This window comes from Scomber japonicus, chromosome 11 (genome assembly GCF_027409825.1).
Source record: "Scomber japonicus isolate fScoJap1 chromosome 11, fScoJap1.pri, whole genome shotgun sequence".
NCBI lineage: Eukaryota > Metazoa > Chordata > Actinopteri > Scombriformes > Scombridae > Scomber > Scomber japonicus.
In genome coordinates, this window is record NC_070588.1 from 21,187,466 (window position 1) to 21,246,340 (window position 58,875).

Here is a 58,875-nt window from a genome sequence, read left to right on the forward strand (position 1 = left end):
TCTTTCTCTTGGTTTGTTTGTCCCTGCTTGTTTATTTTAGCTGTCTGCACATTTGAATTAGTATCGTGCAACTAAGCCTAAGCACTGACTTGAGGGCAAAATTCAGCATTTCAAAGAATTTTCTCCTGTACTGCATGACAATGTGATACATCATCGTTTGCACATTGTAGGCGCTATGCATGTCTGTGTGTGCATTTTTGTTCAATGCATGCTCATGTAATTAAAACACCAGATCGATGCTGCTGAACAGCTGGAAACTTTACATCTGCTTCTCAGGAGTGTTGAAAACATTCTTACTCCCTCTCTCCATCCTCTCAGCTCTCAGGCTGTTGTCACACCCTTTAGGTGAGATTAAATTCAAGTGAAACCTTCTGACTTGTTTTAACCTCCCCCCTTCCTTTAGAGCTCTCTGAAGATGTTCAGGTAGGTTTTTTTTTGAAGAGGAGCGCAGCCAGGACACCGAAACACTCTGCTCAGGGTCACATCTGGGGCCTCCAAAAGACCAGATGTCATGTGATGAAGGTGAAAGGTCAGTTTGCTGGCATTAGGCCATGGTCAAGGCAGCAGAGGTCAGTGTCTGAGCTGTCAGCCTCATCCTGCCCTTGGCCTTGAGCTGATCAATAAGAGCATGGTCTCTGGTTGCCTCAGCCAAGCGATCAATGAGACATTTACATTTAGCCCAGTCACTCAAACACATGTTGCCTGTATTCTCACAACAGCGACATGTATTTTCTCACTTTCTGTCTTTCTTCTCTCATCAGTTCTTCCATTTGTTGTTTTTCAAATGAAAACTCATTCATAAGTCTGATGAAATCCGAATATGGCTTTCCCCTCCGATTTTGGTACAGGTGTGTTTTCTTTCAGTCATCAGACCCTCAAATTAAATATTTTTCATAATCAAGAGAATATTAAAAAAAAATGGCTTTGTTAAGTTTGTGTTTGTGCATGTGGTAAAACTGTCAGATATGTTATTCTCTGCTACATGGTGTCTTTTGGTTGTTAATTTCTGCTCTTTTGCTGCTTTCATATATGGGTTACAATTTTATAGCTGTTATATTTTGAATATTTAGCTCACTTTCCTCAAATTTTTCTTTTATTGGAGACAGAATGTATATAAAAATCATGTTGTATATAATTGTTAAAAATGTGTATATGTGAAAAAATGTATGTTAAATCAAAATCCAAATGTTAAATCCAAACGTCAAATCGAAATCAAAATGTTGAATCTAAACGTGAAATCTAAATGAAAGAAAAATGAGCGAGATGTGAGGAAAGTAAGCTAAATATACAAAATATGTCAGCTATAAAACTGTAACCAAAGTTTTACAATCGGCACCCCATATTCATACACCTATGTGCAATATTTGCATTTAAAAAAAATTAATACTAAAGTCACATGTGTTATTGATATGTTTTAATAAATATAGGCTCATTCCTACACTTCTTTTTTTAAAACTTATATCTGCTTATGTCTTCGGTGCAACAAAGAGAAGAAGATTGACATATAACAGTATAACATTTGCCTACACATCTGGCAGATGTGGAGCAACATTATCATTCATTCAGAGCAGGGCTCTTAGTGCAATGTTCACTCTTTTAGCATTGGTTTGGTCTCCACCTACTCCAGGGGGAAATATTTGGCTCTTTATTTGCTAGATGCTCCAGTGTGTTACAAACTAATCGCTAATTTTGTCTGTCTGCCATTTGGGCAGGTAGTGCACAGTGAGATTATCAAGGCTTTTTCAATGAAAACAGTTGCCTGCTGCTGCCAAACAACGCTGATATGACTGGTGAACCAAAATAGTTGTATACAAAGCTGAAAGAAGCTAAAAGGCTCTGCAGAGCTGAGAGGAACTGCAGAGTTAGTGATAATTAAGTCAGTTTATACAAGAGACACCTTTCACATAGTCATTTGATCCATTGTTAATATAGAAATATTGATTAAAGCAGCTATGGCACACAGTCTAACAATACATTTCTGAATTTGAAAATTGGATTTCTTTTTTTAATATATTGTCGTGATTGGCTGCCGTCAGTTACTTTTTATCTCGCTTCTTGTTCTTCCCTGTTAGCTCCCCTCACACTCACCACTTGCTGCTATCATGAACCTCCCTCCATCCTCTGCAGCTTCTCTGTGACATGGGACAGTTAGACAAACTGAAGCTATGTTGTTTGGACAGTGTTTCCTATTAAATGGCCCTTCCTTTATATTCACACATGGTGCATTTCCAGTCCCAGAGCAATTATACACATGACTACACTTGGAGCTAAAGGAACAGGCTGAATCTTTATCACCAGCCAAAGAGCAGCAGCACTGTTACTCCTAGCGAGCTGTCTGCCCTCTGCGCTCGTCTGCATTCCCAATAAAAGAACAGGGAATAATATTTTGTTCTAATCAAGCAACCAGCATTTGGACAAAAAACCTTAACACAGACCTCAATTAGCATTTTGCATTCATTGCAAAATCACACCGCTGAAAAAGTGGAGATGATTATTCACTACAACTTAAAGTAGCAACATGGACTAAATTGCTATGCATAAAATACTGACACATACAGTGGCAAAGTCCTGACACAACCTTTAAGTTTGCCGCTGTTCCACTAGCATCTGTAATTCAATGCATTCTCTAATTTCTTTTATCATAGCCTAGAATGACCATAGACTCATCTATTCTGATGAGCTTGTGAAAGTTGAGCAGCAATGATCTAGACGAGAGCATATGGGAAATGGTGTTTTTTAAGACCTTTAAAAACTAAGGTATCAAAAAACAACAACAATATATTTTGTTATATCTATATTTTAGCCACAGCACCACTTTGGTTGAGTCTAAAATATTTGAATAACTATCAGATGGATTGCCATGAAATCTGGTATCAACACTGATGTAATATATTAACTTTAGTTTTCCCCTGACTCTTCGTCTACTACCGCCATCATAATTTCACATTTTCTAGCTTCTGGGGGCTTAGGTGTTTAGGTTTCAGGTCAGTCACCTGTACACAATTACACAATTCCTGGTGGCCTATAATCAACCAATATTGATTCAAATGCTCAAATGTATTGCAAAGTTAGATTTAAAATGGGACACTAACTTGGTGGGCAATCTGATATTGAAAACATAACAATGTACCCTTAACAATCAGCTTGTCTTCTTCATCCTTTCATTTCTGGAAGGTCTGAAAATCATCTGGATATTACTGAACAATGAAAGACCAGAACAAGCACCTACACGCTCTGAAATGAGTGGCATTGTCCTTTAGCAGTTATTCCTTATGGATATTTTGAGGTCTAAGAAAATCTTGCAGCGGCTAAGGACATTTGAAGATGAGGAAGGATGTTTGAACCCGCACCCTCTTTTCAGTGTCCCAGTGGGGAGCGTATATGGAAAGACAAGTCATGTATTATTTAGAGTCAGACGTTCCTTTGTGCTTGATCAGAGCTTGATTGAAAGGGGCTGTAATTGGCTGTTTCCCCATGTAAGGATATGAACGTCTGCTCAGGAATGAAGGTGAACTTGTAACCTCCAAACTGAATTCGGTCAATAATGCAAAGTGCCTGAAAAGTGTTTGACTCCTCTGTTGTCATGTACATAGAAAGGTCATATCATCAAGGTACTGAGGAAACATTTCTCCTCATTGGACAGCTTTGTGATAACCTGCAGTCCTTGCGGAGTTATTTTAAGCACTAATAGCATAGCACATGAGTACTGGTAATGTGTCAGGGCCACGGGGAGCAGTGTTTTAACCAATCCCTAATTAAAGTAGAATCTCCAAACGGTGTGCTGCTCCCAGTTCAGCAAATGAGTCATGGTTGATATGCTCTTTAAATCATTAGTTGCTCTGATTCATAGCCACAGCACGTTGTTAACAGAACAGGGGCTAATAATCCCGCGTCAAGACGCCCTGATTTGTGGAACAGTTTCTCATGTTCAAAGGGAAGCTCCAGTTTAGTTTATAAAGTGTGTAATCACTGTATCAGTGTTACTATCACATCACTATCACCATCATTACTGATGGGGACTCAGGGCCAGTCACTGCTCATCTACACATAAGACACCTGCTTATTGGCATGGCAACATCTGGCGACACCTCTGGGACAAGAAACTATCTACTACGTACTTGCCTACTTATTGTTACCTCAGGCCGAGGCAAACGCTGTGTTACTATCACATCACTATCACCATCATTACTGATGGGGACTCAGGGCCAGTCACTGCTCATCTACACATAAGACACCTGCTTATTGGCATGGCAACATCTGGCGACACCTCTGGGACAAGAGACTATCTACTACGTACTTGCCTACTTATTGTTACCTCAGGCCGAGGCAAACGCTGCAGTGAACCAAACAGTGAACACTTTAGCTAACGTTAGCTATGTTAGCTAATTGTGCTAACAAGACAGGTATCAACCAATCAAGTAAATATTAAACTTTTCTGAAATGTGGCGGGGGAAGTACTTTTTCTACCAGGAATCAAGTTACATTTTTTCATTTAGAGATGACGAACCTTATTTGGATATAAATCCATAAATTCAGCATGTAGTTACTTCTACCTGATATTAACATGTGATCTGTATCTAGATATGTTATCTGAATAATAGTTTTTTCATTTATTCCTGATTTTAAGAAGCATTCTTATCTTCATTCTGCCTGCACTGTGATTAGATCTCAAATAGAGTTATTGGGGGCTGATGGACCTGTTAACAGACACGGTGCATCAACAGGTATGCTTTTTTTCGTTAGCTTCTGCAACTAATTTAAGTTGTTCCTAAGCCTGCTAAACACTCCCTCCACTAGAAACATGTTTATTCTTGTTTCTTCAGTTGGATGTATGAGCTTAATTGTACAGAATGATATATATATCTATATATGCAGTGTTTGACAATAGAAGGCTGTTTTCAGATTCATCTGCTGAATGTGTAAAGTTTCACATTTGTAAAATCTAAGGTTAAGGTATGTACATACAAGCATCATTTTCTGCCATTACAACACAAACCACACAGTGGGAGTCAGACCACTTCTAGGTGTCTTCTGGGCAGGCTGATATCAACACATTTTGTTCACAATCCCTTTTTCATTCCTCCATTAATATGCATATACATACCTCAACCAGATAGGATGATCACAGACAGATTGCATCATAATGCCAACTGTAAATGGGGTTGTCATATAGCATGTCACAGGATTCTCTCTAGCTTACAATAAAATGCCTTCTAAGAGCAAAAAATACATTTGTACACATGGCACTATATCTTAGAGGCATCGACAGGAATATTAATTAATGAATGTTTAGAACTTTTCTGCATCTGGCTGCTTTAAATGAGATATCAATTTACCCAGTGAGACTATCTTCTAACTGTGATTTTCACTACTATAACAACTTATCACATTTAATGTTTTCTACATGCAGGTTATGTTTATTGGCAACATAAATTGCTCATACATAAGAGTGAATGTGCATCATGGATTGACAAAGCCTTGGCTGTCCTGATGTTCAAGTTCATATCAGAATTAATATATAAAATTAGTTATAATGGTCTGTAAGTTAGTAATATTTGTTTTACTTTGCTACATACAAAAGGCTCCTTAAATGATTTTTGGAAGATGCTTGTTTAGAGAATAGAGAGGTTTTACAATAGAGCACTTTTGACATTGCTATAATAAATAAGCAGTTCAATTCATTTTACATAAACAGATTCATGCATTGAGATAGGAGCTTGATTTTAAGTTTGTTTTATTTCCTTTTTTACAGTAACTCAGACAATCAGTGAACCATGAATAAGTGCTATGAATAGACAAATGCTGCCACACCAGGCAGGCTGTATTTGAATAACAAATGTGAACAAAAAGCAGGTTAACCTTCAAGCTATAGTGTCCAACGATTCAGTGTTAAATATGCATTCAGAAGATTTATTGTCTTGCGTTGATAGGTCTGTGAGGTTGGACCAATGCCACTAAAAAATGGTCTACCCTGCTTCTCGTCCCCACCTCACTCTCTCTCACACTCTCTTGTCAACGTTCTGATCTACAATCAAGATAATCCATCATTGTGGCACATAATGCAAAAAAGATATTAAACTCACTCTAAGAAAATGTATTCTCAGGGACTGAAATGAGAATAAAATGCTGCTTAAGCATTTAGTGAAGGCAAAAAAGGGAGAACTTGACAAACAGAATAAATATTAATTCATTTTCTGATGGAGTTTGGCTCCATTAAAACCAGATGGAAAGTGGTGACAAAATTTGCGCTAAAATATTCTTAAGAATGACATGCAAATCATTACCGTAATAATGCAAAACAATGATAAAGTTATTATAATTACGTCAGCCTGGGTATCTATTTTTCATGGTCTCAAAAATGTGGATCAAATAAATAAAACATGCAGGAAGTGTGAGCAATCTTTATGAATCTGTGGCATGAAAATCAGCCTGAGCAAAATCCAGAGTAACTGATCACATTTCCTATACAACTCTGCACGACTTTCATTTTAAAATAATACCAAATAAAAGAAATGTGCTGCAAAGTTCAAGGCTGCTCAGTTGAGAAGATGCCAACTATGAGCAACAGGAACAGGTTGAGGGAACAGATGGCGAGGCAGGAAAGGGAGAGTTCAAACAAGAAGAAATGCCATGATGCAAGAAAAGCTGCAGAAAGGTCAAGCGCAGAATCGTCACAGATATAGTTGACATGCTGGTTGATGCTATTTCAGTCACAACAGGTACAGTTCAGTGTAGAGGAGAGCATGATTTAGATGTGGCATTTTTTTAGTCTATTACCATACAGATGTTTTCCAACAGATGTCATCACTTAATGCCAATATTCAAGAATTATCAATTCAACCCTTTTTTATGTAGTGTCTTCCATGACGGAGGGTCTATAAACTTCTGAAGCAGAAGTTGAACTATCATATCACACTAAAACACATCATTACATTTTACTGAATTAATTATTTTTTGCCATCAATTCAACAGCAGGTCAAAAACCTAAGATATCTGTACACAACATTAACACAAATGAATAAATAACTATTACTATAGACTGTTTATTTTGCAGTTGTTATGGAGAAAAATTGGCTTAATTCTAGTTGTAAATACTGAAAATATATAGATAGATAGATCCCAGTGAGTTCTGAATAAAAACTAAAGCATCCACTATCAAACCCCAGTCGCAAAATGCAGCTGTGACCTTATACATTCAGGAATACTATGTTGTGTCATGTATTCAACCTTTACTTTCATTGTTGCCTGAGAATGACTTATAAATACATTGATTTTCTACTATAGTGGCAGCCAGTACAAATGCTTTGCAACAAGACATTCAATGCAGCACAACATAAAAAGGCATTTTGCTTCTTTACATTTTGGCAGCGATGAATGCAATCCTGTTAAATGGCAAGTCTTTCCAACAGGAGAAAAATCCTCTCCTGTAGACTTTTACACTGCTGCCAGAAACTTCAGAAGAAACTACAGAAGCTCAAAGTAATGACAGTGAGAAGAAGATTTCACAATGCTGACCAGAAACAACAAAAACTATAACATCTCAACACTTATTGTAAATGGCATTTGTAGATTTAGGCTGTTTTTTTTTTTAATCATGGAATCAAAATATCTTTATGATTATAACTATATATTGTATCTATTACTATTTTTGTCATATGATATATTTTTTTTGTGCCGTGTTTCATATTCAAATCTGCATGAGAATACATGATGTCAAGTCGCTTAACAACTAAATTTCTTCTGCCCTTTTCCAAATATGGTGTTCTTTACAGTGTCAAGATTTACTACTGCAACATATAATACTGTTGGTTTTTAATTTGTGTTTTTAGAATTATGTTTTAGAATCATTTCAAGGACCTAAAACTCTTGAATTTGTCTTTCTGAGTGAGAGAGAAAACCAACAATACACAGATATATTAATGCTTACAAAGATATATCAATAGGTTAACATTATTGTCTTTAGCTTTTGAACATTAACTGTTTCATACAGATTATCCTTAAGGTTCATATTGTTTTTCAAATGCACACATATTGAAATCGTTAGTATGTAAATGTTAAACATCAGTGCACACATCATCACCGGTGTGTGTGTGTGTGTGTGTGTGTGTTCGTGTGTGCTTGTGGCTTCCAGAAAATGGTATCCGTGATTATTCATGTCTTTCAGAAGAATGATTAAATATTCCTTACCCTCAGAGCAGCGAAACAAATGAACCACAGCTGCGTTCTAACAGGAGCTGACAGATCTTTTAAATAATGTTTATTTATCAACGGTAACATTTACCAGCCCTGGTATGGTCCCTCTGGCATGTGATTCAAACTGCCTGAAGCCTGGCGGTGCCTCTTCAGTTGGCATTTCCTTCACTTTGAAAAACTTTGCAGAACTTTGCAGCATGTTTTTTCGGGTCTTCTCTCTTCTTCAGTTCATCTTCAGATATGAACAAGAGAGCGAGCTGAGTGGGGGAAATGAAGGCACAAGTTTTTACATAAGTTCACATAGGTGGAGAAGGAAAAGGAGAACTTGAAAAATATAAAATAAAATAGTTTTATGATAGGGAGGTTGAGATCCTCTTTTTCCCCAAAGTTTAAATTATTACACCAGTGAACATATTTTTAATAGATTAACAGAGCAATGTTTTACAACTAAGTATAGGGGCAGTATAGCTAAATTGCGATCCAAATGTATGAATTAATAAATGAATATATGAACATATTAATTTATCATCTGCATGGAGATACATTATTCACTGCCTCCTTCTTCCTCAGCATCCATGCTAGCGATATCATTATACTTCAATTAATATAAAATCCACTTTTACCATTGCAAAGCCACACTCTACTTTCAAGGAACGCCAGTCCTACTCGGGGGTCAGAGGTATAATTTTGCAAGTTGAAACCAGTATAAAAGCACAAGCGGGCAGGCACACAGGATTCACATGAAGCCTGTCGTTTGAAGCTAAAGGATCCTGAACATTAGGCTTTCATTTGAGCCTTCAACTAAAGAAGATGATTCATTGTCTAACGTGCAGTTAGCAAGTTTCACAGAAAATGAACAGGTAAAACATTCAAACTATGTCTGGAGTGAGTGATTGTTTCTGTGATTTAGTTTATTTTCTTTTGCTTTTTACTGTGTTGCTTTCTGTGTGTATCAGGTTTGCTGCATGACTGAAAACTGTATGCTTCATGATGTGTTCAAATACAGGGTTAGGGTTCTTAAACTTAAGCAACAAGAAAATGAATCCTTTCTTTTGTTGTTTAAGCTTCTTTATTCACTTATTTCCTCTCCTAATCAGATCCATACTACTAGTGTGCACATACACATTACCTCAAGCCAAAGAAAGAGTTCCTATTGTCCACTTGTGTCCGAATCTCGGCACAAGAAATGTGGCTGTGTTTGTGTAACTTTAGAGAGACATCACCTACGTTATTATCGGCGCGATGTGACTCTAATTTCAGTACCAGTGTAGTTCAAGTGTTAATAATAGGCCCCTGTTTGCTTTGCAATAATTTCAATTCATAATACATAATTTTCATAAATGTTACTCTAATGAAGGGGAGGTTGCATATGAAGCAACTCTTATGAATACACATGAAGAGTGAAACAAAGAGAGTACAAATCATTTGAATAGTTACATTAGAATTGTATATTTTGTTTTCTATTAAATATGGTAAACAGTGCTTGTGCCTGTTTATTTTTTGAATCCATTTACACACACTGACATGCATAAGGCTAACAGATATGACAGTGCCCTCTTGTAAAATGGCATTAATAAACATGTGTAACATTAAAACCGTCTGAGGGATTACGGTTCAGCAGAATGGAACATTTTATTTTACCGCTGAGACACACTGGATGAAGAATCAGAGGTTTAAAGCAGCGTGAAGTGAACCTGTGTGTGAGGATATTTAGAAGAAAAATGCTGTTGAAGGATTTTGTTACTTTAAATATAATACAAGCTAATAGTTTCTGTTCAGATTGTGAAACCTTTACTGTGAGTTCAAGACTATGGCTTTATGAATTGCTGAAAATTATGTTGGGGAAAAAATGACAAATAAATACATTTAGTAGAAGTTAAGAATACTTGATAAGAGCATTAGAAAAGAAAAAAAATACAATTCCACTCATTTCATACTGACAATCTAATTTATTCTTTGTTTAAATTGATAGTCACTTACAGCTTCTGTTGTGAAAATGATAGCTTTGTTTATGAATTTTTAGAGCTTTTTAATTATAGAAATAAATCTAAAAGTAATGAAAACCTGAAAATACTCAAATTAATTCAACAGTATTAAATAACAAGAGAAAAGAATAAAATGAGAAACATAGTGAAATGTGGAAATATTCAGACTATACAATATAGTCACATTTACTCTTAAATAGAGAGGTCACTTTAGTGTTCAGATTGGGATGAAAAGGTACAATACTGGCTTTGAAGCCCTGATGCCTGCCTCACCAAAGCCCTGTGTCACAACACTGCATAGGGAATGATATGCAAGAGCGATATTTGAATATTCATGACTAAATCCATCAGCTGTTTGCACTGTAGCATTAATTAATAGCTCGAGGGGAAGCTACACCCAAATAAGGAGCTGAAGCAGTTGGTGCTTAACTACGGCAGTCCCAAAGAAGAAATTAAAAAGTGAGAAATTTGTAACCAGTGGGTGCTAACACAGTGTGGCTTCCCTAAAACAGCATGAGATGTATGCATTGAAAGATTTTACTCATTCATTTAACAATCAATAGACTTCCATATGTTTTAATTGACGAAGACAACAAAGTGAAACTTAAACACTGCATTGAAATAATATCTGATAGGTAACAGTCTTAAATGAAATCACACTTTTTATAGAACTTGTTGGATTTGTGTGACATACTGTGTGTGCCATTAAAAAGTGTATAAATATGCAAGCGGAAAGATGGTTGAAGAGTCCCAATCATCTCCTACGCCGTTGCTCTGGCAATTAAAAGAGGGCCGCTGAGAGGAGTTTCACTGTGAAAGACATTAGCATGCCTTTGAAACAAGAGACCTTGAGTATGAACAAGGGCCATCCATACACACTTTGGAATGTAATTTATATGCACAAACTGAGGTGTGAGGCCAGAGGATGTTAGAGGGGCAGAAATGATCCACTCAGTACAGGTGTAGCTCTCACTGGCCAACAGTGTTATACCAGTTTTTATACCGCCAGTGATTCTTTACTCATCAGTGAATTAACAGTCACAATAAAAACTTAAAGATAACATTTGAAATATATATATAATTGTATGCTTTGCTTGTACTTTTCTATCTTCTCTATGATCTTAAAGAAATATGGTGCCTCATCAAAGTGTTTTATGTTCTAAGCTGAGCATCAATAGAAGTGTTGATGTTCAAGTGTTTGCTTGATGACCTGAGTTTCTTTCTGTGCCACTGCCACCAGTACCCTATGTGCTCAGCTCTCTGAATTATGCATGGTGATTATATGATGTAGTCCTCTGAATTGTAAATTCTCACAATTATACAGCCCATTGTCTATTCATTATTTCAAAACGAATGGGAAATTATGTAAAACTATCTCTAAAGAGGAAAGCAGCGTGTAATATGACTTGCCATATTGTTCATGCAATTCAAATACTTTGCCTTTTTCTGAGAGTTGAAAGTAATCAGATTTAAATAAAATCTGACTGGCAAGTCATGTGGGATTATGATACATTTGGAAGATAAGCTATGATAACTACGTGCCATGAGGTGAGAGCGCTCAGGCAAAGAGTGTTTTCCAATTAACTTAAACCTCCCTCAAGGTTAAATATACAAGTGTAGACTGAGAGTCGAACTTATCTTCTTTTCTCCACCAGAAGAGTGAAGGACTTCGACATGTCCCACAGTGTCTGTCGGCCTCTCGGTGTGCTTTGTTTTCTGATCGCATCACTCAAGCAGCATATACATTATACACATACTGTATGTTTACATAGATCTTCAATTGTTATATATTTTTAAAGATTGCCTCCAGATTTGGCTTATAAAAACACTTATCAGACTTTTATGTCTGATATAGTTTTTCAATCAAATAAAAAAAAGTTCAGTAGCCTTTTTAAGATTCGTTTTAAAATTCCATCTACTTCATCACTAAAGAATCCAGAATCTATGAATATGTAAATATTTCTAATTTTAAAAGTTGAACCGCTCCTACTTCACTGAAAACTCCATTCTCAGTGTATGTGCACTGGAGATTTCATTTTACCACATCACATTGGTGTTAGTTTTATACTGGACCACCATTGACTTACAAACCAGTTGTGATGTCACAGAATCGTGTTTGTATGTACATGTTTTAAAATCAGATTTTCAGTGAGAACAGAGGAAGTTTCCCTCCGCAACAGATTAGCATAAAAACTGTCCTCTAGTGTCAAACTCTGAACATACATCATTCTGTAAAGTGAAGCTCAAACATCGCAGTGTAACAATAGGTTACACATAAGTAACAATAAGAAAAACACATTTTTGAGTAGGGGGTGACTTTAATTTGATTTATAGATAGCCAAAAATAGATTATCTGCTATTTAGAAGAATAAAGCATGTGGACCATTAATTCCAGCACACATTTGTGAGCTTTTTTGCTCATATTTATGCCACACTCAACCTCAGATCTTCCAACGAGACTCTGCTAGCGGTCCCCTGATCTAGACTTAGGCTAAAGCAGATGCAGTGCATTTTCTGTCAGGGCTCAGGAACTTCTTGTTGCAATTTGACCTCTCACTGCCAGAAAGACTTCCTGCAAATCTCTACACACAACTCACTTTTATAAACTTGCATTCCTGCATTAAGTGGTCTTTCAGCATCCTGTCACTTTGCCCTATCAGCAATTGTTTTACTGTATTATTTTTCTGTTACACACTTTGTAACTTTGATTTGAAAAGTGCTTCATGAATAATGATATATATACAGTATGTATATATATATATATATATATATATATATATATATATATATATATATATATATATATATATATATATAAGTGTTAAACTCACAACTCAACTTTTTTCATTCTCTTTTTTTATAGCAATAACTGTGGACATGAAGAATTAGATACAGACAGATCCTGAACACAAGTATTAGATTACTGATTGTGATATTGTGTCACTGCTTTTAATTGATTACATCTTGTGTGCCAAAGAAAAATCTCCATACAGGCAGGGTTGGACAATAAATGCTTAAATTTATTCTATTTTATATAATTTATCATTTTTTTCAGTCAAGCTATCAAAGTGCAGAGATTGTCATCCTCATCCATTGTCTTGAGTTGCACTATGTAAAGACTGTAAAGACTGGAAGGACGTGCAGTGAGACAGCCGCTTCCTGTCCCTCCTCCTCATCCTCCTCCTCCTCCTCCTCCTCCTCCTCCTCCTCCTCCTCCTCCTCCTCTGGAAGTGTTACCCTCTCATCCTCTATCTCCCCTCATCCGCTATTCTCCTCCTCACCTCCTGCCGCACTCCATCCCTCTGCTGAGCACAGGTATTTGTTTAGGAATCTCTCGGTGGAAATTATACTCCATCTCCGGCGCTCCCTATCAACACACAATTATCATGGGCAATCATGCAGAACAGTGTTGAATTCAGCTGGGACTCCCACTCTGATGACATTACTGACTGCAAGGCCCAGCTTCTACAGGAGGTAGCCTGCTCCACACCTGCATTAAAGCTCTCTCTCTCTCTCTTTCGTTCTCATACACTCTCACTTGGATATGGATAGAGGAATTATAAAACTTTTTTTTTTTTATCTTATTAGGATTTCATTTAAACTAGGAAGTCCACCAGATAAGGAACCTCTTTCCTACAGGGAGACTTTGCTGAGAGAACCTAGCTCTAACCTGAAACAGACAAATCCTGTGATCTTATCTTACAATAAATTAGCATCTGGCACTTTGGCCTCTTCTTGTTGTGTCCTGAAGTGGTTTACCTCGATGTAGCTTCTCATACGTCTGTGTTGAAGTTTGGAGCGGCTTCCCTCTCAGTGTGTGGACAGTAATACTTTGGCAATTTGGAAGTGTGAATCTCCATCTGTAGAGGAAAAGTCAATCTCAGAAAGTAATCAGTGCCTTACATAGCGTCACTCTTTCCTGCATTCTGTGGCAAACTGCAGATGCATTTCCTTATGTATGATAAGTATATTATAGAGCTCAAAAGGCACAGAGTTGATACAGGCACATGAGAATCAACACAGGAGTCCATTCAGATCCTGATCAAATGCTTCATTCATGAGTGAAATTACCATCCGTCTGTCAGCCAAGGTGCGAATTCTTTCATCTTCAGCTCCCACCTCTGAAGTTGTCATTAAATGCATAACACCACATACACCACACATTGACTCCAGATAAGCAAAAATGGATTTTACTCCACTCAGGCTGTAGGTTGATGTGTGAATCGAGTGAGACAACATTGCCCTCTTGTGGTATTTTAGCTGAATCATCTGTATTTGTTACAATGACAAAATGAGATATTGACAACATCAGAATTTGCCTTTAACTCATTATTTTATTGGCAAATACATCACAGAAGAAGAATTTAAGAGTTATTTTTGGACAAAGCATGATATGATGTAATCTCACCACACACATAACAACTCATACAGGAAACCCAACAAAAACAATCACATAACATTTAAAAAAGTATTCATGCTTCAAGCTTTATTTATAAATAGAAACTGTGTTGACCCATGACCAAATAACAGCACAGATTCAGACTATGTACAACAGTAAAATTATATTGCAGAAATAATTAGGCATCATAAACTCTATGAAATATGAATATTTGGTGATATTAAAGGATAAGTGAGTTGATACCACATACACCATCCTGTTACTGTAATTACTCACCAAATCACCACATATGTATTAACCTGCAGCTGGATAGTCCACAACAAATATACCATGTATTCCTGTGTCAGTCCTTTTTTAAAACCTGCTGTGTCCAGCTCTTTTGGAGATTATTTTAAAACTAAATGCATATATTATCAGCTTTATCCTTTAAAGTGAATGCAACAAAGGCTGCTGGCCAGCACTGTTTCCAAATTAGCATTAGTTATATACAGAATATACTGTAAAACGCATTATGCCACACTACGAGCTTATTACTATCCACATTTTTACACGCTGTATAAAGTGTATTGTGTTTTAAAGTGTGAATATTTTAATACTTGTCCAACCACGTGCTGATATAGACTTGGGATCAGTCATTTTCACCTCTCCAGAACTATATTTTCCTCATCAGCATGTAATTGCTGATGATTATTATACACTTGTAATTGTCATCAGTCAAGCCAAAAGTGTTTAATATTTATGTGTGATCAGCCTGGTTGAGAATTCCCCATATAGTGTATTATCTAAAGATAACACAGAACTGTATATGATATAGCTCAATGTAGCTCAGGATGGAGCAATTATGATCCCATTTCCAAGCTCAACAGTGGTTGCATGTGTTCAAGCCTGTTAGATCATGTATATTACAGAGCTGCCAAACAGTCTAGCTTTCACAAGGCAGACAAATTGTGAATATATCGGTCCAGCTGTAAAAAAAAACCCCAAAAAATACCAGACATCTCAACCCCCCCCCCCCACCCCCCCCCCCCCCCCTCTAAACTGCTGTTGATTAAAATCAGTTGTAGTCAATTTGGACTGTTCTGCCTATAAGGAGGAAAAGAAGGCCAGCCAGGAGGCAGAAGAAAATGCCAACAGGGGCAAACATGAAGGACAGACCATAGTTGAGAGACAGCTGGAAGTTTGGACACAATGTTTGCTTGTGGTCTATGTAGACATCCACCACATCCAACACCTGCACCCACACGATGTACATCACCACCACACACAGCAGGAAAAGACCTAGTGCAGAGGAGGGCAGGAGATGCAAACAGATGAGACTGTGACACTCTCATAATCAGTTTTCTTATAAACCAATTAATTTAACATAGGGGGTAAAAAATAATCATTTTAACCATTCTAAAGCCTCACCAGATGCCAGGAAGAGGCCTCCTCCTGCTTTGTACAGGCGGTGGCTGGCGAACGGAGCAGCGCAGATGATGAAGAACCCACCAAGCATTACAGCTGCTACACCAATGAGCATAAAGATACTCCAAAAGCCTCTGTAGACTGAATAACAGAGATATTAGCCAGATGTATATGCAGCCATTACTGGAGACTATAAAGGAAAATGTTAAGGAAGAAAAAATACACTTACTTATGGCCGAATCATACTCTGTGGCATTGTGGGTCTGATGGGACACAGGGAATGGGAAGAGGTACGCGTGCATGCATACTTTTGAGTGAGGCTGATTTGCTGGAGAGGAAAAGAATGTACTTTAACTTTTGCATTATAATAACAGAAAAGATATGAAAATCTGAATCTTACAATAAACAAGCAGTTTGAAATTGGAGGCCAGCGCTTATAAACTAATTAGAATAGTGGAGCAAACAACATCATGACTTGATATCTTCCTCACAGCAGTTCAATACAAGAAAGTTACTGTATATGCATCATCTTTACACAGTGGTGACTCAATTTTGTAACTCTTCTTTTATGTCAATGGTAGACTGACTGCATGATCTCTTGTTTATATTGTGATGAGGACTGACACAATAAGACTGATAACAGAGTAACAAAAATGATTATTTAATGCTCTTTCTCTGCTTGTTTTAGGGGTGGGGGGTTGTTTTGTTTTGTTTTATAGTCTTTCCCTAATCTTTTCCCTTTCCTCTTCCCACATTTGAAATTCCTCAGATCCTTACAAGGTCCTTTTGGCACTTGAGGCTGTTTCTGACAATGAGCCACCATTCAAAGTCCCCATCAGAAAATAGACGGCGCACAATCACCTGACAAAGGGCTGGAATAACATCACATGGCACAGCCTCTAAATAGTCACATGAGAAGGTTTCTAGCACCATGGTGTCATAATGCTTTTTTATAGACAGAATAGCAGTAAATCAGAAAGCTGATATTTATTCTGCATCACAGTCATAGTGCTGCCATGTGACTCTTTTAAAGGCATAACATTAGAGGATATTGTTCTCTTGCCCAATCATCAGCTTCAGTACAGAGAATATGAACAGTTCAGAGGAAGATAATAGATTGTTTTAATCAGTAAAACTTGGACTGGAACAACATAGCATTGAGTGTCTGTGTCACTTACTGAACCAGAGTTTCCACAGCAGGTCATCATCATCTACGTTGCCTCCAAAGGAACACCTCCAGAAAAACCCCTCATGATATAGAGTAACATCACCCTCTTGCATCACCACATCTCCAGACTGGAAGAAAGCCAAAAAAAAACATTAATAAATACTGCATATTCTGACACAAGAACATGGTTTATACAAGCATAGTAATCCATGTGATCCATGTTATCTGTCGGAGCAATTAAAGCCTGAGGCAGGTGTACAGTGTGTCACCACATTGGCACAGAGCAGCTGCTAAGTCAGGTCAAGGGTTGAGCTGACCAAGCACTTCCGACCTCATGCAGGTTTGGTTTGGTGTCGAGGAAGCGTGTAGGCCAAGGATATTTCCACCAAAGAAAGACCCAATAATTGGGCACCACTATTTTTGCATGAGAGCAACAATGTATCCAAAACACGTATCATACCTCATCAAATGTTTTCATGCACAGAAATGAGAGAAAGCTCTGAAGACAGTGGTTCAGCAAGTTTCATAAAGTCAAGCTTAATCCAGTCAGGGTGTGTAATGTATTTTGTGATCAGCCTTTTAAGGCTCTGTTAGTTTGTTTTAAAATTCATATAGGAAGGAGTCCCATCTACATTATGGGACTGTGGCTTTCAACTTGGTTATGAAGATGTACCCAAAGGGGATGCAAATAACAAGTGTCACATGACAGTCATTATTGATCAAATTCACAAAATTAGATACTCACATTGCATTAGTATGTACTGTATTTACTATAAGTACAGCTTTGGTTTTATTGTATTAATATCATGTCTCAATTCCAGTAACTTCCACTATGAGAAGCTAGGTATGTTCTAGTCGGTGATATTTAATACAGAACCAAACCCCAGGGACTACTGGCATTTGTATGTCTATCACCGGGGCACATGGTACAAACTATGTCTCAATCACTGCACAGCTGCACGCACGCTACATTAAACAGTGTCTGATTACATGAACAGGTCCTCCGGGTATGCTCTCTCTGCCCTGCAGTTCATCCCCTGAGAGAATGATTGGAGCGTTTGATCAGAGTTTCATAAATAGAAGAACATAAAATGTAGTTTCAAAGCCAACATTGCAACACATTTTACTGTAAATGCTTTGCTATGAGGGTACAGAGTGCAACTATACAGCTTGACTTTTAAGTTTTAAGTTTATTTCTAAACATTCTTCAAGTCTATTACATACATGGAATGATTGTGATCATTACAAATTTGAACATTTCCTGCGTTATTTTTGACCAATAAACACAGGATAATGTAAAGATATGAAATGAAAACAGACTGTTTTGTGAGCTTCTCTGATCTGCTACTGTTTCAAAGCCAACACCCACCTCTATTGTCACTACATCTGATCCAGCAGATCCATCAGGGTTTGGGTAGCACCTCTCAGAGGCCAGCAGCCAGTAGTCCGTTCCAAATGAGAGAAGGATGAACACAGCTGCCAACGCCCCAAAGAGCCCCGCAAAAAACAACGCCACACTAAGCTTCATGGTCCAAGATTGAGCAGCTACTCGGCTACTGGGTTCCCACACTCAGTCTGACTTTCCTCTCCAACTACAGAGAGCGCATGTGACAAACTGAGGCAGAAAGTGTTACTCCTCTCGCACTTTAGTACATCCACAGAGTGAGATGGGTTGTTATTCTGTTCAGATGGTTTATGTTGGATTACTGGATTTGGACCCCTCTCCTGTCCCTCTGTCTGTGTTATGGGAGGACAAGGTTGTGCACATGACTCCCTTGGACCCTGCTGGGGTCTACAGCCCACCCATTCCCACCACCACCACCACCCTCTAGGCTATTTTTGGGGTCTGATTGAAGGCACTTCACTGTGGGTCTGAGTGTGTGGAGCAGTTGGGGAGTGTGAAGGGAGGGGGATCTCCGCCGAAATAACTGGTGGAAACTGGACACCCAGCTTCTGCATGGGAATGTCAGGGCAGGGTGAGACTGAAAGGACAGAAGAGGAATAAAGTATCTTACAGCAGCACAACACACACGTAAACACACACGGCCATTTCCTGTAAAAGGGGGAGATGAAAATAATTATATCAGACACCAAAGGTAGTCATCAACTATTTTTAAAAAGCATATTAGGCATTACTAATTTTTAAAATGCATTACACACGGACAAAATATTGGATACAGATTATAAAAAAATGTTCATGTTCATATTACATATAAATTTACATCAGTGTAAAAGGCCTTTAATGCATGTATGCCATTAGCTATTTAGTGCCTCATGATAACAGTGTTTTTTATTTGGAGTAAGTTATTATTTTGTCTTCCACTAATAAATGTTTTATTTAAAAAACAGGACTTCATGCACTAGTACTGGGTCATGGTGAGTTGAGGGGAACCAGTGGTTTATTAGCATCTAAGGGGCATATTTAGCAGTGAACCTACATGTAGACACTGGCTCATTTACACACTGATGTGACCCAGCAGACCACCGTCAACCCAAAGCACTCTGCCCACATCCTCTGCTTGTGTGTGTGTGTGTGTGTGTGTGTGTGTGAGGGAGAGAGAGAGAGAGAGATGAAAGGTTTATCAGTAGTTTATCAAGTAACATTTATTTCTTGTCTAAAAATGGAAATGTTGTAGTTTTTGAAGGCTTTCAGAACCCAGTGAGTTCAAATGTAATGTGAAATGTAAAGAAAACTGGTTCAATTTAGCTGATTTCTTCATTTTGAATCTAACAAAATGGTACTCACTCAACAGTATGTCAGTTATGTATTTGGGGCAGTCAGACTATATTATTGTATTCACCATACAGTACAGTACAGTACATTGCACAAAATACTAATTTTCAGCATCATTCAAGGTAACCGTAATGTATTTGAGTGATTAGCATTGCTGATTAACTGAAGTTAACAACCCCTTAATGGTACTTATATTTTATTATAATGAATTATATTTTATTTTTCATTTTAAAGGTTACCGTCATCATACAGGTCCAGTTTTGAGTCAAGAGCTTGCTTGCATGAGCTCTTCAATGTGTCACTGATGTACTTTTCTAAAGGTTACAATTACATTTTGATTCAAGTAGTTAGAACCTGGAACATTAACAGTGTTCAACATTATACCTGTGAAGATTCTGGATTGTGGAGATAAATAATACACTAATGAAATAACAGTAATGAATAATTTCCTGAGTCACTGAATTCTTACAGTGTGGGGATTTTCAAGATCACATCAGAGTATATTAATTATGCACTAAAACTGCATTTTAACTGTGTTCTTATAAGGATTACAATGTAGCATCCATTAAACAGTCATACTAGTTTTATACTGGTTTTTAACACTGTAACTGTAACTGTGGTATTGATTTAAAGCAATTTAAAGCAAAGCATTGCCATTATGACACTGCAAACGTCTCCATAAATCCTATGTAGTTTGTAATGTTGTGCTTTGCTCTTCTGTGTCCAGCAGGTGGTACCCAAGCTACTCTCTCTCTCTCTCTCTCTCTCTCTCTCTCTCTCTCTCTCTCTCTCTCTCTCTCTCTCTCTCTCTCTCTCTGTCTATATATGTATAAATATATATATGACTATAACTATGTGTGTGTGTGTGTGTGTGTGTGTGTGTGTGTGTGTGTGTGTGTGTGTGTGTGTGTGTGTGTGTGTGTGTGTGTGTGTGTGTGTCACTTGAAGTGGACCAAATACATGATACATGATTCTTAAATCATTTATACTGAGTGTATATTTCTGAATGTCTTAGTATAAACTCTTGGTATTTGACATACTACAAAACTAATTAGTTTTATTCTGCAATTCTACATACAATGTCATGTATTCTACAAGAGTGCTGGTATCATTGAATGACAAAATATATCAGACAAAAACCCAGAGAATTAAAAAAAATAATTTTGAAATACAAATAGTTATAAAAAAAAACTCTCATAGAGGGGAGGTTTTTGTCAATATTGTTTCAGGCAGAAATAATCAGTTTATCTTAATGAACGAGAAAAAAAACTGACAACTGACGTTGCAGAAGATACCAACTGTGAGAGCAGCCGCGGGGGAGTCAGACCAGACATATTAACAAATGAGCGCCCAAGAAATTAACCATGACACCTGCAGCCAGCTTTAAAGCCGGACACAGACTTTATATTCTTATGTAAATCGTCCACCACTTAGATCGTATACGTTTTTGCAGGCGGTTAAAACCAGGCACTTTAAGTCCCACCCCTCTGCCTGTGAGACTACTACCGGGACGCAGTCGTGTTTACTGTGTTTGATCCTCTGCTGTGGAAGATCCGATGAGCGCTTCCGTGTCGGCTGCAGCAGTGCTGTCACAGCGGGAGGATGAACAACCACAAATGTAGCACTTTATTTCAGAAAGCCAGGGGACGGACGAGGATTATACAGTGTATTTATGTGGTGGGCTTCATGGTGAGTAGCTAAGTGAGACCTGACGGTGTTGGTTGATTAACCTGCGCAGTGATCAATCACAGCTCAGACATATGATGTCATAAAGACGTGGAGTTACTTAGGAGGTGTTTCATGATTAACATTGCAAAACCTAACCGAGATACTTTGGAGTCATTTTAAATGTAATGTTTTAAATTTGTTTATACCAAAATCTATTTGGTCTTACTTTAGTCTTGCATCTTAAACATTTTATTTCTCTGATTGTTCTCCAGCAGCTAAATCATAGTAACCATAATCATAATTCTCTTTAACATGACTCCCACTCCGGACTTCGCAGGTTTTAAACCTTCGATAACCGTTTGTTTGTTTTGTTTTTGTTTTAAAGCTATCTTTAAAATGATTACATTGAACTAATTGGGATTGTTGGAGTTAGTGTGCTATTATATGCCAAATAGAAAAAATTGACAACATAACATTTAAAAAAAGATCCTAGACAAGCGTATACTTTGTGTAGGCTATACAGTGTATGTATATGTGCAGATACATGTGTTGGATTTGGATATTTTAGAATATGTCGCCCCAAAGTGATCAGATTTCCAGACACTGAAGTGTGATGGTATAAAACTCCTATTTGAAGTGGGCCAGTACTGACCCAGCAGATTCTGTGACCTGCAGTGATGGCAGTAGTACTCAGACTCTTTACTTAAGTAAAAGTAGCTTATCAATACCACAATGTAAAAAGTGCCTTATTACAAGTAAAAGTATAGAAGTATTACCAGATAAATTAACTTAAAGTACTAAATCAGGCTGTGACCGACATATTAAAATGCTGCATATGCATTGACTCATCAGTACTTTGTTAAATGTATTTAATATGCCAGACACTAAATGATCTGAGTCTTCCAATACTGCAGGTCATAGAAGCTGATGGGTCATTAAATACAGTGTGACACTCATTACTCTTTTCTGCCATCTCCATATTAGCTTCTCTGGACCATTCACAATGTCACTAAATAAACTAGTACCAAAGGGGTTCAAGGTGACTCTCAGCTGTTTCTATCTTGCCTGCCTGCTTTTCTCTGTCGAAGTCTAGTCTAAGTAATATTACATTAACCTTACATTAAGGTTTTCATCTAGTGTAGATCAGTGATTCTCAAATTGGAACGAAGGGCATCCTGTCCTGATGACTTCATTGCACACTAGAGCTAGTGTACAAAGTAGATAATTATCTGTTATCGAATAAGCTAATTGAAATGGTTGTCCCCTTGATTGAGTACAATTATGTTGTGAACATCAGTCTCCTAGTGTCTTTTATTCTTTTTAGAAATACAGAATGTAATGCTTAATAATTTGCTGTCCCGGCTGATAAAATGCCAACATGTGACCTAGGGGAGTACTGGCACCTACTTGTTTCCACTTCAAGCACTGTATAAAACATTGCAGGTTGACTTGACAGCTCTGAGAGGGTACTGAGGGTCTCTTCTTTAAAGCATCACTGTCAGTAAAATGTGTTGCAGCATGTACAGGCTCTTTTGCCTTTATTTTAGAGAGTAACTGGCAGAGAGGCTGACAGGAAACATGGAGAGGGGGGGGGGGGGGGGGGGGGGGGCTGCAGCAAAGGTCCCTGGCCGGATTCAAACCAGGGACGCTGCAATTATGTGGTATGCGCTCTAACCACTCAACCACCAGGGTACTTCATGTACAGGCTCTTTATAAGGACTAGGTGGATGCTGTGTAGGCAATGCAAAAACAATTCTTTGTAACTTTAAAGAAATATTGATGTTATTTGTTTATGTGATCAAAGTTTTTCAAGTCTGTCTTAAAACAATGTACAAGTGGCAAAATGAACATTGAAACCTGTTTTTCTTGCTGTAATCATTCCTCCTGTTCATACTGACCAAAAATCCACAGTCTTCCAATCAGTGTTGCAAATCCAGCTGCCTGAGTGTTAGATGGTGATAAACAGGTGGTTCATCCAACCACATAAAAAGTGTTTTTTGAAAGTGCCCTTTTCCAAGCAGTTTCTTCTCAGATGGTTCTATGTAATAAACCATCTGGTGCACCACATTTACTAGCTCTAAAATAAATATATATATTTGCTGTAACCTCAAGATATAATAAGATATATTAAAAAATACAATAAGAAAAGGAAAAAATATATAGGCAGCTGAGATATTGCACTCAAGGAAACACAAAGAGGGAATCTGATGCTAAAGAGACTGTGAATGTGGCAGATATCCACTTGATATGACTAACTCAGACTGCTGAAGCCTCATATAAGCTTCACATCTACTTTTAAATGATGTTTTTCTAAAAACTGACTGAATTTTGGCCTCCATCATTTACATTGAAAGCACATTTGAAGTATGCCAGTATCCAGGAGGATTGATTACAGTGTGGAAAACCTCTTTCACTGTTCATATGGTCACCTAACTGTTGTTTTAAGACAAACTTTAAAAGACTGTGAACCCATCCTTGAAGAGCTGACCTCCAGACATGCCTCAGAGAACTAATTTTAAGTATAAGCCTGCATAGTTGACGAAATGATCATCTAATTAAAGGTGACTAAAAGAATCCAGGCAGCTAGGGTTTTGGCTCAGGGAGCAGGCAGAAACTGCCGGGGACAGTAATATCATATGTCTGAATGTTAAGCAATTAGGGTAATGAGTAGTGTTAGAACATTGTATGAATTGCTGTGTGACTTTAATCAAGAGTTTGGCAAGAGCTGCTGTGATCTCAGAAATAGAGATAAACAGAATGAGCCAGTGTGCATCTATTCCTTTATACTAGCTTTATCTTTTGCTTTACATGTTTTCCTCTGCTCAGAGATTTGTAGTATGATTTTAAAAAATCCTTCAGGTGATGATTATAACAGCTGGATACCTCTGGCCTCATTCCTAATCCTCGTTATTTCCCTTTCACTTCAGGACTTGTTTGGGGTGAGCATGATCATCCCGCTGCTGAGCCATCACGTGAAAGCTCTTGGAGCCAGTCCCACTGTCGCTGGTATTGTAGGTAGGGTGTGTCCATTACTCTGAGTATTCTGTTCAAGTAGAGTTGTAGGGTTTCCTCTTATGCATAATGAAGTCACAGCCATGTAAACTCAAACAAATGATCATGTGTTTGCCAGGGTTAACTTAGACAGAGTAAAGAAACAAAACGTCAACTGTTGAATTCACAAAAAGTTGATTGACAACATTTCTAATAATCAGTTAGTCTTTCAAGTAATTCCAAATTCCAAATATTCAGTGGTTTCTTCTCAGTTGTGGGAATTTGCTGATTTTCCCTTTTTTTATTTTATTGTAAAATGTTTTAGACCTTAACATTTTGGGCAAAATAAGCAATTTAAATGTCATCTTGGGCTCTGGGAATGCTGAAAGTAATTACAGTATTAGTTACAGCCCTAACCCTAACCCTAAGCCCTAATTTAGTATCATGTTTAAAGCATAAGTGTCCTAAAATTATTGCTTGACTTGCAATATTTGAATGCAAAAATATCCTAAGACAGTTCATTATTAACAGTACGTCAGCATCACATACTCCTTTATCAGCGTCATCTCCAGCATGATTTTTCTTGGCTCAATGGATGTGAACAAACTGCTCTTTGCTCTATTCTACATTCACCAATGTACATATATCTGAAACTGTTTCAGGATCTACATATGGGATCTTACAGCTGTTCTCAAGCACTGTAGTTGTAAGTATTGACTTCGTCTTTTTCTCTCAAATAAGCTACCGGCCTCTCTCTAGCCTGAGGAGGCATGCTCACAGTTAGTGGCCAGAATGGTTGCATTCCATGTTATCTCTGGTATTTCATGAAAACAATAAAGGCTGTCTGTTTTAGGTTGATTGTGGTCACACGATGCACCCAGTCTCTGCACATTCACACACACACACACACACACACACACACACACACACACACACACGATACTCCTAGTAAGCCACAGACACACAAATATCACTTTTTTTTTTTTTTTGAACTCTTTGACATTCCCTGACTGGACACTGTGGAGACTTTGTTTAATCTGCAATCTAACCTCTGGATGGTATGAAGTATCAAAGCCTTCATCCAGTCATTCAAAACCACATCCAAACTGTTAAGAAATTACTCAAGCATCCCCAGTACTTCACAATAAGTGCTGCATCTGACGTAAGCTTCTCAGCTTTCTGACATCTCTCCACGACTGCCCACAGCTCCAGAAATTGGTTAAATTCTCAGGGGTCATGCGACAAATTAAACAGATAAGGAGTCATCTGTTGGCTCCCGTGTGCAGACCGGCTGAATCCTGATAAATGTGGGGATACGTGAACAGCTGGGTCTCTATGGAAATCCCACCAGGCTACATCCAGAACACAGCAAACTCAATTGGTCCTAATTTCATTATTTCGTCAGATGGGTGTGTGTGTGTGTGTGTGTGTGTGTGTGTGTGTGTGTGTGTGTGTGTGTGTGTGTGTGTGTGAGTGTGAGTGTGTGTGTGTGTGAGTGAGAGAGAGAGAGACAGGGCGAGAATTTAATAAAGTCTAACAGTTTAACAGTTGAGGTTACTTGTTTGAGGGGAAATGCAGGGTCTTGGGATTTTTGCTTCACTTTTGGAGTGCTCTGATGTCTCAGACTAACATGCACATGTTTCCAACACAAAGTCAGATTCCAAAGACAATATGGCCTTTCTGGCCTTCAGTTTTTCTTTGTCTCCAGTTGTTTATATCTGTCTTTAATCCAAGATCAATGAATTAGAATTAGGGCCTCAACTCCACTTGTCCATATTTGTCATAACTAGAAAGAGCCACAGTTTCTGGTGGTTATTTTTCATTTCCTGCATGTGATTGGCAGGGCAGCTGGAGTGATGTGGTGGGACGGCGATACTCTCTGCTGACCTGTCTGCTGTTGAGTGCACTCGGCTATGGTCTGCTCGGGATGTCCAGCAGTATCGCCTTGTTTGTGCTTGCACGGATACCTGTGGGTAAGTTGGACCACTGGCCAAGAAATCATGGCTCTTCCATGGTGCTGGAATTTAAATAAACCAAATCAAAAAAAAAAAGAAAAAGACAAAGACAATGCTGTGTAGCCAACTTAACTGTCAGACATTTCATATTCTTTTGAAGTAAAAGTAAAAAACTGCCTGTTTAAATTATTGGGAAAGGTAAGTTTGATTTACTGTCTAAATCATTGCTTGCTTTGTGATCTAACTCAAATAAATTAAAAACCTTATTAGGGATAGATCACAAACGTATGTTAATTTTCATTTAGAGGTTTACTTCTTCAAGTTCTACATAGAAAAAGAGTTCAAGGTTTTCTCCTCTTAGGTAAAATGAGCTTATTTCTAAATGTGTAAGCGCAATAAATCATAAATTTAACATTGTGTAATTCAGTTGCATTTTATTGCACTCTTAACTCACAGAGACAGGACGGAGTGCGCACAGCAGAAGTCAGTCAAGTCAGTTTCTTATTTTCAACGTTTGTTGGCTGTTTTTTTTTTGTCTCAGGGCTGTTCAAGCACTCACTGTCCATCTGCAGAGCCCTGCTGTCTGACCTGGTGTCTGAGTCAGAGCGCCCTCTGGTGATGGGACACTTTAATGCAGCTTCCAGTGTCGGCTTCATTTTGGGCCCTGTGGTGGGGGGCTATCTCACAGAGCACGAGGGTGGCTTCTATACCTCCTCATTCACCTGTGCTGCCATCTTCCTCATTAACGCAGGTAAGAAGAAAAAAGTTGGAGAGGAAGAAATGTTAACATAATTAATAGTATTTTAAATATTTATCTAACGTTTATTGTTCTAGGGTTGGTATGGATGCTACCATGGAGCGAGTCTCTACTACACCGTAATGGCATTAACTCCAGCAATAATACAAGTAAAGTTGACAACAACTGTCGTAAGTCCGTACACAATGGTTCTCATGCAAATAGCAACCATCCAGTGTTGGCAGCAGAGACTGACCCAGCCTACAGAGCTTCCACAAAGCACCAAGGTGGTCTGATGTCAAGGGAGGTGTCTCTGCTCCAGCCTGCCTGGAGACAACTATCTTCAGTGGGCTCCAAGATCCACATGGTGGCCTCCTCTGACATGTGGGACCTCTTTTTAGTGCGTCTATTGATGGCCATAGCTATCATGCTCTACTACAGTAACTTCTCTCTAGCCATGGAGGAGCGTTTCTCACTTAAACCAAAGGTAACAGGTTATCTGATCAGCTACAGCAGCACCTTAGGGGCCCTGGCCGGGTTTTTGGTGGGGCCAGTCACCCAGTTGTACGGCAACAACATGCCTGCTCTGCTGCTTCACTCCACAATGCTCACCTGTTTGTTAATTTTTCTGTACGCTGCTGCACCCAGTGTGTGGCAGGTGCTGCTCTCCTCCACATTCTTTGCCATTTCCACCAGCATTGGACGGACATGTATCACAGACCTGGAGCTGCAGAGGGGAGGGGTCCAGGCCAGCGGGACTCTGATCGGAGCTGGGCAGTCAGTTACCGCCGTTGGTCGAGTCCTGGCCCCGCTGCTCTCCGGTCTGGCCCAAGAGTTCAGCCCCTGCGGCCCCCCCAGTCTAGGAGTGGGCCTGGCTCTATCAGCTGTAGGTTTACTGCTTATCAGGATCCCCAAGTGGGATGGGAGAGGGGTGACAAAAATATTAAAAACACATTGAAAATCCACCAGTCAGAGAAGTGCTCTCATGAGGCCAGCTGTGAAGACAAACAGCAGACTCACAGTGGGAACAATGTTTCCCACCAGAGCATGTTTCCTGACTAAATGCCTTTTGCCTAACTTATCTGCAGATGGGATGACATCACAAGGTAAAAAATGGCTCAAAAAACACCAGCAAGGCAGTCCTTCTCTCAGGTAGATGGATTCAAAAATCAAGTGCAGCATTGAGATGAGGACAGGGCTGAGAAACATATGGCTCGTGTTGGCACATATTATTTTGGACAACTTTGTTTGGCAACAATGCACACTTTGATTTTAATGTAATTTTATAACCACTGTATAGTCCAAATTCTGTTAACGTCACATCCTGTCAGCCTGCTGTTGATTATTACAAGTCTAAAGAACATTTACTGCATCACCAGAAGATGGTGATCCTCCTTTGACATCTAAGGCCATAATACTTCAGACATTCATAAATAAGTTGGAACCAGTGATTACTGTGGTGAAATCAGGCTCCCAGAACACACTAATGCACTTCTGGAGTAGCCAGAAGCCACCAGTGCCAGCTGTTTCTCCACATGCACTACATCATGAATGGTTCCTAATGTGGTATATGAGCAAATGTTTGCTCTGGTTTCTGACTCTTTACTGTTAAACTGAACTTATAAGTTTAAATTTTTAAGATTTTAAGAAATTCTTTGTTTGGGGGTCCAACTGTATAGTAAGTATCACTTAATGTGATACTTACTAATGATAAACTGTATACATGTATGTATGGAGGTTATTGAATCCATGAAGTACATGCCAGATTCATTCACTAAGTCACAGTGAATAAAATTTGTTTTGTATGAGTCGATGTTTTTTTGAGTTGTATATGAAACATTGATATTAATACTGCAGTCTTGGTGTTATGTTCAACTCTCTGTCATATGCACTTCTTCACCATCGTCTGTGGATGGTGCCTTTAGTTTCACCTTTACATTTATACATTTACAAAGCTATACTGTATCTTTTTTTTTAATACAGAGTGCTTCATATGGCTTTAGAAAAAACATTGAACATTTATTACAGTAAAAAAAAAAGCAATGCAGTCATTCAGATTTGTGAGGTCTATAAGCATAACAGATGTACAGAGGGCCTCCAGTTAATCCAAGGAGTACTTTGTACTGCACAGCAATAATTCCTCAACTGAATGTACAAAACTTGCATCCTCAATGGCACAACTAACACGCAATTGGTGATAAAAATACAAAAAAAAACATTTAACAAAATAATTAGTCACATTAAAGTTGTTTAAATTACATTACCTTCAAACATTTAAAAAAACATCCTAGTGGTTGATAAAAAGTATTTAAAATCACACTGGTGTAAAAGGTTGCAATAAATTCTGTAGTGCACTGTGCTTCTTCCTGTGCATTGACACTGACTGTGAGCTGGAGAGCCAGCATCGTTACAACTTATACTGAAAGTCTGTTCTCTTAGAAGAAATAAAAAGACCTCCAGGGTTAGTGTACTTGGCTTTAAATGACCAGTGTGTAGGATTTAGTGGCATCCAGTTGAGAGGTTGCAGATTCCAACGAACTGAATGCCCCTCCTTTTCCAAGCTTGTAGGAGAAGCTATGGTGGATGGTTAAATATCTAGAGCCAGTGTTTGGTTTGTCTGTTCTGGGCTACTGTAGAAACATGGTTGTGTAATATGGCAGGCTCCGTAAAAGAGGACCTGCTCTCTATGTAGATATAAAGGTGATTATACACTAATTAAAAACATACTTATGAATATTGTATCTATCTGTCCCTTTAAAGTGGTATGAATACACTGTTAGATGTGGATTTATTAAGAACCTAAGACTTATTTAGCGGCAGTCCGGCTGCTACTGAAAGCCCAGGGACAATTTACTTCTTTTTAGGGTTCCACTGAGGCCGTCTGAGTAGAGGGTTTCGTGTCTCATTGTCTCTGGGTTCAACAGCCCAAGCTGGGGGTGGAGATGAAGGCTGCTGCTCCACATTTTCTGCTTCATGATCCCTGTTTGTTAAGTTATCTGAGGAGCCGTTGTCATTAACAACGGCGGGGTTAAACTGGCGGCGAGGAACGGGCACACGGGAGTCACTGGAGGAGGAATTTAATCTGGACATGCCACGCCCCGTCGCGCCTCCCTCAACCCCGCTTTCGTCCAGGAAGTTAACAGAGGGTGCTTCTTTTAGGGTGTCCAGCCTGCGTAGAGGCATCATGGCTCTGGAGGAAGAGCGTGCGGGACCCAACCGAGAGCGTCGTGTGGGGTAGGCCACCTCTGATACAGTTTCCTGATCATCTGGGACAGGTGGAGAAAATGTTGGGAAAGCTTAGGTGAATTCAATCATGCTAAAATGAACACTCTTGCCCCTACAACACCCTGAGATGATGATACATCTGGTCACACATGTACCAGCACTTTGCACTACCTGTTCCCTGTAAACACATTAGCATTTTATGATTGTTTCATGATGTTTTTATGTTGTAAATATGTCTTTTGTCTGTCTTTACGTGGAAATGACTGACCGGTTTGAATATGGAATCTCGCTTCTTTTTATGCTGAGAGTATATTTGAAAGTGACAAAAAAATGTATTCTAAAATTAATTCAAAAAAAAACTTTGGAATTTGGTGCTAAAAAGACTCTAAATGTGTCAGATATCCACTTGATATAACTAATTTAGACTGCTGAACTCAGACTCATTTTTGCTCTCATCGCTTACATCAAAAGTACACATGAAGGGGATTTTTTATTATGCTCAGGAGGAAGGATTACAGCGAGGAAAACTTCATATGTGCCCCTGACTGTTGTTTTCGAACAGTCTTCTAAAAAAAAAGTGTAACCTATCCTTTAACCCATTAAAACTCATTGACTTACTAGTGGGTGTGAACTTATGTTGTGCAACTAAACATTGTTCAAAACTGCAAAACTTTATTTTAGCATCTAGAAAAGATCCAAAACTTTCCAGTGATATCAAATATTATAGACTGAATTTTGGGCAAATGTGTATGAAAGTGTAAACATCATACAGCTCAAATAAAGAGCTGGAACAAGCTTCTACACAACTTAAAACACGAGCAATTTCCATTAGCTAAAGAGAGCAATATAGTATGGTCAAAAGCTCAGGAAAAAGTTAACAAGTGAGCTTTGAGTTTAAAATATTTTTATCAGACTCTATGTGACACTGTCAGGCATCAGGCAGTGTGGAAGAAGATGAATTTTTACTACTTGAGGGGAAGTAAAAGATGGAAAATTGGATGTGAAGGTGTTTGATGTAGTTTGAGAAGCTTACCTGTATAGCTCAGCCTCTCAGCAGGAAACTTTGAGTCCAGACTCTTCCCAGCAGGAAGAGAGAAGTACTTATGAGATTTGGGCACCACCTGAGTATAACAGGAAGTAAAACAGCAGTAGTGATAAGTGGATAGGAAAAATAAACAAAGAGAACCTTTCATCTCAGTGTAGTGAATACTCTATTTCTCAAGAGGTTCAATTATGCTTTTAACTAAGAGGATGAGAGTCTCCATTGCAAGACTCGTGCAATACTTAAGGTCAATAGAGTACAGAGTTACTTGCTTACCGTTGTCTGAAAGCTGCCAGGTCGGAGACTGCGGCGGATGCTAGCATGGCGTCTGATCAGTATCTCTTTGCTGTGGCGGTCGTTGGGCAGGGCATGCTTATGTGTGTATTCCACAGTCTGATTAAAGGAAACAAAGATACAAGAGAACACATTATATACACGCACACACACCATCTCAAAGTTGATATAGACTGTTGGTTGACGCTTCCAAAATAAAGATGCCACCATTTTAGACATGTCCATCTGTATCTAAGTCACAATGGCCACACCTTGAGGTCAGTAAAATCTACTGATGGTGGAGACAACAAAGACTGGAGACAGTTAAGATGCTCTGAGGGGAGAGGGCATCCTTTAAAACTTAGATTGCTCAACCAAAACAAGCCACACCTGTCTGAACAGCCAGGGTCCATGTCTGTGGATTATAGCACTGAGAGAATCCATCACTGTCAACATAGTCATTTCTATCCTGTAGCTATTAGTACAACCTAGAGCAAACATAAATGACCATTGTTGTAAAGGTCGCCATTGTTTTCTTATGCTCCCGTCTGCTGTGTTTTACAAGAGGTTGATATGGTCAGAGAGACTTGAAAAGAGGGGTTATTAAAACTATCAGACAATTTGTCTACCCAAGAACAGAAGCACATGCTCCCTATTTGTCTATAGATCAAAGCGTCTCTGGGAGCCTCCCTGAGTCCCTGAGGATGATGTCACTTATGGAAAAGTACTGCCGGCCACAGTCTGTGGCTATGCAAAACAGCGTTGAGTTTCGGTGTTTGGAGTAATCACACTCTCAATCTCAAATTTAGATAAAAGGTGTCGTTTAGTTAGCTTTGGTGATAAGAGACAGATATATTTGGGATCACAGGATTTTATGTAAAAAAAAAAAAGTATGCCGTGTTTTTTTTTTGCCTTTTTATATTGCTACTGCTATTTCATGTAAAACGCAAAGAGGAGCTACTGATTTGGACAAAGTTGACCTTAAGTGTCTTCATTTTGGAAGATGCTGTTCTTGGATCCAACCGGGCAAAACAAAAGTTTAAATTTCACTTTACTGTATGGACTGTAAGCAAACGTTTACCACGACTCAAGTGCAAATTAACAAAGACTGGTAGTAGCTTTCTGAGAATCACACAGTGTCTATCAGAGCTTTTAGATTAAGAGTCCGTTAGTGGTTGCTGGTAAAAAGAAAAAGAAAACAAAAACAAAACAAACAAACAAACAAAAAAGAATTGAGCATCTCACCCGTTGCCTGATCTTGTACATGTTCTTGGACAGGATTTCGTGCATGTTCTTTAGGTCCCCAGCCAAGAACTTCTTCTTAGGTTTAGCAGAGCCTTTCTTTTCCTCACTATAAAAACCAGAGACAACAAACTGCTAAGTCACTTTACCCCTGTGATGTGAACAGGCAATAAGGAGATAGTGTGATAGTCAGAAAGAGAGGAAAACATAATGCTGTCATACTATAGAGACACGACGGACGGGGAAGCGCTAATGTCTCCGGCCACATTGTCCAGGATCTCCATGGCGTTCTGCAGCTCCAGCTTTTTGTATAGTGCCACAATGCTAGACTCAGCTCGGCTGTCCCGGATCAGGATCTTACGCAGAATTCGATTGTTGAACTTCATAAACCTGGCATTGAGAGAAAAGAGATTGGACTGATTAGCTTCTTATCCTTTCAACTGTTGATCATTCACTATATTTCAAAAGTTTACATACACATCTAATTTAAATAAATGTCAGAAATGTGTTCCTTTTTATATGTGGACAAGAACATTTGAGGAGCAGAAGGTTACAGGACAGTTTAAACTCATCATATTTATCATTTCCGGGGTTGCAAATATTATACCGTTAAAGTGCTGGTTTTGTACTTTTTTATCTTTATTGCAACTTATCGCCTCACTTTATTTGTGCCTCTATTCTTGTCTCAATACACATTGCACTTACTATATAATTATATATTATACTTTATACTATATTATACAATTTGCATCGGTGCATATAGTATTCATCCCCTTTTATTTAGCTTTGGTTTTTTCATGCATCGTCTTATGTATAGTAGATTTTTTTAACTTTATCTGCACAATGTGTATTATGTTTTCAGTCACTGTGACACTTTAATTTCCCTGCATGAGATCAGTGTGCTTTTTTTAAGCTTATCTTATCTTTAATGTTTTGCAGTTGAGCAATAGAAACTAAAGATGTTGTTTGCATCTCAGATAAAACAAGATGAATGATACTATGTGTTCTAAAATGTGCCATTTCTCAACTTTGTCATGAAGATATAATATTCATGGGATTTTTTTTACTACTATATGTTTTGTGTTATTATCTTGCACTCGATGTACATGCATGCATTATGTTTGAACAGTAGAGTCCAAAAGTCTGGGACCACTTTCCGATTCAAGGGAATTTTGAACCCTAATGTATGTCAACAATATATGGTACTAAAGCTTACATACACCATATATACTACAACATTGTAGGTTCCCAATGAAAACTGACTACATTTTATAACATGTGTGATATTTATTCATTTTCATATAGTCTGAAAAATGGTGTGAGGGGAAATGTGAGGACGGTATGGAGGAACTAAGCAAACCATTTCAGTAGACAACAGACTAGCTGTTGACGGTAGAAGCTGAACATGACACCAAGGTCTGGTTATGCTGTCAACATTCCCACACAGCGCCATCCTGAACAATAGCATAGTCAAACAAAACCACAAACAAGGAAACTGAGAGCAGGTAAACTAAAACTAACTTCCCCCTTCCAGTTTCACTTGAGTTTTTTTTTTTTTTTTTTTTTTTGAGTGATGTGTACATTTTGTGGGTTACTTGTGACTGTAGATATGTAATGTCATCAGTATACTGGCAATAGCTTATATTGAAGGCTAACTTTAAGCAACAGCAGGAGAGAAAGTTCTTACTTGTCCTTCCAGTAGAAGTGGCTCCATTGTCCACAGAGGTCCTCAATACCAGCTATGGTATGCTCCATGAGCTGAGAGCAAAGTCAGAGCTATTAAAACTGTGTGCAAAAACATACCATCCACCAAATGTAAAACAGTTCCAATCCGTGTCTTACCCTACAGTGGACTTCTACATTGATTGTGTCGAGATTGCGGTTTGTTCTGCGGACATTGATGTAGTTAATTAGAGGTCGAATACTGATGCCCTGTGGATGGAGACAACAAAAATCACAGATTCAGAAGAACCCTGAAAAACATTAGAAGACTTTTAAAATCCTTTAGAAATGCCAAAAATGAAATCATTTGAAAATCAAATGGCCAAATCAGGGTTCAGATGTAGCTTTTAAATCATGTGTTGTGTTCCTGCTTTAACAGAAACATGTCACAACACAGCGACTATTCTCTTGCAAGACTCTAATTTCTATTTGAGACTCTATCACTCAACTTCAAATTTCAGACAAAGCGTTTTCTATTTCCTTCGGCCTCGTCTACAACAACATAGAACATAGATGCTCTCTTACCTGAAGAAAGACAGTGAAGAGGATAATAGCAATGGTGGCAGTGACAAAGAGCTGCTTGCGGGCAATGGTATCAGGAAGAGTGAAAGCCAAGGCAAATGAAATTGCACCTCGCAGACCACCGTATGCCAAACCAAACTGATCTTTCATGTTAAATGGGATGGTGCGGAAAGGGTTAATGATCTGAGTCAGAACCAAGACACCTGACATGGAAGAGAAGAAAAATATCAAGATGTTAGTTTTTCTTTCAGAAGTTTGGTTGTTAGCCAATTTAATGCATTAATAAAATGTTTTATACTGGATAAAATCACCATGTTTAATCCCCTAAGCGCTGTGGAGCTTTGTTACATCTTTCAGCTCATTGTTTTGGTTCATTCTTACAGTTCCAATCAACCTTGTTTCTAGCAGAAAGCAGCTTTTTTTTTTAGCAATACTGCTCTAAAAAGCCTTTCTAAGACCAAAACAGAGCTAAAAAGAGAGTTAACATTGGACTCTAATTTATTGATTACATTCAGTTACAACATTATGCACTGTTCATATCTCAGTGTTGTGTTTTAAGCTTGTTTTGCTGCCCTCCAGTAACAAATAAATAAAAGCAGCTTTAAAGTTTAAGTCAGTGTCTGGACTTAAACAGACACTCTGCTCATAGATACTGAGGTTAACAGTTAATCCTGCATCAAGACCTCAGACACAAAGTCAAACAAAACCTGACCTCTTCCATGACACAGATAACCCCTTCCCTCTCCTTACCCAGGCCTCTCCATACGAAGGCGAACAGCAGTGTGAACAGGATGTAACCCCAGTTCCACTCGTGTTCTGTTGTTATGGTGACGACCCCCAAGAAGAAGAAGATGAGGGTCTCAGAGATGGAGCCAAGCATCTTGACCACATGGCGGATGGTGGTGCAGGAACGCTGGGAAACGTTTTCCTCCACATAGTACTTCATGGTGAGGGCACAGGTCACAATGCTGCAGAAACACAGGACACATTAGTATTTTGCAGTTTTAAAACTTCCTGTCATTAAAATATTTAGAGTAGCAAAATCTTTCAAATTTACTCACGCCATGATGGATGAGATGGCGAAGAGCTCAGCCACCAGATAGGCAAGGTAGCTGTACATGAATATGAAGAGCGGCTCGATTTCTCGAACTTTGGAGGTGAATCTTGTGGTGAAGGCGGCCACAAACCCAAAGAGAACGCCGAAGCCCATCCCACCGAGCCCGACCACAAAAAAACGTGCTACCCCCAGGAACACGTCCACTGGCGCCACCTCCGGCATATCTGCCACGAAATTGAACATGTTGTACAGCACCTGAAACATGCGCACAGACATGTTGAAGCACACATGCAGAGACACAGGTTTCACGTAGACTACATGAACGCACTCTCAGCTCTGTGGACAACCAGCCCACACGTCGCTGTGAGAGGTCATGTGTGGTCTCAGGGGCTGAGGCCTCTAATGACACATTTCAAGATAAAAATGATTAATTGAAATATTTACTCTGCACTGTTTGCAATTTGATAATGTCATATCACCAAGCACTCCGAATGAGTCACGGAAAAGGAGCATTTGCAAGAGTGACTGCCTTTGTTCCTTTTCTTTGTGATCTTCCTAAGCTACTGACAATGAATGAGGTTAGTTTTTTCCTTTACTATTTTTTCCACAGTGATGTTTTATGGAGTTTTGGAATACATTAAAAGCAAGAAATCTGTAAATATTGACGTAACATGGAGCAATTGGTTTGTCTCGAAACTATTTGTCAGGTATACATATGTGCATGGAAACAAGCTTTGACTGCTTTATTCATTCCTTCTGTTCATAATGACCATTAGAAGATCCCTTACTAATGTACTTTAGGGAATGTCACTCTCTGTTAGTATCACTCCACTGCAGCTCAACAAGGAAACAAAGATAGGGAGTTTTGGCAGATATCCACTTTATTAGTTTTATGAATATTGTTCACCTACACTGAAAGCACGAGGAAGATATCTTATCAGTATGAACAGGAAAGCAAGAAAAACCTGTTAGTGTATATATGGATACCCAACTATTGTTTAAAAACAAACTCAACTAATTGTGAACCTTTCCTTTAAGTGAGGAAAAAACTAATTTGGTTCAAGAAAAGCTGGTAATATTTATTATTGTTCAAATCCTATGAAAAGACAAAAGGTTAGTTCTCTCAATAGTTTCCTCTCATCTCCTGGCTGGTTTGTTCCCACTAAACCTTAAAAACAGACAAAGACAAATCATTTTAATGCTTTCCTAAAACAGATGAGCACTGTAGATTTGAGCAAACATCACTCAGTCTGGAGACAGCAGTGCATTTGTTGGTAACTATTGTCAACCTCAATTTAATACGCATTTGGTGTGCTGGTATTTACTAATGGGAAAACTTCAACATCTTTCACCTCACTACTGATTGAAGCCGTCTTAGCAAATTGGAAGTATTTGCACTACTGTCAAATACTATATTTTACTTGATTGGCGCAATTCTGCAAGACAAGAAAGCTCTCGGTGTTGACCACACCTCCTGTGTAAATGTTTGTCTTCACTTTCTGCAGCAGCTCTGCTACTGACGTAGCAAACAAAAGGGTCACCACACCAAAGCTAAGAGCAGTTTCATTTAGGTGGGTGCGTTAAAGCACAATAAAAAATAAGGGGCGAGGGGGAAATTTGAGCATAGACCAACTTCAGTCCAGTTTCAGACGATGCCAACTCCTCCCACACAGCCAACAGTAACTTCAGAAACTGGTTTGGCAGCATCTGAGCAAACAACTCCCAACAATAGATGATCCTGGTCTGTTAACACATATGTTTGGTGTCTCCAATAACATTCCCTAACATTTATCTGTTTACCTGTGCGATCCTGCCAATGCACCCTGTATTCATGCATGCATATTAACCCAGAAAGAATTAATTGTACAGTATCTGGTGAAACCTGAGCACCTTCAGAGAAAGAATAGAAAAGCTCCAGACAACACAATAGTGGATCTTCCATTTCATGTAATAGCAGTTTGAAACTAAAGGCACAAAGCAGGGTCTTAAAAGGTGGGTAGGGCTACAATAGTCTCCATAAAAGACAATGAAAAGAAAATATGGACCTTATATCTATGGACCTTAGATCTAATTCAATTCACTTTGTCTGTGTTCTGTGCTACTAGCTGGCTGAAGGACATTCCCCCTGATCAATGTTTTCTCTTTACACAGTTAAGGGCCCACTGGCAGGCCATTGTTCAGAATAATGTCACAACATACTATAAATGACTTGTTATTATAACAAGCACTAGACCTGGGGGGAGCAAACACTGGCCTACATGTTGAAGCAAGTCACCTTCAACTTTTTAAACTCCAGTCAGGTTACTCCAGTCTGAACAAATTTAAGAGGAAATCTGCCTCAGTCAACTCACCACAGTGACAGCATCATTGAAGAGGCATTCCCCGAACACCACAATGTAGAGCTGCTCGTTGACAGACACATCCTCAAACACACTCAGCACAGCCACGGGGTCCACAGCCGAGATGATGGTGGCAAACAGCAGGTTCTCCTGGAGGTTGATGTCCTGCACACCAAACGCCTCAATCTGGCAGATGGCAAACAGAGACATGCCGATGCCAATGCTGTTCCACAGAGTCCCCACTACTGCAAACCATAGCACCTGCACACAGAAAAAACATGTGTCACATAGAAATAGAATGAGAGAAAGAAGATGACTTTGTTTTAGGAATATGTGTTGGAACGTACTGTGCCGATGTTCTCAAAGAAAGGTCTAGTGGGCATGAAGTAGCCTGAGTCAAGGACAATCGGGGGGAGCATGTAGAGGAAGAAGACATTGCTGGAGAGAACAGCAGGGGGCTCCTCATGGACAGAGTGCATGATGCCTCCCACAATCAAACCAATGCTGATCAGAAGGCATGTCTCTGGCACCCACACAGTGATCTTGTGGTACACATGGAAACCTGAGAAAAGAGGAAAAACAATGTTTATAACACAAACAGGAGCAGGACCAGGCTTACATCATTATCAAAGGCTCACATCTACCATGGGTAAAGTTTTTACATAGATTTGGATCTTGGTGTGTCAGTAAAATGTTTGAGCATATACTCACCAATCTTTGCAAATGAAGCTAGCAGCACCCAAAGAGTGATCTCAAATGGTATCTGTATTCTTGGGTAATCCATAGTAAACACAGGCATATTTGGCTGTACTGCCTCTGGAAAGGCTTGTGGATTATCAATAGGTTTAACCGGGGGCACAATGGTGACACCGGCGGTCGGTTTGGGTTGGATTTCTCCTCTGGAGCCATTTAGAAGAGTTAAAACGGTGCAAATTACAAGTAAAACTCCTGCTCGTCTGGTCATATTTGAATCCATTTTGCACAACAACAAAAACCCCACAGCTGTTGAACAATAATCCAAACTGATGTAAATATCCACGTCGTTGAGATCACTCCATCCAATTTAAGGGACAAAATCAATCGAGGTAAGAAGATTTATCTCCAAAGAGTTGATTATGTTATTTCCTGTCATCTCCTCATTCTTCAAATTTAAGTGAAAATTGCCTTAATTGTATTTTCTACAGAGCTCTTTTAAAAGTTGTATGTTTCGGGTGAGTCTCCTTCCAACTGTGGGGCAACACACCTGTGTAGTCTACCTGTTCATGAGTTCCGATACGGGCTGGGCGCGGCCCAGAAGCCCGCTATGTGATTGGCTGTCATTAGAAGCAAATAAAAAGGTGGGACGAGATTTGTCTTCAGGCCATACAAGAGCCAGGCTTCAGTTTCGGTGACAAAGCTCCCAAATCTGCACTGTAGTTTCAAATTTCACTTGCGATAAAAGCAGTTTCAGTAACACAGTAACAGTAACACTCAATTATGTATCCACAACGTCCTAATAATTTCTCATCTGAGGGACCTTTGGGACCTTTGACCCATGACGTCAGTATTTCTAAACTCTTAAAACTCAAACGATGAGCTCTTGAGTACAAGTACACAGTTCGACGTCTTTTTTCTGTGGTGTAAACGTGATAAACATGTGATGATCAGGGATGTGAAAGTGAGTAGATTATCAGGGACAGCTGCACATTATTGTGAGCTTCAGACTCTATCACTCCACATTCAGCTGTTGCCAAAACATTATTCATTCATGTCACTATAATGACACAAAACCACAACCTTTCCACAATTATTATCATTATTATTATTAGTAGTAGTAGTAGTAGTAATACTAGCAGTAGTAGTTTCATGCCTGTAACTGTTCAACTGATCTACACTGTTCTCATATCAAACTGTGCTTAATTATATGTAGTTTTATTTATTTACATTATTGTCACATCTTCTACAATTTTTATTTATTCATATGTCCATGTGGATTGCAAATGTATGTTATGGCTTTTATTATTACATTATTTAAGTACATTTTTTATTTACTAATGTTTAAATAAAAAGACATAGACTTCCATTGTATTTTTAAGTCAGCCACTGTGTACTACATTTAAATTTCAAAATTCTTAGTTTGACATGTTGACCAAACATGCACACTGTCTTAATTATGACATACAATTTTTATGACATGTAGAATTTATGAGTTATAAAACACATGGAAGTCAATGAAGCCCCATTCACGCCCATTCTCTTTATAATACATCAAGACACATTAAAAACTCAAATTCTGAAATTTCTTAATGTTCAGTATGGCTTGCTGTTTTTTGATAGTGATGATATAGTTTATGAGTTATAAAACACATGACAGTCAATGAAGCCCAGTCCACTCCCATTATATGTATGGGCTTTATTGACTCTTACCCACATATGCAGGGGAAGTCCATTCAAATTTTCAACTTCATTCAATCCCCATAGCTAATCACCCTTTTATGAACTCATGATTACAACCCTCATAGTTTGACATATGACATTGACATTAAGCCAGATGAACCGTTTCCATTTCCAGTGTGTTATTAACAGGCATAATTTACAGCACGTTTAAAAATATTTACTTCAACATGCAAATGAACTGTGATGGACCACATTACTTTAACAGTATTATATGCATTTGAATGCAGCTATATGTCTGCAATCCAACTCATAAACATTCATAAAAAGTATAATTTCTAAACACATCAATACAAAATAAAACTATTCAGCTTGTCAGCTGACAGCGGTCACATGCATTTTCTTCAGGAAATGCTCCTTTTTAAAGTTATTTTTTAATGTTTTATTTTGTATTAACTTAGTAACACACGTTTAATTCTGTGAGTATTATTTTATCTTGTATTATTACTGACTTATCACCTGTTATTCTGCCATTAAAATGATAGAGATATTAATTAAGCACATGTGATCTATCTGTGTACGTGCATCAGTTTAGCAGCATCATTATTGTTAATTGGTGTGGCAGTGTACAGTCTCTCTCTGCAGACCAGGCCCACAGCGCCGCCCAGTGGAGAAACGAGGTGCTACTTCCACCTGAGCAGTATTACGTCTCGATGTGTCAGAGGGAGTCAGGGCGAGTCTTGACTGCAGACATCGTCGAGTATGAGACCTGGATGCGCATCAGTATGACAAGAAACCATCGCATTTTTCTGAACGGTATGGATTATTTATCTTCTCATTTGACACCTCATCATCTCACACGGTTTGTAGAGGGTGTTTGCTCACAGGGATGGATGCTGCCTTAAGGAGAGAGCACCACCTCGCAGCAGGATCAGAATGAGACATGTTTACTGCAAGAGCAAGATCTCAAATGATTTAGCGGTTTTGTCTTTATACTTGGCTTTGCTGATTTTAATTGTGCCTGAACGCTTCATCCTTCTGCACCAGGCAACATCAGCAGATATTATGACGTAATATTTGTTATTGTCCGAGTGTCAGCGATTAAGGGGGAAAAAAACAAAAAAAAACATGTATCCACGCTCAGCTGTAATGACAATATTATTGGCCAGTGATGCCATAAATAGACTTTTCATTGGGCTGCGTCCATTCATCTCCATGCACCCTGCCTGGTGAACAGACAGGATGACACCCTGTTTCACGCATGTTTATAAAAGGCCATCGGAGCGTTGAAATAGGATTATGGGGGAAAATGCTACATATTTTTTCTAATATATAGCCTATTGCATTTACTACCGGATGTGTTGCTTATGATGTCACGCCAGAGCAGGCCTCCCAGATGCTGCCAACACAGCGTACAGGATTAGATTTGATCTGTTGAGTCACAGTTTTTACTCTTTTCATAACAGAGGGAAGTAAATGACACTGTTCATCTGTGATTCAACCACAGCTGTCTCTTCTTTATGTGCTTGCTCCCAGTCTGTGTGAGCTGGTGTGCATTTTTGATTAATATTTTTGAGAAAAACGTGAACCCTCCCATCTGCACGGGGTTGTTAGCTCTGAATGTCCCTCCTGTGTGTTTGTGTGTGACCCTGTAGCAGTTCTTCTCAACATCATCAAAGGTTTCTTTCTCATGCTCCGTCTCTCTGCTGTCTGGGTAACAAACACTTCTTTATTCATGATGCTACTACATGTGTGTGTGTCTCCTCTTGGGAATGAACTCATTTGCATATCCCCTGCTTGTTTGATCAATGTGATCAGAAAGCAATTAATGGATCAGTCTCAGTGGATGGAGCCAGTTGTCCGGCCAGCCGTGTGAACCACGTGTCCATGGTTACCACAGACACTTCTATGTCAAGTAGACGACTGTAGATCAGACCCAAGGGACAGCCGATTGGCATAGCTCAGCTCAACGGGATCAATAAGCGTAAATTGAGAAGAACATCAGGGTTATGGGGGAAAGGCGATGGCTGGAGCAAAAGAAGAAAAGGAACAGGTTGATGACAGAGCAAATGCAGGGAGAGAGATCAACAGAGAACAGTAATAAATAGAGAAAGAAATAAGATAACTGAGAGAGAGAGAGAGAGGCACTGCAGTGCAGCCGGTGCTGACAGCATCTGCAGGGGGCCAGCTGTGTGCCGCCAGCCTGACTAACTGGGTCATTTTTGTCTCCGGAGGACCACCTGAATCCTCTCTACTTCTACACAAAACTTCATGTGCTTTCTCTCTGGGTGTTCCCCATATTACCCTCACTGTCTCTTAAAGCTGGAAAACCAGAGCATGTTCCACGCTGACCTACCTGCACGATTGAGGTCAGAGATCACCTTCAGACCTGCAGCTGTGGAGCTTGTTGGGGTTCAGCTTCTTGCTCAGCAGTACTTCATCAGTGTGGCTGCTTGCTGTTATAGGACTTGAATGCAGGAGTCTCTAGCAACTAGCCACACTGTTGACAATTTGAAAAGAAGCCCACATCTCCATTTTATCTCCCAAGTAGTCCTGAAACAGTTTGCTTATCTATATGACGATCATCAGAACATTAATTGGCAACTATTTTGATAATCAAGTCATCACTCTTCAAGCTAGAATTCCAATTATTCTCTGCTCGAGCTTCCAATTGTGAATATTTTTATACAAAACTTTGAATATGTTGGTGTTTTTGACTGTTAGTTGGACTTTTTCCACAATATTCCTGCATTTAGACCAACAGATCAAATGATTAATCAAGTAATTAATTGGTACATTAATTTATAATGTATTGATACAACTGCAACTAACATTTATCTGTCAATTATTTTTATGTGCAGTCATTTATTCTATAAAAAATATGCTATAAAAAGCTCATCACAATTTCCTAAAGGTATGTTATCAAATAAATTGTTTTTTGTCAGTCTAAAATCAAAAGCAGCAAATTCTCACATTTGAGAAGCTGGCACCAGAGGTCGTTTGGCTTTTTTGATTGATTAATGACTTTATACTTTTTGTTTTTTTAAAGAAAATTTTTATAACTACATTTTTTGTCCTCAGATGAATCAATAAATCAACAATTCATTCTCACTCTGCTCTAGGGAGCTTTGTGTTTCCCTTCAAGCAGACTGCTAGCTGATGATTGTTGGACAGATGTAATGATGATGATGATCCGTAGCCGCCTGTGGTTTTGCATTAGAGCCACTGTAGGTTTCCTAGAGAGCTTCCCACAGTGCTCCAGGCAATGGAGATTACAGCATGTTAAAAGACATCTCCCACTGACAATGAACTCCCGCGCAGCCTAATGAGCCAGAGCATCCATTCCCTATTTTGTCATTCGATCTTCGATGAAGTTGCCAAAACAGAGATTAAACTGGCAAAGAGCATCACGATCACACTCTGGATTGTATATGTGTGTGTGTGCACATGTGTGTGTGTGTGTGTGTGTGTGTGTGTGTGTGCCAAGTATACACACAAGTGTTGTGTGACGTCAAATACAGATTCACGTTTAAAAATAGTCCGCCATCACAGAGGTTTTACACATGAATGCACAGTGGCAAACACACTTGGTTGCTCTCTGTGAGTGTGGAATCAAATAAACAGCCACATAAAAGAAACACAAACTCTCCCAGCAGCAGATATTCCAGGTCTGTGTATGTGGGTGCCAGATGGGAGCAAAATTCATTTCACTCTGAGCAAGTAGATAAATGAGCGGCACACACATGCACGAGAAAGAGGAAATGTTAACTGAGTCTGACATGCCACAGGAAATGTAAACATTTAGCTCCTGGGGCGATCTGAAGCAGCCTTCAGCTCAGGTTAGTCATCAGACTACTCGCTCCATGCTTTTTCTTTCCCCTTAACCTTTCACGTTTTCTACACACACCGTTTTTCTCTATTCCTATTTGTGCCTCTGTGTCTGTCCTCCACTCACAGTTTTGTTGCTAATATTTATCTTCAGTTGTGTGTTGCAGTTGAATCAACCCACTCATTGCATAGTACAGTTATTACATCAGTGCTTCCATGTAAGAGCTACTGTGTGACATTTGAACTCATCTTTGTGCTCGTGTGCGACATTAATGAAATGTTTATCTCCTATTCCCCTGACTGAATCATGTTACATTTAAAGGCTTTTTCTATTCCTCTTTCACATCTCTTCCTCTCCGAGTCTGTATTAGGCATGCTGTGGTCTGCACTGATACTGAGCAGAATATAAGTTTGGCCCCTGATGAAACAGAATTATATATAGAAAAGAGTTAGAAACATTTACTATGACACAAACCGATATTTAAAAGACATCTATAACAAAGCAAAAGACGTGTAGAAATGACAAAATGGTACATGGAGGGGTGAAGTCTGAGCAGTCCTAGCAGTCCTAGCAGTTTTTCTCTGGATGTTAGTTAAATGAAGCCAAAGGTGATTGATGAGGACAAGACACACAGCAAGGAAATGTTGGCAACTTGGCACAGCCTTAGTTTTCTGTTCTCTCTCACAATTACACACATCTGCAGCATCAGCTAGATTACAACATGAGCAGCCCTATAGTGTATGCTGTGACTTTTGCTTGATCAGCCTTGTCTTCACAGCATGAGTTTTGGACATGACAGACGGTTGTCTTGGTTGCAATATGTGAAATACCAGAAGTAGGCCGACTAACTGTACATGGTGGAATAATTATTGCTGAGATAATAATAGTTATTTAAAGCCCAAGAGTGTGATTAAAGTGTAAGTGCATTACCAGATTGCAATGAACAAGGCATTGTTTGCATTGATTAAAATAGATAAACCAGAATACGATCATGTTTGGTATTTAATTCACAGCTCACAGAGGATTAGGGTTAGGGTGATCTTTTCATATTGTACCACAGGCAGGTTGAAACTTCTTTTTTACCAGCACTGGTCCATGACTAGTTAGCTCTTAAAGTAATGCAGATTCCCATGACATCCACAGTTGATATTAATGGACCACAGATGATGAACGCATGTTTTTGTTTTCTGAACTCACACCCGGCCAAAATGTCTACTTACGCTAAATAAATTTAAATCTCATGCTCCTCAGAATCTTCATTCATAGTGACCTATATGTTATTTGTTCTGTCCAACACTTGGTCATTGTTTGTGTTTTATATAAGACATACTAGAGGAACTTTACTTTTGATAAAAAAATAAATCAAATACTGAATTACAAGTTGAATGATAGTGTTCTAGAAGCTACCTTTGAAATACCTTATGAATCATGGTACCTTCCCACAGTATAATAGTGTTTTTCATCTTTATGATCTAGCAGTATTTAATAAAAGTCCAATTGGAGCGTTAAGTGCATTATCTACGGTATCTGTCTGTGTATATCTGTTTGACACTAGTCTGTCTGAAAGCAAAAAACACCAGAGAAGCAAAAATAGCATTGCAGGTGTAGATTTCATCTCATACAGCTGTGTGAAAAGTGACACTTTCCCCCCACAGGAAATCTTCCCACTGTGTATATTAGCACATTAACATCCTCTCATATGCTGTTCATCTTACAATGAGGCATCATGGTAAACACTTAAACAGCCAGCTTACATTAGTTATTCATTGTATTCACTGTAATGTGATACTGAGCATTTGTGCAGCAGCAACCTTTATGTAAGTAATTAGAAGCAGTTTTCTAATTTTGTCTTATTTTACTGAGCTCAGCTGCCATCTCAATGAAAGGATGACATCAGTATCAATGACTTAAAGATGTCCAGTCTGCTTCAGCTGTTTCCATGGAGACAACTGATCATCATCATCATTTTGTTGTTTCCATCTGTTTCCATTCCAGGTCCATCAGCAACAACCGTGTGACTGCTGAGATCAACAGTCAAGGGAGAAGTGCAAACATCTCAAAGAATCGACGTTTTGATTTTGCGTCAGGTTGACGTTGTTCTGCTCTTCAGTCTCTTTATTCTCAAATCAATCCTCAGCCCTGACGTGAACCTGCCATGTCCGGGAAGGAGCGCAGCCCCCGCCATCGGCCATGGTCCGTCTACCGGGCCAACACATTTGATCTCTCAGCTGAGATGATGGGGTTGGCATTGTCAGGTAACTAAGTAACTGCTACCATGGTAACCTCTATGCCTCTACGCACTTAGGATCAAATAGCAGGGCATTAAAAAAGTCCTTTCCTCCTCTTTTTTCTGTACTGCAGGCAACAGTCAGGATCCAGATGAGCCTGTGCTAGAGTTCAGTGTGGGTAAGTTCAGGAAGAAGTTACCTGGCTGTGTGTGTCTTTCCACTGTGTACTCCTTACAATTATGCTAAGAGGCCAAATGAATCCATTAAAAGAGAAGGTGGAAACCTGAAATTAAAATTTTATATGGTGTTTTTAGATGGCTGACAAAAAATGACAAAACCATATCAATGAGCCACACTCATTACTAATACTAACCCACTGTTTTGAATCAATTCCACAAACGCCTGTTGCAGTGAAAACTCACCAGTGCACCAAATGTGTATTAGTCAACAGCTGAAAATAGTCCCACCAAAACAGCAATATTAACACCAGTTTGAGTTATATTTCTTAAAAACTACAGTGCACAGGAAAATACTGAGCACTTTTTAAGACAGAAATTGTAGATCCAGTATTGATTATTTACATCTAAGTATGAAAAAACTGGCTTGGTGCTGAGAGTCACAGTAGGTTAAGGAAATCAGAGAATATTGAGATACAAACTAAGACATGTTGGTGTTTTTGTAATAAATGTTGACAAAAATATATAGAACACCAACCTTATTTACTGAAACTAATCAATATTTCAAATATTGTAAATAAAAAATATGGCTGTAACTAACCATTATTTTCTTTATTCATTAATCTGTCAATCATTTTCAGTTTATCAGTTAATCAGCACTACAAAATCAAAAATAACAGCTTCAAATCCTTGTTACAATCAGTACAATTTATTTTCTCATTTCCATTATCAAAATTGCGCCTCAAGGGATGATGCATTGACACTGTACTTGTGTTTTAGTCTTTTAGCACTGATCTGATTTGGATGAAACACAGAAGGCAGATGGGTGGGTCTTGTTAGGAACTGACTGAAGGAGTAATTACATTGTCTATGTGGAACGACATGTTTAATTTGTACCCACTGTTCAACCCAAAAGCATTACTGTAACAACTGCTGATCATCTAGCACCAACAACTTAAAAAACACTCTATGACATTCCTCCCATTACTGAGGATTAGTGACCATCCCACATTAAATCCCACATCTTGTAATCTCTTCTTGTGTCTATATGATGCTGCAGCCTGCAGTGAGCTGGTTACTCCCACATTAGAGCGTAAGCCAACCAGCTTTGTGGCTGTCAGCTGCACCACTCCGCCACAGGCCTTCTGGACCAAGCATGCTCAAACTGAAATCATAGAGGTACATCACTGTTTGCTTGCTTACATTCCTCCTTCCTGCCTGCTGTTGGAGACTTCAAACCCATTTCAACTCTCTCAATATCTGTCTGTCTCTAGGGGACCAGTAACCCTATCTTCCTGAGCAGTATAGCATTCTTTCAGGACTCTCTGATCACCCAGCAGACTCAGGTCAAGCTTTCTGTTTACGATGTGAAGGACCGTTCCCAAGGCACGGTAAGCTTCACCCAAGAATAACTTTACAAAACCACTGGACTTCAAATGTCCTGTCAGGAAGTGAATAAAGATCTTACGTTCTTATCTATTTTAAACCCTCTGTAGCCTATTTCTCAATGAAATTCTGTGTGTGTGTGTGTGTGTGTGTGTGTGTTTGCGTGTGTGTGTGTGTGTGTGTGCGTGTGTGTGTATGTGTTTATGTGGACAGATGTACATGCTTGGTTCAGCCATGTTTTCTGTGAAAGAGCTGCTGCAGGACAAACACCACAGACTGCACCTGACTCTCAGGTAACAGACACAGCACACTGTGCCTTTACTGTCTATGACAAACATGAGAGCCACTTCTGTATTTGTATTCTGGAATGTTGAATTTACTTAATGTTGACGTCAGGTCAGCAGAGAATGAGCGCGTGGGGAACATCACTGTCATTGCCTGGCAGATAGAGGAGAAGCGTGAGCAGAGAGCTCCTGTTGCAAGATTACAGAGAGGAGACACCGTTAATGGAAGGGTGAGTGTATTAAAAGACTTCCCATTTTAATTATTCAGACTAGACATACTTTAACTTCCCAACTGTTTTTTTCATGGAAGTATAGTTAAGTTCCTAATGCTCTCTGCCCACAACCTACTGGTATTTCTGGCTGTATTGTTTGAATGAGCCCAATCGTTACAGATCAGTGAGTGGGGAAATTAAACATTTGAATGTCAGACTGATTTCTTCTAGGCAAACTTAATAGTTTTTTTGTGTTTGTGTGTCAGATGGTTCTACCTGTTGATGAAAGTCTCACTGAATCCACGAGCATCAAATCCAAGTCTTCATCTCTGTGTAAAGACCCACTGCTGAAGGCTGGTGAGTGTGTGTCTGTCTGAACTAATTAACCTCCTGGTGTGACTGTGACAATTGTTGTGTGGATTGAAAGCTATGTCATGGTGGTGTATATACTATAACAACTGTGATAATATGTTTCAATGTGCCTCAGTGTTTGGCGGCGTCATGTCACGGACATATCGTTTTCCCACCACGGATGGCAACCACCTGCGGGTCCTGGAGCAGATGGCAGAGAGCGGGCTTTCCCTGCACATCCCTCGACAGTTTGTCAAACTGCTGCTGGAGGAAGACGCTGTCAGGTAACATCTACGCTTGTCTTGATATTATTTAATGGATGCACCTGGTTGTACAGGAGGTGCAGCAGCAGGTGCAAAGCAATGGCAACGTTTTGGCTGGGCTGGACTTTTTGGTTCCATGTGTCGGGGTTGTTTTGACTTTGACTCATCTTTATACCAGTGACTCCTCTTGCCTGATGCCTTCTTAGCTAACTTTTGTGGCATCAAGCTATCCATTAAAAATCCATTTAAAACTGCAAGCTGTGTAAACAAAATTACTCATAAAAATGAAAGCCAGTTCTTTAATCCGAGTACATTTCAAGTCCACAAAATAGCAAAAATATGTCCCTATCCCTAACCTCCTGTGCTGTCAGAGGTATCTTTAGTAGTCTACAGGCACGTAATGACTATTCATGTTGTAGTGTTACTACTCCCAATGCTGTCATTATGACTAATAGTTTCCTGTAACCTTTCTTTAGCTGTTATTTGTTTCAAAGTGGTTAAAGACATGATATGTAACTTTTCTGCATTAAAAGATTAAAAGGTTTTCTGCACAAATAGGCCTATGTTATAGTATATTTTGTTGAGATGTGTATCTACATTATCACAAATAATTTCAACAATGTTCAAAGAGAAATCTGTCATTTTAATCAAGGTAGTGGTCTGTTTCATTTGGTCACCTGTCAGTGGTGTCATATCCCCTTGACCCCCTCTACTTGCTATAACTTTTAGGGAAACACCGGAGAGATCAGATGATGTGTCAGACAGTGAGGGAGGAACTTGACAAACTAACTATCTATCCACTCTATTGTTTACTGGAAGCAGAAATGACATACTGTATGACAGTTTATCAACTGGATGTCTTGATGGTAAATGCACTGTGTTGCACAGGGTATGCGAGCTGGAGGAGCTGGGCGAGCTGTCTCCATGTTGGGAGAACCTCAGGAGGCAGATCATCACTCAGTACCAGACCATCATCCTCACCTACCAGGAGACCATCAGTGACCTGCATGAATACAAAGGTATATTTGTAAAATTTTAAAAGGGACACTTCACCAATTTAAAATGTTTAATTAAATTTACTAGTCACGTGTGGTTCTACTCAGCTTGTCAAAACAAGTCTCTTAGGGAGAGCTTTCTAAAGCATTTTATTTGAGTCTACAAATTCTGAATGAGAAATATATATTCTAGATAGTGCCCTCAAAAAGTCACACAAAAGAATGGAAAAACAATCCTACAATACAATTCATGAAATTTTATAGATGCAAAAATCATAATCACTCAAGACAACGCCAGTCAGAGAGTACACAAAATGATCCATAAGTGTCTAAATCTCAATTTACTGCTCACTATAGAGAAAACGATTGAGTGTTTATTATAAAGGGACTAAATGAGTGAATGATTTCGGACACATCCTGTGTCTAACATTATGTATGATTTTGTATATTCATATTTTGATGTAAAATATCACATTAGGACTTAATTTCCCCCCTATATACCAATAGTGATAATCTATTCCATTGTATCTCCTCCTTCTCAGGTCCCTCATTTAAGTCAAGTACATTGAAAGCCGAGAGGAAGTTGGAATTTATTCCTACTAACCTGCATATCCAGAGGATGAGAGTACAGGGAGAATCTGGCTATGGTGGGTTTTTGTGCATATAAATTTGTTATGTGATTTTAAAGTTTTAATAATAAATTTATTTAGTATCTAATTTTCCTCTATTTATTATTGTTCTCTGTTCTCCAATCAGACCGGACATATGATGTTGTGACTATTGGCGCTCCTGCAGCACACCATCAAGGCTTTAAAGGCTGTGGCCTCCGAAAACTGCTGCACAAGCTCGAAGAAGCCAGAAAACAGTGAGTAGAGCAAAGCAGAAATTGCAGGATTCTGGTGCCACAAGATTCATGGTATTGGTTGATTTTCATAAGCGATTAACACATTTTTCTTCATTGTTTTTTTGTTTTTTTTGCCTTACTCTATCAGCACTTATGAGGAGGAGAGGTGAGGTTATCTGAAGTGTATTATAAGTTGTTTGCTTTTGTGTATACACTACGCTTGTACCACAATTAATGTCCTCTCTTTCATTTTCTTTGTCTTTCACACACTGCACTGCACACCCAAAGCTCTGCTGGCTCTGGACCTAAAGGAATGGTGTACCAGCCTCAGGATGTCATTAAAGCGAAGGAGCTAATTGGTCAAATCAACACTCTGAAGACACAAGTGTGTTACTACACAGAGCGTCTGTCCCGAGCTGCCAAGGATCGCTCAGCTAATGCTCTGGAGAGAACGCTGGCCATCCTTACAGAGAAAGTAAGACCTTGCTAGGAGACACAGAGAGATCTTTGGTGTATTATCAATTCACTTCTGTGTTGTGGTTTCTTCTCTGCTTTCTACTCCAACTCTTTTGCCTCAAGTTTTTATCTCAACTAAGTCAGAATCAATTAAATGTCTTTGTTAGTCAAGTGGAGTAAAAACATGTTCTGTAGGAATCCATAAAACAATATATTTTCCCTCCATGTCTCTGACTTAAAATAGTGTTTACTGATACTATTGTATTTCATTATGTAAAAAATATTTTTACTATGTGAAAAACACAGTGGCATTGTACACTAGCAAAAAAAAGCTTCACCTTATGCTCACAGTATAACTCATTTCTACCTCTCTTATCCATCTCTCTCTGTCCAACCCCCACTCCCTCCTGCAGACTCGCCAGTTGGTGACAGTGTGCGATTCCAAGCTGCTGTCCTCAGCCATCCTCGCCCTGGCAGCCGCCCGCCCAGAGTTCACTCAGCAAGGCACCCCGTCCCCATCCTCCACCTCCCTCTCACCATCCTCTCGCTCCCCATCCCGCTCACCCTCACGTCATCAGACCTCCCCATCTCGTGCTGCCACCTCGCCCTCTCGCTATGCAACTCCTCCAGAGGGCAGCGAGGCGAGCAGAAGCAAGCGCGCCTCCTTGCAGGCAGATATGCACGAGGAGGAGTGGGTAAGTCCATCTGCCTCTTAAATGTCTGTGCTCAAGTGTATTTTTTTATGTTACCTAATTTGCATTCTGTGTTTGTGTGCAGGAGAAGGTCTGGCTAAATGTTGATAAGAGCCTTGAGTGTGTGATCCAGAGGGTGGACAGGCTGCTGCAGCGAGACAAACTCCAGAGTGACAGCAGCTCTGAGGACGTCTTCCTGCTCGCCAACGAGGACCCTAAAAACACGAAGAAAGGTACAGACACCCACAATCAAAGGGGTTTTGTGCTGTCTGGTTTGTGAATGAGGCACAGTCATGCACCAGTGCAGTGTATTGATCAATCTTACTGCTAATTGCAAAGATCAGCGGAAAGATTAGCGTATGAATGTGTCACCTCACCATCCTCACATCATCCTCTGTTATCATCACCATCCTCGTATGCACCACAAAATCATCAACCATCATCATCTTTCTCTCACCAAACTCCCGCATGCCTTTCATGTCCTGTTGATCTCATCATCTGTAGGTTCTTTCTAATAATCACTTCAAACTGCTTCAGTGTTGTTGGATGTTAGAAATCTACATATTTATGTTAAGAGGAAGAATTTTGTCTTATTTTTTTTATCTCTTTACTTTCTCTCACTCATAGACACCAGTCCAGAAGTAGAGAAGACATCCCCAGGTAAGAATTTAATCAAGAATACGGCATCAAAGTTCAATAAAACCAGCTCTGGTGAAAATATTACTCTAAACACATGAATGATACAGGTGAGACTATCTAAAATAAAATTAATCACTGAGAGGCTAAGTAGGGGAAGCTAACCTGTCCAGCGCACTGGTTGTCAAAGAATCACAGATCTAAAGGGCTGAATTTTGTAGTTTTATTACAGGTTAAAACACAGTGTTGTGAAACCATCCAAAGACGTTCAAAAATGCTGCAAAAGTGTGAAAACAGCATCCAAATGGCTATATGAACTGCAGTCAGCAAAAAAGAAAGCTGCCCCATTCACCCCCTCTATTCATTCACAAAACTAACAGATGATAAGCTTATTGCTACCGCTACCAACACCATGTGATCCAAATTACCATATGTGACCGAAAAAGGTGTTCAACAATAACATGGAGTGTACCTGGCTCCTACATGTGATCGCAAACCCATGTTGGATTATTTGATATCAAAAGAAGTACAAAAGAAAACAAATATTATCGTCATTACTATTTCCAAATAATCCACTGTATAAAACATAATGCCAGGTATGCAAACTATTATGCAATTTGACAACTCTCTTATGTTGCATCACAAGACGTTATGTGTGTTTAAGCTGTGTGCTGTGTCTGCAGGTGAGTGGAGCGATGCTCTGTACCCTCTTCTCACCACACTCACGGACTGTGCGACCCTGATGAGTGATAAAGCCAAGAAGGCCATGGTGTTTCTGCTGATGCAGGACAGCGCCCCCACCATCGCCATGAGCCTCACCCTGCAGTACCGCCGCGACGTTGTCTTCTGCCAGACAGTCAGTCAGCCTCTGCCAGTCAATCTCTCAGCCATCCTGTCTTTCAACACATAGACTGAACTAATAAACATATAGCTTTGGATATTTTCTTGTCATTACACACTGCTTGATTGCATTAAAAACATGATAACTCATGGCTGTATTGATACAATTTGCCTTCTGACAGCTGACGGCTCTGATCTGTGGCTTCACTCTCAAGCTGAGGAACTGTCTCTGTGACCCAGGCTTCCTCAGGCAGCTACACACCATTGGCTTACTGGTGCAATATGAAGGCCTCCTCAGCACCTACGGTAACTTGTGTGTGTAGATGTGTAGGAGTGTTTGTGTGCTTGGTCAGAAATGTATAATTAAAGGATAAATATAAAACCCTCACAAACAATATACCTTCACCATTCCTTTGAATGAATAGGTATGTCCAAACTTTTGACTGATACTGGAATTGTCACTCACTGCTGTTACATAAACATACAATGAAATGATTTTGAAAGAATATCTGTCTGGGAATATTATGGTTTTCTAGTCGGAAAAACCTGCAAAATTTGATCAAAAAATTATGATCACCCAATGGTGAAAACGTAAATGTATGGTGCTGCTGGATTGGTATTCCAAGAAAAAAATTGCATTGATGTACAGTGTAGCTATAAGCATGTGTCACCCAAATTTGGTTGATCTATTTTGAATAATGAGCTCATGTCTAATACGCCACATTTGACAAAATATTTGGTAACCAACGAACTGAAAGATTTTCCTCATGAAAATATTTAGTATACCAAATTTGGTGAAGATTGGATGAAATTTGTCAAAAGAGCATTTAATTTTTAAAAATGCCAAAATTTGGTGGTCTGCACCAAAACTCCACCCAGTCCATGGCCTCACTTTGCACCAAATTCCCCTGAAATATGTTGAAATAGTCTGCTGACTAAAAGATAAAGAAACAAAACCATGGAGTTAGTGATGTCACTGCTTTCTGTTACTTTATGGAAACCTTTTGAGTTCTAGAGGATATTATTTCAAGGAAGTTTGCTGAATATGACCTTATCATCACTGATATCTTGCTGAAGTATTATTGAACATACCTCTGATGCCTTGTTACTTAAAGGTGAGGAGCTGGCCATGCTGGAGGACATGAGTGTCGGAGTGATGGACCTGAGAAATGTCACCTTTAAAGTTACCCAAGCAACGTCAGGTTTTGGCCCGGACATGCTGCCAGTGATCACAGGAAACAGGAACGGTTTTAACGTCAGGGTTCCGATGCCTGGGGTGATGTTTGACACGCTGCCACGGGAGATCCAGAATGGGATGCTGCTGCGTGTGCAGCCGGTCCTGTTTAATGTGGGGATCAACGAACAGCAAACGCTGGCTGAGAAGTGAGTTACTGAGATTACTTCAACTTCAGCTTTACTTATATAACATTTTAAACACAACACAGTTGATCCAAAGTGCTTTACAATTCAAAGTTCTGTTTAATGGATGAAGTGATGAGAGGAAGGTCTGAAGACAAACTACTTTTTGCACTGAACTCCTGACTGCATTTTAAAACAGTTATGTAACTAAGACATAAAAAGATAACATGACTCTGGATTCACCAAAGAGCAGCCTGCAGAGGATGTCCTGTAGAGCAATAAAAGCTCATTTGACTACAGCAGCAGTGAACAGTGCCATGAAAGACTGCTGCTCTAATATTGTATATATGTGTTCAGATTTGGAGACACGTCGTTGCAGGAAGTGATCAACATGGAGAGCTTGACTCGCCTCAGCTCGTACTACGACCTGTTTAAAGAGGTCCTGCCAGAAGACTGTGAGTCTACATTCATACAACAAAGATCTGGCAAAATCTGTTCCTTCACATCTTCATTTTTCACTCACTTCACCATTCCTCCTCTGTTATCTCCTCAGGCCTGCCTCGCACCCGCAGTACCACTAGTCTGCCTGAGCTGTTCAAGCTGCTGAGCCAGAATGTGAACGCCAAGAAAAACAAGAACGTGGAGATTTTGTGGCATGCAGCCGAGGTAGATTGATTTCTCCTGTCTTCTTTATGCAGTCTTCAAAAATAAGAGCAATTAATTTGGATCATTAGTATCCACAAAGTCAGTTGTCTTTCTTTCTCTGATGACTTAAGATATGTCGCCGGATGAATGGAGTGCGTTTTACCAGCTGTAAGAGTGCCAAAGACCGCACAGCCATGTCTCTGACCCTGGAACAATGTCAGATCCTGCAGCAGGAGCATGCCCTCGCTCCACAGGTCTTCTACCAAGCCCTGGACTGTATGCGCAGGTCAGTTGATGATCATGAAAGTCATACTCACTGTTATTGCCCCTGCAACAAAGGATCAGAAAAGTGATATATTTGTTTTAAAAAATGCATCACTTGTGTTTCTCCTCACTTTTTACACAGCGAGGGCTGCAGGAGAGAGAACACCATGAAGAACGTGGGATGTCGTAAATACGCCTTTAACGCCCTCCAACTCAAGGCCTTCCCCAAACAATATCGCCCTCCAGAGGGGACTTACGGGAAGGTTGAGACCTAAATGGACTCCTCCACAGTATCTGCAACCAAAAGACTGAAGAGGATACTGATGATAGCACCACACAAAGAAAAATTACCATCACAAACTGGAGCAACTGTTGTTGTGCTTAATCACTGTTAAGAAGATTAATGTCCAAGTGCCAGTGCCACTGTAGGTTGTTTTATAGCAGATTCCCCTCTCCTCTCAGTAGTACTAGAATCACACACACTTTTCACAGCCATTTCACAGCCAAAATCAGTAAAGATATGGCTCTCTGTGTTAAATTGTAGCCAATGTGCAGACCATGTCGGCTGCTGTACCAGTAGTAGCATCTGGAAGCGTACAGACACTCTGGATCTGAGTCATTTAAACTTTTGTCCGTAGAATAAGACGTGCAAATGTGTTCTTTAGAAAGAGGAAGCGACTCACTTATTTGTACTTATCCCAGTTGCGGTTATTTGATATTATGAGTTTGTCAATTAAAGGATTATAGCTGCTGATATAGTTTTCATATTGACGACTAATCCTATGAAATGACCAAAACCAATAATGAATTGATTTGATCTGATCTGATAAAGCTTATTCCTCTCCACACAGAAAAACACATTACTGAGCCACACGATTGCACTGGGTATCCCACTAGTACACTACAAGTGTATTAATTAGCTAGAGGAGAAAAAATGTTCCCATCAAAATGCACAGTTTTCTCATGTTTGACACTTAGTAAAATATTCAGCTTTTTTAGGAAATTACCGAGCCTTTAAAAAAATGTAAGTATACATTTGTGAAATGTGGGAAAGTAGGAAAAAATGTGGATGAGCACAACTAACACAGTAAGAAAGTCAGACTGTATTGAGAGAAACACATTGTTGGTCTTCTTATTGAATTTGTTGACAATAAGGAAACTATATTGGCAGTCTTATCCCTTAAGGCTACAATAGACAATTTAAAAAAAATGTAGGATTCACTCGATTTCACCCTAAAACACAACCTTAGGCTGCATTGAGACAGATTCAAATGTGGCACATGGTCAGTACTACAAGAAGTGACTCATTAAAACCTTCAGTGTGAGCCACACAGCAGCATGTAACATTTCCTATTGAAGCTTTAAATCCACAGTAAGCAACACAACAGATGATCAGCTTTATCAAAACAAATATCTTTGCCTGTTGAGATATTTCTCTGGACCTAAACTGCACTGCAGGATGACAGCTTTAACAGGATGTTAAAGTCAAAGCACTTATTTCTTTATCAAAGTGCTTTTAACCTGTTGTCTGTCTCACTTGTCATTTCATCTACTTTCTCACAAAAATATTCAACACCATATTACTCTGTACAACAAGCACAGGTCTTTTAGAAGTACAAAGCTGACACTGCTCTCTGTGATCATCTAATGTGATATTGAAGGTTCTTCTGGTGCTGCACTGGAAGCATTGACGGGGAACTGGTCCACACATTATGGTTTTTTTTAGAGGCGTCAGAAGTGGTGCGTCACATATATTAAAGACGTTTCTGCAGGATTATATGCAGCACTATATTGGTTTGATGGTTCTTTAAACTTGGATTTGACAACACTCTGTTGAATTATGCAGGACCTTGTGATTGAAATTGGATGAAGACTTCATTATTTTAACCTGCATGAAGATTTAAAAAAACAAACTACTGCTACATATTATTGTAAATGTATACTATTGCAATTAGGATTACCCATGAGCACTTCATAAATGGTTTTAGACTGAAGTGAAATAATGCATATTGCATTATTATACCTACCATCAACGATACCGCTTCTGTTGTCAGTTTACCAGCTCCGATGTACCTTACTGTACAATACTTATTTTGTACATGTTATTTTACTTACAGGTATTTATGTTGATAGCCATTGTTTAGCCATTGTTATTGAGTAAGTTATTACCAGTTATACATGCACACAGATTGAACAGGGGAGTCTGGGAAATGCTTGCACCCCCACAGAGGTATGACCTGGTATGACCTGAAAATGGATCATGAATAAAGGCTAATGAATGCCAAACTAGCTTCCCAGGGAGTTATTAGGAGTTACATCGTGGTTCATGAATTATCAATAAAAATGAAAAAAATGTAAGTTTCATTCACATTTTAATAACCTGAGGT

At 39.2% G+C, this 58,875-nt stretch overlaps 4 protein-coding genes across 6 annotated transcripts; 2 read left to right on the forward strand and 2 right to left on the reverse strand.

Annotated features, from left to right (window-relative positions):
* Positions 1 to 15,631: 15,631 nt before the first annotated feature.
* Positions 15,632 to 18,677, reverse strand: tmem182a (transmembrane protein 182a). Of its 2 annotated transcripts, none has more exons than XM_053328869.1 (5): positions 18,534 to 18,677; positions 17,160 to 17,277; positions 16,211 to 16,309; positions 15,985 to 16,122; positions 15,632 to 15,855 (listed from the first exon to the last, which is right to left on the reverse strand). In XM_053328869.1, the coding sequence occupies exons 1-5, from the start codon at positions 18,675 to 18,677 to the stop codon at positions 15,632 to 15,634; spliced, it is 723 nt and encodes a 240-aa protein (XP_053184844.1). The 2 variants fall into 2 exon arrangements, with proteins under 2 accessions (XP_053184844.1, XP_053184843.1); XM_053328868.1 differs by having other exon boundaries at positions 18,519 to 18,677.
* A 2,785-nt stretch (positions 18,678 to 21,462) lies between these two features.
* mfsd9 (major facilitator superfamily domain containing 9) lies at positions 21,463 to 28,892 on the forward strand. The gene is made up of 6 exons (XM_053328964.1): positions 21,463 to 21,572; positions 24,479 to 24,566; positions 25,205 to 25,248; positions 26,386 to 26,515; positions 27,039 to 27,248; positions 27,332 to 28,892. The coding sequence occupies exons 1-6, from the start codon at positions 21,486 to 21,488 to the stop codon at positions 28,189 to 28,191; spliced, it is 1,419 nt and encodes a 472-aa protein (XP_053184939.1). The 5' UTR covers positions 21,463 to 21,485; the 3' UTR covers positions 28,192 to 28,892.
* Positions 28,893 to 30,083: 1,191 nt separating this feature from the next.
* On the reverse strand, positions 30,084 to 39,631 carry slc9a2 (solute carrier family 9 member 2). The gene is made up of 13 exons (XM_053328269.1): positions 39,367 to 39,631; positions 39,003 to 39,217; positions 38,668 to 38,916; positions 36,321 to 36,571; positions 36,010 to 36,227; positions 35,263 to 35,462; positions 34,858 to 34,947; positions 34,703 to 34,773; positions 33,238 to 33,405; positions 33,019 to 33,124; positions 31,777 to 31,893; positions 31,492 to 31,579; positions 30,084 to 30,499 (listed from the first exon to the last, which is right to left on the reverse strand). Exons 1-13 carry the CDS (start codon positions 39,629 to 39,631, stop codon positions 30,084 to 30,086), a joined length of 2,454 nt encoding a protein of 817 aa, XP_053184244.1.
* A 7,381-nt stretch (positions 39,632 to 47,012) lies between these two features.
* inpp4aa (inositol polyphosphate-4-phosphatase type I Aa) lies at positions 47,013 to 56,763 on the forward strand. Of its 2 annotated transcripts, XM_053328958.1 has the most exons (23): positions 47,013 to 47,112; positions 47,219 to 47,263; positions 48,322 to 48,440; positions 48,536 to 48,652; positions 48,861 to 48,940; positions 49,044 to 49,161; positions 49,410 to 49,500; positions 49,631 to 49,778; positions 50,646 to 50,776; positions 51,295 to 51,399; positions 51,509 to 51,617; positions 51,745 to 51,762; positions 51,885 to 52,071; positions 52,466 to 52,747; positions 52,830 to 52,977; positions 53,372 to 53,404; positions 54,064 to 54,236; positions 54,403 to 54,526; positions 55,336 to 55,603; positions 55,937 to 56,034; positions 56,133 to 56,245; positions 56,356 to 56,510; positions 56,631 to 56,763. In XM_053328958.1, exons 1-23 carry the CDS (start codon positions 47,013 to 47,015, stop codon positions 56,761 to 56,763), a joined length of 2,895 nt encoding a protein of 964 aa, XP_053184933.1. The 2 variants fall into 2 exon arrangements, with proteins under 2 accessions (XP_053184933.1, XP_053184934.1); XM_053328959.1 differs by lacking the exons at positions 51,745 to 51,762; positions 53,372 to 53,404 and having other exon boundaries at positions 52,466 to 52,622; positions 52,683 to 52,747.
* Positions 56,764 to 58,875: the final 2,112 nt, after the last annotated feature.

Bases quoted from the DNA above. Each gene is read 5' to 3' on its own strand.
- tmem182a (XM_053328868.1), bottom strand. From the start codon at position 18,677: ATGAAGCTTAGTGTGGCGTTGTTTTTTGCGGGGCTCTTTGGGGCGTTG. The intron at 17,278-18,518 runs GTGGGTGTTGGC...GCTTTCTTCCAG, and splicing joins CAGATGTAGTGACAATAGAG to TCTGGAGATGTGGTGATGCA. The intron at 16,310-17,159 runs GTAAGTGACACA...TTTCCTCTCCAG, and splicing joins GCTGTGGAAACTCTGGTTCA to CAAATCAGCCTCACTCAAAA.
- mfsd9 (XM_053328964.1), top strand. From the start codon at position 21,486: ATGAACAACCACAAATGTAGCACTTTATTTCAGAAAGCCAGGGGACGG. The intron at 25,249-26,385 runs GTAAGTATTGAC...TGTGATTGGCAG, and splicing joins TGTTCTCAAGCACTGTAGTT to GGCAGCTGGAGTGATGTGGT. The intron at 27,249-27,331 runs GTAAGAAGAAAA...TTATTGTTCTAG, and splicing joins CATCTTCCTCATTAACGCAG to GGTTGGTATGGATGCTACCA.
- slc9a2 (XM_053328269.1), bottom strand. From the start codon at position 39,631: ATGGATTCAAATATGACCAGACGAGCAGGAGTTTTACTTGTAATTTGC. The intron at 34,948-35,262 runs GTAAGAGAGCAT...CTCCATCCACAG, and splicing joins TCTTCACTGTCTTTCTTCAG to GGCATCAGTATTCGACCTCT. The intron at 33,406-34,702 runs GTAAGAACTTTC...TCTCAATGCCAG, and splicing joins CACTTCTACTGGAAGGACAA to GTTTATGAAGTTCAACAATC.
- inpp4aa (XM_053328958.1), top strand. From the start codon at position 47,013: ATGTCCGGGAAGGAGCGCAGCCCCCGCCATCGGCCATGGTCCGTCTAC. The intron at 49,501-49,630 runs GTGAGTGTGTGT...AATGTGCCTCAG, and splicing joins AGACCCACTGCTGAAGGCTG to TGTTTGGCGGCGTCATGTCA. The intron at 49,779-50,645 runs GTAACATCTACG...TGTGTTGCACAG, and splicing joins CTGGAGGAAGACGCTGTCAG to GGTATGCGAGCTGGAGGAGC.